Genomic DNA, 72089 nt, shown 5'->3' on the forward strand with positions numbered 1-72089 from the left:
AAGAAAGCGGGGTACTTCAAGCAATTCTTGCTTTGGGAAAAAATTACATGAAAGAAAGTTTGCCTTTATTTATTCCAGTTTTCATTCCAAATCTTACTTCTGGTTTTGGGGGCAATGGTTAATGGAGGTGGAAAATAAATCTCCATTTCCCTGAGTTAGGTATTGAGTACCTTCACTTTTCTGTTCCACCAACTGGGCTCCTATCAGAACTCCCAATTCATCAGTGTACTGACTTTAATAATTAGCTTAAAAGATTGACCTCCTTTTCAGTGTACAAGTACAGGTGTAACCTCAAATTGATGTCTAAATGGAGAAATGTGTTAATTAGGATGCAAGGGCTTCATGGTAAAGTGAGCAAAGGAGATATTGTTTTTTTTTTTTCTTGCTATTACTTGTGTATATAAAAATTAGGGTCAGTGTAAACACTCTCCTCAGAAGGGTGGCGGGACTTTGTCCTAAGAAAATTGTGACTTGATTATTATTGCTATTTATTTTTTACCCTAATTATAACATTGGTTTACATATTGAACTTTAAAATGAATTCAAGCTTCCAGAAAAAAAAAAAAAGAAAGTGAAGACATAGGAAAAAGCCTTGAACCCTCTCCTAGAAACTTACCAAAATAGCAAAAAAAGCAAAAAAAAAGGAATAGCATCAGCTCTTTCGTCAGTGATTTTTAGCTGCTGAGGAGATGGAAGAGGTAGTCTGCAGCCTCTTTCCTGGTTTTCTTGGGCCTGTGTTCTTATTTTTTTTTTTGGATAAAATTGACATTTATTTAATATTTTGCCTCCAAGAGTACATACACATTTTTTTTTCAAGCATACACAGAGCATTCACTGAGATATTCCATATTCCTGCCCATAAAACACATGTAAAACAATAGAAATCATGCATGGTATGTTCTCTAACTGCAATAAATTTATTAAAATTAATAATAGAAAGGTATCTAGAATAACTCCAAATAACTTGAAATTAAATAATACTATTCCAAATAATCCATAGATCAAAGAGTAAGTCCCAAAGGAAACTAGGAACTATTTTTAATTAAATGAAAATGCATCATATTAGGGGATAGCAAGAGCTACTTTTATTTTTTTATACTCTCTCTACTTGAAGTCCTGATTCAAATTCTCCAAATGTTGCTTTACACTGATATCTGAACTACATTGGCTTCTCTTGTTTTTGTTATCAAACTTTTGATACCTAAATTGGGTTGTGATGTGTATGCATTCTATCCTTCAAAATAAGGCTGGGGCAACCTTTACTTATTTTGGAATGTTTTACATTCTTGAATTTCATAAATACCTTGAACTTTGTACCATAAGCTGGACCTGTGTTCTTAAAGTTTCTTCAGGCAGGTTTTGATATACAGGGCATGTGCTTTAACATGGCACTCCTCAGGGAGGAGTGTGCTCACTCAGGGACTGACTGATATTCTTACACCATTCTAGCAGCTGGTCCTGTGACAGTAGGGCAGTCATGACAGAACACGTGAGCTTGTTTGCTAGGATGTTGCTAAACAACAAAATGTCCTGAGGAGTTACTAAACAACGTGAAATGTTCAGGCCTCGGCCTTTGGGCCTTTATATAGTTGGCCTTCTGTATCCATGGGTTATGCATCTGGGCATCCAACCAGCTGCGGTTTGAAAATATTTTTAAAAGTTCCAGAAAGTTCCAAAAAAGCAAAACTTGAATTTCCCAGGCACTGGCAGCAATTTATACAGTATTTACAGTGTACAATTATTTATGTGTGATTTACACTGTACTAGGTATTATAAAGGAAGGTATTATGAAGTAATGTAGAGATGATTTGGGCTTCTCTGGTGGCTCAGTGGTAAAGAATCTGCCTGCAATGCAGGAGACACAGGAGATGTGGGTTTGATCCCTGGGTTTTGAAGATTCCTGGAGGAGGGAATGGCAACCACTCCAGTATTCCTGCCTGGAGAATGCCATGGACAGATGATCCTGGTGGGCTACAGTCCAATGGGCCACAAAGAACTGGACATGACTGAAGTGACTGAGCACACATTCACAGAGATGATTTACACTATCTGGGAGGATATGCATAGGTTACGTGCAAATACTATACCATTTATAGAAAGGACTTGAATATCATAGGTTTTAGTACCTGTGAGGGACCTGGAACCAATCTCCCATGGATATTGAGGGATGACCATACAGTTAATAAACTGGGAGGCACTGCATGGATTGTGGTATATTCACACAATGGAATACTACACAGCAAGGAGAAAGGACAACGTGCTGCTACATTCAGAGCATGGATGAATCTGGGTGATTCATCCCAGGTGAGTCAGACACAATGGAGCACACACTATATGACTTCAGCTCTTCAAAGTACAACATGGGAAAAAGTGACATGTTTGGTGGACATAGCTGTTAACCTTGGGAAGAGGTAATGGCTGGGTGATGGCAGGAGGGAAGCTTTAGGGGAGCTGTTGATGCTTCAGCATCACTTGTACAATTTGTATAATGTTCATAAAGATTTCTCACTTAGTCAATATTAGTTGGCACCCATACTTGCAGTTTACATTCTTTATTATATATTATACTCCTTGGACAGCAAGGAGATCCAGCCAGTCCATCCTAAAGGAAATCAGTCCTGAATATTTACTGGAAGGACTGATGCTGAAGCTGAAACTCCAATACTTTGGCCACCTGATGCGAAGAACTGACTCATTTGAAAAGACCCTGATTTTGGGAAAGATTGAAGGAGTGGGGAGAAGGGGATGACAGAGGATGAGAAGGTGGGATGGCATCACCGACTCAACGGACATCAGTTTGAGTAAACTCTGGGAGTTGGTGATGGACAGGGAGACCTGGCGTGCTTCAGTCCATGGGGTCGCAGAGTCAGATGTGACTGAGCGACTGAACTGAACTGAACTGATACTTCTGAAACATTGCAAACCCCATTTTGTGGCAAGGAAAAGTACTTTACTCAAGGTACTTCATGGAGAAGTAAATTGCAAACCACTCCAATATTCTTGTCTGGACAATCCCATAGACAGAGGAGCCTGGTGGACTGCAGTCTGTGGGGGTCATAAAGAGTGGATGTGACTGAGCACAAGGTATTTCAAGAACAACTGGGGCTGTCAGACAGCTTTGTAAGGACTTGTGCTCCAGTCCCTAAAAGTGGTGAAGAAGGAAGCCACTCTCAGGCCACGCTTCTCTCTAGCACATCATTCTTCTCCTTCTCTTGATACCTGTACCCTCTTCTCTTTTTTGTTCCTATCTCTACTCCTTTCCTACTCCATTTCTCTTCTTTCTCCTAATTGCAACTTGTCCATGCTTTGGGTTTCCACAGCTCTGGATCAACACTAGAGCATCCTTTAAACTTCAAAAACCCCTTCTTAACACTCCAGTCTCCCGCATCTCTGAAAAGCTCCCAAGAGGAATCTCTGGATCGCCAGCACAGTTCGGTGATGTCTGCGCAGCAGGGTGCCCATTTGGTGTGGAGCAGGGATACCCAAGCTCCAGAAAGTGAGACTTAGTAGGGAGGGCATGACTTTTGAATGGGGGTGGGCATGGCCAGTGACAATACTCACCCAAGTGTATCCCAGTTTTTGTCTTCTCTCCATTAATCCAGTTTCAAAGATGACTTCTCTTGACTTAGCATCCCATAACCGAGATGCTGCTGTGGCTTTCTCTGCAATCATCAAGGCTCAGATTATTTTCACTCACTTCTTCAATCCTTCCTTATGGCCCAAGTCATTACAATTAGCTTCTAATCATTTTATAATCTGAAAAAGGCAACTTTATTAAAAATAGAATAAAGTAGATTTCAAACTTTTCGAGAGTGAATCTGGCTTTTTATAAGATATTGAAAAGTAAGAGTAAATGAAATTTTGAGCAGAGGGAATATTTGGTACTACTGATATGCTTTAGCTGGAGAACAGCTCTTTGAATCAGATCTCGTATTTCAAGAAACTCTTCTGTGGTTCATTGTAAGCAAGTAGTGTGTATGGACACTCACCTGAAGAAAGGTAAGGGCAAAATGAATGGAGAAAAATCAGAAGCAGAAATAACAAATGTGTCCTAGAGTCTTAGATGATGTTTTGCTTGTGCTTTTAATTTATCTTTGGAAAGAAAGAGAGTCCTTTCTCCAACCTCTGAAACACCTGAGAATTTGATACTAAATTGAATTCTTCTGTGACTCAAGTTTAAGGAATTGTACACAAGTATATGAGATCCATAATGAATGGTGCAGAACTATGGAGCTCCTATACCTCAACCTAGGGATAGCTTACTGCATAAATTGTAATGGCCAACCACTGTAGTTGATGAGAAGCAGATACACCAGACAAGGAGAGCATGTTCTGAGGGGCCAATGTGACTAGCAATGCATAAATAGTGATGACTTCCTTAGAGTGTGGTGGTCTGTATGCACACAGCCTTGCCTCTCCTGACCACGCATGTTTGGAGTCTGGTCATAGGGCCTCTGCTGTGCTGGGGGTCTTTAAGCCACATTGCCTGTCCTGGCTTTATCTGATCATTAAGTAATCTGTGTTGAGTGAAGCTTGCTGTGTCTCATGACACTTTATTATTAATCAAAATCATCAGTGCTAACTGAGCAGTGAGTGTTTCAATGTATGCTAGAGAACTTTCTCCCTAAGAGTCCTCCAGCTTTTAATGCTCAAATTTATTGGGAAATAAGTCTTTGAAATAATATCCAAGTGATGGCCAATGTGTAAACTGTTCAATAACTTTTGGTAGAAAAAGTGGCTTCTTTAATCCCTTTTGCAAAGCAATCTGATGGTTTAATTATTATGACACAACATATAATGCTTCATAATAAAACTTCTGTATTATAATGATCAGTTCTGTCTTCCAGAGTAAAATATTAAAATGTTATCAAAATGGGTGCAGACATCTTCAAACATTAGTTTTTACCATGACCAAAGCTTGCAAAATAGAGGACTTTTTAAAAAATAAATAAAGGGAAATTATTTTCAGTTTTATTTACCCACTCAAAAGGAATCATGAAATGTGTTTTAAAAATCATTTTCTGTTTGACTTTGTACTTGTCTTTTCACCTATTTTTTACAGATAAAGTGATAAAATAAGACACTTCAATTGCAGCTTTGCTGATGTGTTTTGAGAAATCCAGGGTTTTATAAAAAATGATAAAGCAGTGGCAATTAACATATTAAAATGTTAGATCAGTTCTAGGAGCTCAGAACACCTTGCACATGCAATATTATCTGTCTTCACAAATATTCAGATGCTAGAAAGAAAAAGCAATGCCTTTGCAGTGTACATCACAGGGGTTTGAGACACATAATGGTAGAAAATATTTTCTTCATGATCTGAGTTTTCAAGGTCTGTGTATTTTTTTGTACAAAAGTAATGTTTCTGTACTTTTATAAACTGTTTATATTTTAGAATTATAGTATTGGGGGAGTTATTAGTATAAATAAGATTTCTAAAGACTTCCACAAATTTCGATTAGAATAAATAATTTATTTTGTAAGGGATACTTCCAAATGATTAATAATATACACACAATTGCCTCCTTGTTGAAATTTAATTGAAATATTTTAAATATGAATTGGTTTTCCGAATGAGTTGGTTCCAATTTGGGTGGGTGGTTAAGATATTTTCAGTTGCCCACTTTATAAATATTGCTTTGTACCATAGACCCATGGTCGACAAAACATCACATACCAATCAAGTGCAATGGATGAGCTTTTGTTGTACTTAAAAATAAGTAGTAGGTTTTGTCATACAAATTCAGTTCTTACCATATTAATTTAGATATTGCTGTACATGTAGATTCATTCTGAATATTAACCCCCTTTCCTCACTGTGCATTCTTTTTTATTTTTATTTATATTTTTATTAAACTATAGTTGATTTACAATGTTGTGTTAATTTCTTCTGTATAGCAAAGTGATTCAGTTACACATATTTATGTTCATTCTTTTTCATATTCTTTGACATCATGGTTTATCACATGATGTTGAATATAGTTTACTGGGCTATATAGTAGGACCTTGCTGTTTACCCATTCTATAGATAATAGAATATTTGCATCTCCTAACCCCAAACTCCCAATCTTCTCTCCCCACCCACTCTTGGCAACCACAAATTGGTTCTCTACTCATCCAGAAGTTCTTGAGTATGTATAGTCCTTTAGTCTTGACATTTACCTAATCAACACTTACTGCCGTTCTGGCTTAGGAGAGGAAGCTGTAAGGAAGATCAGTTATGTACCTATGATGATCTTAGGTGGTGATAGGGGAAATTCATCTTCTACTGTCTTTGCTGGCAATTTGGTGGATCAGTCACTGTGTCATTGCCTGAGCTGAGGCCAGTTTGATGCCTAAAGTCAGCAGCTTTCAAGGTAGTAGAAACAGTTCAAGAGAGGTCAAATTATAGGTCAGATGTTCTGAAACATATTTCAGTACAGAATATTATTTCAGAAATGAAAGACTGAAAGGTCCTACTTTAATACATATAAGAAAGCAATCAGAGCATACTAATTGCTATGGTTTTGTCATTTATGAAAGTGAAAATGCTAGTCACTCAGCTGTATCCCACTTTTTGCTACAACGTGGACTGTAGCCCACCAGAGTCTTCTGTTCATGGAATTCTCCAGGAAAGATTAATGAGTGGATAGCCATTCCCTTCTCCAGGGGATCTTCCTGACCCAGGGATCAAACCTGGGTCTCTTGCATTGCAGGCAGTTTCTTTACCATCTAAGCCACCAGGGAAGACTTGTCATTTATAATAAGGTGCAAATATACAAGTACCTGTTAATTTTATTGTTTGGCAAACATTTTAGTTTTCAATACAGCTCCTACTCTACGTACAATTGGGTTATATCCCAATGAAGCCATCAGAAGTGAAAAATATCATTAAGCTGCAAATGCATTTATTACACCTAATGTCATACACCTAATCTACCTTCAAAATGTGCTCAGACCACATGCTTTAGCCTACAGTTGGGCAAAATTATCTAACACAAAGCCAAGTTTACAATAAAGTGCTAAAAATGTCATGTAACTTACTAAATTACTGAAAGTGAAGAACGCATTGTTGTATGGATGCTGAATGGCTGAAATGTACTGATTGTTCCCTTTCACAATCTCATGACTGACTAGGAGTTGTGACTTGTTGCCATCATCCACCATCACAAGAGGGAAACTACTGCTGAGGAAAAGTTCAAAGTTCAAAATTCAAAGCACAGTTTGTACCAAATGGGTATTATACTTGCATCATTGTAAAGTCAAAATACTTTTAAGTATTTTGTAAGTCATTGTAAGTCAAACCATTTTGAGACAAGGACTGCCTGTATCCAATTTTTATAGCAGCAAATTAAAAAAATGGAAGAGTATGTTTAGTTAAATATTAAGGCTGAATTTCTGAAATTCAAAACAGTTATGTTCATTGACTATGCTAAAGCTTTTGACTGTGTGAATCACAACAAATTGGAAAATTCTTAGAGATGGAAATACCAGACCACTTAACTGCCTCCTGAGAACCTGTATGCAGGTCAAGAAGCAACAGTTAGAACTGGACATAGAAAAATGCACTGGTTCCAAACTGGGAAAGAAGTATGTCAAGGCTATATATTGTCACCCAACTTATTTAACTTATATGCAGAGTACATCGTGAGGAATGCTGGGCTGGAGGAAGCACAAGCTGAAATCAAGATTGCCGGGAGAAATATCAATAACCTCAGATATGCAGATGACACCATCCTTATGGCAGAAAGTGAAGAGGAACTAAAGAGCCTCTTGATGAAGGTGAAAAAGGAGAGTGAAAAAACTGGCTTAAAACTCAACTTTCAAAAAACTAAGATCATGGCGTCCAGGTCCCATCACTTTATGGCAAATGGATGGGGAAACAGTGGAAACAGTGACAGACTATTTTCTTGAGCTCCAAAATCACTGCTGATGGTGACTGCAGCTATGGAATTAAGACACTTGCTCTTGAAAGAAAAGCTATGACGAACCTAGAGAGTGTATTAAAAAATCAAAGACATCACTTTGCCAACAAAGATCAATATAGTCAAAGGTTTTTCCAGTTGTCATGTATGGATATGAGGGTTGGACCATAAAGAAGGCTGAACACTGAACAATTGATGCTTTTGAACTGTGGTGTTGGAGAAGACTCTCAAGAGTCCCTTGGACAGCAAGGAGATCAAACCAGTCAATCCTAAAGGAAATCAACCCTAAATATTCATTGGAAGGACTGATGCTGAAGTTCCAATATTTTGGCCACCTGATGTGAAGAGCCGACTCATTGGAAAAGTCCTGGATGCTGGAAAGATTGAAAGCAGGAGGAGAAGTGGGCAACAGAGGAGATGGATGGTTGGCATCATTGACTCGATGGATGTGAGTTTGAGCAAACTCCAGGAGATAGTGAAAGACAGCGAAGTCTGGTGTGCTACAATCCATGGGGTCACAAAGAGTCAGACACAACTGAGAGACTAAACAATAGCAGCAACAACCAGAAGACACAGATACACCAAAATTAAAAAAAAAAAGAAATCAAATCAAATATTAGAATTCATTTTAAAAAGACTGTGCAAAAAAGCAATCATTTAACACATGCAGTTGCAGAAGATGTATTTACACATTAATTTGTGAAACATGACCTTTCATTTTGATCGGATGACAGTTGTCCTATTTGATTTGCCTTTTCTGACTCCAGTTTTTTTATGAATATGTGTATTGGTTGCTGTTTTTGGTTTCATTAGTAGAGGAATAGCTTCACAAATGCCTAAAATATGTTGGTTTTTATAGCAGTGTCATTAGAAGTCATTAGAAATGGAAATATGAATCAAATTAAAATATCAGTAAATTTTAATAATGGTTCCTAATTTTCTTCTGAAACATGGAGTCAAATATATCTGGAAGTCCATCCTGTTGAAGATAAAACATTTTGGCAATGTTGTGATTGCTATTGCAATTTTGGTGAAAATTTTAATTATTGAAGGTAATGTACTTGTTTTCATGGTGATGATAGGAATACACGTATTGGTAGGCTACAGCATAATGATAAAAGTAATGTTTTTGCTAAATTAAGAAATTCATGGACCAAAAAATGAACTTGGAATTGGCTTGAAATGTGAACATATAATTCATAATTACATATCCAAATAAACTCCAGTCATTGACTCATGATTTGCCATCAGCTATAGATGGCAAAACTTTAGAAGTTTGTTTATATACAAACAAGGCCACTGAACCATAAAAATACTGGAGCATAGCAAGACGTGCTCTAACTCTTTGCTGTCCATGTAATGCTAGACTTTAAAAATATTTGAGACTTTACATAATACTTTGTTAACCAATCTTTGTCACATAACGGTATCAAATATTTACATAAATGTATCCTGTATTTATTGCATTTTGCTTAAAATCTGTTGAGAATATTTCATCAACATATTCAAGTAGAGTATTAAAAACTCCAACTTTTGAATACTTTTAGAAAACTATGATTATTGAACACTAAGGTTACAAATAGGAAGATATCCAAAATCTCTACCTGCAAAATCAAGGGGAAAGCTCAACAAATAATGAGAGCATAGCCTGTGTAAAAGATTTAATTTTGAAAATCTAAAATTGCAGTTTGGAATCTTTTTTGTGGGATGACTCTTGATAGAGCATCTATTTTTAACTAAAAAATGTAGATTCTCTGCCTTATTGAAATGATTTCAACAAATCTTATAGTTTAGTAGCATCTAAATTATGTGATAGTTTGAAAATCATTATAGTGATATTATGCTAGAAGTTTTGTGTGACAAAAACACTTATTAAAGATAGATATTTTCAATAGAGGGAAGACCACCTATAAAAATAATTGTGTTGAAATACTTATTTTAAAACAAATTTAAAATTGAAGTTATTCTTTATTTAGTAAAAATTTTCACTAATTTTTACAGTATTTGTACAGAGAATTTTATCTTGATTTAAAATACTATGGCAAAGACAAAATAGTGAAGGATATCAACATCAAACTTATTAATTATATAATCCAATCTGGTCAAGGCTGTAGTCAAATGTATTAGAAAGTTAAAACAATCAGATCGTATTTTCAAACACATTCTTTAAAAAATAACTGTGACATATTAGTTATGCATGAGGCCAGGAAATTGATTGTAGTACATGACTGTGTACAAAGAATTATCACCCTGCTTATAATTGTTTGTAGGCAATATAAAGACTATATTGTTTTAAATACTCATGGAAACTCATAGATGGATGACATTTAATTTTATATAAAATGTTTATTATAAAAATTTGTTTTTGAAATGAATCATTGTTGAAAATATAAACTGTTTTCTACATTAACTATTTATTTATCCATTTACTTTTTTTACTAAGATCTATGATTTTTATCTTGATGTTAAAATTTGTTACGGTAGGCTGGTATTTTTCATAGTGATTAACTATAGAATTTTAAAGAAAAGCACTTTCTTCCTGCAAATTAATATAGTCTATAAGCAAAATTTAAAAAAACTAATATCATGGCATACAGCCTTATTTATTCATGACAAATAGATGGGGAAACAAGGGAAACAGTGACAGATTTTATTTTCTTGGGCTCCAAAATCACTGAAGATGGTGACTGCAGCCATGAAATTAGAAGACACTTGCTTCTTGGAAGAAAGTCTATGATGAACCTAGACACCGTATTAGAAAGGAGAGACGTTACTTTGCTGATAAATGTCCACCTAGTCAAAGCTATGGTTTTTCCAAGTTTTTCCAAAGCTATGGTTTTTCACAAGTACAAATGTGAACGTTGGGCCATAAAGAAGGCTGAGCACCAAAGAATTGATGCTTTCAAACTGTCGTGCTGGAGAAGACAGACAACTCTCTCTCAAGAGAGTCCCTTGGACTGCAAGGAGATCCAACCAGTCAGTTCTAAAGGAAATCAGTCCCGAACATTCATTGGAAGGACTGATGTTGAAGCTGAAGCTCCAATATTTGGGCCACCTGATGCGAAGAACTGACTCGTTTGAAAAGGCCCTGATGCTGGGAAAGATTGAAGGCAGGAGGAGAAGGGGATGACGGAAGATGGGATGATTGGATAGCATCACCGACTTGATGGACATGAGTTTGAATAAGCTCTCGGAGTTGGTGATGGACAGGGAAGCCTGGGGTACTGGAGTCCATGGAGTTGCAAAGAGTCAAACACGACTGAGTGACTGAACTGGACTGAGCATTTGATAAGATCTCCAATCCTTTCCATCACAAAATCCAAAGTTTTTTTAATATAGTCTCACTACTGCATACATACATTTCATTTGGTGATGAGTTTTAATTTCTGACCAGTAAATAACAAAATTCATTTTTTACTCTTTACCTGTGGATTTATTTTCACTTGTATTGATAAATAGGGTGAGCTATTGTCAGTATAGCTCTGAAGGGTTAAATACAGTAAAACATCACCAATTCTGTTATTCTGCCATCTGTTTAGTAAAGTCAGCCCTAAGTATTTTAGACTCAAGTCTCTTGACCAACATAGGTGGGTGGCAGATGCTCCATTTTTCTCAGATTTCTCTACTTAATTTTTCACTCTTGTCTTGAATTTTGGTTTACTGTAGACTTCCTTAATTTCTGATCTTTGTGTTGATATTTGGTCATCATGGTTTGACACTTGGATTTCTCCTATAACTTAGTTTAACTCCAACTCTGTGATTACATTTCTTACATATGTTAAAGTAATTTTCAGTGACAGTCCTTGGCCCACTGATTATACTGTCTTGTCTCTTCTATAAGTACCTCCCTGAGGTCTTGTATCCCACCACTAATGTGATTAAAATAGTGTTATGTGGCATGCATACTATGAAGTTCAAATGGCTTTTCTTTTAAAATAGTTATATAACTTAAAATACTCATTTCAGTTAAATTAATGAGAGTTATAGAATGTATTAATAAATGATCTGTTAGAGATGCAAATAGTCATTTTTAGTGATGTGCATTGTTAAATCTTTATAATTGAATATTATACTCTTCTAGTATATATCTGACTTGGTTTAGCAAAAACATTAAATTTGGCAGGGTATGATTATTCCTAGTTAATTCCAAAGAAACTATGACATCAGGCCAAAGGATGTTGAACAGGTCTGGACTTGAACTTTTAAGAAATAACCAGGTGAAACACATAAGATGCCTAATAATTTAGGGACATGTAAGCGAGTTTCAGTTTCGAGTAATCTATCTTTCCTAACAGGCTCTCTATTAATGTTGTGTGAAATGCCATGTAATGATTACTACCAGTGCAGTTAAATGCTTTTATAATTAAATCTATATTGAATGGATTTCTTTGTCTTTCCTAAGTAGTTTCTTGCTGGGTGTTTAAAATTCTTGCAGTTTAGAGTATTGTGCTGGAAATTGTAAAATGTTTAAGCATGAAGTGAAATTGTGTTCTGTGGCACGAAAAAATATTTATTTTTGCCAAATAAAGAGGTATTGAGTCATATTCATTAATCTAATAACATATCTTGTAATGCTTGCTACAGCTTAGGAAAGATACTATCTTTTGTGAAATCTATGGGAAATAATACATCTTGGCAAAGAATATAAAAATGTTTATAATTATTTCTTTCACTGTATAATCTTTGTTAGTACTCCATAGGAAGCATGATTCATGGTTGTTGAAAGCACTATGAGTTTAAGTTCTGATTATTCCATTTAGTAGCAATGTGAACATGGGTTACTTATTTATCATTTGTAAGTCTGTCATTTGGAACAAATAATAATACCTGTGGCACAGAGATGTTTTGAAAAATGAATGTGAAGATGTATATGTAACATGCCTAGTGCAGTGTCTACTACTTGATAAATATTAGCTATTATAATCAAGTTTCCTTACTAAACAAACCTCTTTACCTGAAATTATATTGAAATTTATTTAAGAAAACTATATGATGTACATTTCATAATTATCTTACAAATTAGGGAACAGATATTCATAGAAAATATTTATTCTCTTAAGAAAATTCTTTATTTTCTATCCCACAATGATCTGTAAAAAATGAGTTATATACAAATGTATTAATTTAACTGAATATGGTAAAGTCCAAAAATGGGTATTTTAGTGTCAGTGACAGTGAAAGTGAAGTCACTCAGTCATGTCTGACTCTTTGTGACCCCATGGGCTATAACTTGGTAGGCTCTTCCGTCCTTGGGATTTTCCAGGCAAAAATGCTGGAGTGGGTTGCCATTTCCTTCTCTAGGGGATATTCCCAACCCAGGGATCGAACCCAGGTCTCCTGCTTTTTTGTAGGCAGATGCCTTACCATCTGAGTCACCAGGGAAGTCAGTTTAGTGTCAGTGCTTCTGCTTAAATCTCATCTCCAGATTCTCTTTCAAAACTGGAAAATTTTTAACTTTAGTAGATTAATATGAATATTTGAAGTTGTGTGAATCTAAGAAATTTTTTTTTGCAAAAAATAAAGATGGAAAAAGTTAACTTTAGTACATGTGTATACATTTGTCACAAAAAGTTAGCAATTGCTGCCTATTGATGTAAATTAAAGTCTGTGTAGATCATGCAATGTGAGTACTGATCGTCAATCCTGTGTCACTACAGTTCGCATATTGTACAGGTCTCTTGTTGTCTGGAAAGATCTGAGTGTTTTATTACATGCATTGAGTTCTGTTGTGTCTTGAAGCATTTTGAAAAGAGATTCAGCTTTGATATTAGACAACTGAAACCTCAGCTCTGTCACTTACTGGTAATAAAGCATCACTGATTCCTTCCTATGAGCTTTAGTTTCTTTTGTTCATCACATAGAGCTGTGGGTGAGTTAGTATGAGAATGCAGTTATGATAACCACTTGAATGATTCCTATGCCACAGTGGTCATTTCTCTGTTTTAGGCTCTTGTCCATTCAACTATTTTTTTACATTTGAAGCAACAGCTGGCAAGGCTCATTAAGATGCTTTTTCTTAGTCTCTTTCCATGTCAAACTGGCCTTGCCAGTTTGGAGCTGCTATTCTGGAATATCTGCTTGTCTTAGCATAGAACTCATATGCTTGAGAAAACATATGATAGAAAGAAAGAACTGGGCATCAGGGCTGAAGATCTATTTGCTTTGTGTGCCTATAACCTAAGAGATGTGTGACTTCTCCAGGCCTCAGATTCCTCATTTGTAGAATGATGATACCAACAATGTATTTGTCTTGTTGTCTGATGTTGTGAGAATCAAGTCATAGGTGGTTTAAAAAAGCTTCTTAAGGAAGCAACATAAATATCTGTCAAAAGAGATATGGATATGGAAAAAGAATATATGGATAAAGAAGATCCTTTTGGTAGAACTTCTGATGCTGTAATTGAGAGAGCTGATGTTGCTGTTGAGAGTCTGATACCAGGACTGGAGCCCCTGGTGCCTCAATGCCTCCCTTCTCAGATGAAATCTGTGACCTCGAACTGCACAGATTCTCTTGCCAGGGTAGATTTCCTGATTGATTGCTCTCTGCTGTCTAACCCCTCTACTGACCTTCTGGAAGAGTTTGGCCCCAAAGCCATCTCTCAACCATGTCTCAATCAACCACCTATGACTTGATTCTCACAACATCAGACAAGACAAATATATTGTTGTTATCATCATTCTACAAATGAGGAATCTGAGGCCTAGAGAAGTCACAAACTTCTTAGGTTATAGGCACTCAAGGGTTATAGGCGCACATTTCTCAAGCATATGCTCCAGCCCATAAAGCTGCAGAAGATAGTAATCTCATCTCAGGTTTCAGTGTCTCTGAGGGCTTGGACAAGGTGGCAAAAGACGAGTTTGACCCTATTCCTGCATGGATAACCAAAGCCCCGCAAGTTGGGCACTCTAGAAACAGCAGTGGGAGCTCCGAGTCCAGTCTTCCCATCCTAGCCAGGTCTTTACTGCTGATCTGTCAGCTCATGGAGCTGTAGCCATGCCCCAGTTGCAGAGGCAGTTCTGTAACCTCCATACCATAATACACATTTTCATTATGGAGTTATAAGAAAATGATTTTTTTTTAATCTGCAAATAAGGGGCCCTCTAGCCCTGATCTCCTATCCCTTGCCTTCTCCCGCAGAAATGATAAGGAAGGAAAATCCCTTTGGCCCTCCAGATATTCTCTGGCCAGCTCCTTTCTCTCAGTTTGCTGGGTTCTCTCATCTCCCTTCTTCAGTAGCATTATCTTACATCAAGCACTAGATGCCACGAGCCTCACCTCTGCTGGAATGGACTCTGCCACAAGTCTAACTGTAACTGAAACTAGTGAGTTGATACCTTTGTCTCATTCTTGTTAGGAGTGGCCTCTCAAATGGATCCTCCCAACCCCATCTCCTCTGTCCAGATGCTGATGAATGTGTTTCTCTGCTTTTGGTTTTCTATCCTGCTGCTTATCCTGAGGACATGGCTTCTTCAGCTGGTCTTCACTCCAGGCAGTAACCTAGAGATGGGTGTGTGGTGTAAGAGAAGATAAAACTGACTGATGTTATATGTCTGGAAAGAGGAATTGAGCCCAACACTAGCCAACCAACCCTGACCTTGTTTGATCATAGACTTAGCCAAGGGATTTTACACCCCATGCAACCTGCCCAGCATCCGTCCAGCATTCTGGCTTCCACTGAACCATGATTTCTCAAATCTGGAGACGTGACTGCAAGAACTTGAGATCCTCAGATAAAATGTGTACATTATATAAATTCCAAGTATTGCCATTCCTTGTTGTGTTTAACTATCCCAAGCTGGGATTTCAGAATTAGTCTAAAACGAGACAATATGGTAATATGATACCTTTTATTAGAAGACTTTTCACTGAGGGGTAGATGGGGGAAGGGAAGGAACTGTAGCAGAAACAGATGCATTTTTCTTGTGATGTTTATTTTGAATCAAATGTTATAAATTGTGTATAAATGAAGATGCCAAACAGTTCTGTTTCCACTTGGCATTTCAAGTTCAATGTCAGGCGTCTGTGCAGGGTTTTTATCTCTTTCCCTTGTATAACTAACTATGCAGCAATCCTACAGTGTAGCATATGGAATCATTTTACATAGACTTGTGTGTTGCTATAAGCTTTCAGCAGGTTCTCTGTCTTTGTAGAATAAGCATGTTGTTTATTTTCAGATAATCAGAAATAAATATGCTGACACATTAGGCACAGTTTGACTCTGGCTACTTAATTTTCTTTCTCTCTGATGTTTGAACTGAAGAATACAGCCAGTGAAATATGTTCAGTTGGTTTTCCTTGTCTACTTAGATTAAAAAAAAAAAACAAAGCATAGTTTTCTCAATAACCTTAGAATATTGTTCATAAAATAAATAAGGACCCCTGCACTGATGTGAAAAAAAATAGATGATGTGGTACATATATACAATGGAATATTAATCAGCTACAAAGATGAATGAAATTGTCCCATTTGCACAGACATTGTTGGACCGAGAGACTGTCACATAGAGTGAAGTAAGTCAGAAAGAGAAAAATAAACATATATTTACGCATATATGTGGAATCCAGAAAAATGGTATAGATGGTCTTATTTGTAAAGCAGAAATAGAGATAGACATAGAGAACAAATGTATGGATACCAAGGCAAGAAGGGGACTGGAATGAATAGGGAGATTGGGATTGACTGCCTTTCCCAGTGGTTTAGCGGTAAAGGATCAGCCTGAAATGCAGGAGTTGCAGGAGACTCAGGTTCGATCCCTGGGTCAGAGAAATTCCCCTGGAGGAGAGCATGGGAACTCATTCCAGTATTCTTTCCTGGAGAATCCCATGGACAGAGTAGCCTGGCGGCCTCCAGTCCATAGGGTCACAAAGAGTGGGACACAACTGAGGCGACTTAGCAAGCATGCATGCATTGACATACATATGCTATCAATACTAGGTATAAAACAGGTAACTAATGAGAACCTATAACATAACACAGGGAACTCCACTCAGTGCTCTGTGGTGACGTAAATGGGTGGTGGTTTAACTGCTAAGTCGTGTCCGACCCTTGGGACCCCATAGACTGTAGCCCAACAGGTTCCTCTGTCTATGAGATTTCCCAGGCAAGAATGCTGGAATGGGTAGCCATTTCCTTCTCCGGTGGATTTTCCCAACCCAGGGATTGAAGCCGGGTCTCCTGCATTGCAGGTGGATTCTTTATCAACTCAGCCACCAGGGAACCTAAATGTGAAGGAAACAGAAAAAAACAGGGGACATATGTAAACAGATAGCTGATTCACTTTGTATAAGCAGAAACCAACCCAACATTGTAGAGCAACTGGACTTCAATTAAAAATATTTTTAAAAGTACTTCTTAAACTGAAAAAAGTTATCTGCAAATGCATTGTGTTCTTGATTCCACTGGTTTTCAGGTAACAGTTTCATATATGTAGAAGGATTGAATATTGGTTATATTTTTTAATGTTCTTGATGTATTTTCTCACGGAGTTACAGTGGTTCTTTCCAAATGGCTGGCTGCTGTTAGGAGGTGTCTGTTCCCTAGCAACAGCATTTCCTGCAGGCCCTCTGTAGCAACACAGCTTCTGGACATTAGTACGCACTACATGTCATAGTTCAGTGGTTTATTCACCTTCACCAAACACATCTGTGGACTTTCTACAGCTCATCAAATGAATGGAAACTCATTGACCATGACTTGGCAACCTGCCTGGGTTAACACTTATACATTTCATTAGATATTTGATTTTATCTATTTGTTAAGTGTAATAATTTATTTTTTGAACTGAAGTCTTTTTTATTTATGATAACTATGATTGCTTATCAAATAAACCTAATATTTTTGAATTTCATAAGCATCTGCAAAATTGTGCTTTCCATATTTCTGGTTGATATCCAACCTTATTAAATATATTAGTGCAAAAATAATAGTTGCCAAAGCCCAGAGTTTTACTTAAGCTAGCAAATAATTAGTACATCACTATAAATAAGCCCTTTATTAATAAATTTGTTAATGGTTATTCTGGCTATGGAAATAAGTTCAAATTGGCTTTTAACCTAACAGAGGGCTTTAGTTTTATTATATCAAAGTGAATAGCTCTGCTTATATGTAATTTCAATTGTTAGGCAAAGAGAGCCCTTGCATAATATATTTTGTGTTTTTAATAGTTGTTGTTCTTAGGTTCTGTTGAAGCACATTTCCATCAAAATGACCACATAAATCTTGAAAAGGTGCAAGTTTTTGGAGTAATCAGATATTTCTCAGCAATCAGCCTGAAAATAGTCCTGACAATTCACAGTACAGCTAATTAGTCTGTAGCTATATTAATTGATGTAAGACTTGCTGGTTGTTACTTTGGGATTATAATTTTGGTTTTTTCCAAAATCTTTGATGCAATCATGATATCCACTTGTAAAACTGGTATAATGCTGGAGACTAGTGAAACATTGAGTTTTGCATCTGCACTTTAAAATCTTCTATTATGGCATTAGCATTATAGATGGTTCCTTAATGCCTACAACTCAGGATATTGCTTTAGTTTCTAAAAAGAGAAAATAGCTAAAGACTAAACTTATTTAAATTCTATTTCCCTTTACTCAAATCATTATATAACTTTTTAAAAATAAAGTCTTATTTATATGTAGAGTCTTGTTTTTCACACAGCACTCAAGAAGCATGTGTGAGCAAATTATTTTTCCTGCCACCTACTGTGATATAATTCCCAGGTGCTACTTCAGAAACAGAGTGGTTATAAGGAGTAGAGATCTGGGGAGAGGGAAGGTTGAGAGGTTTCTTTGCAAGCAAAGTCTTAACACAGGTGAAAGTGAAGTTCACTCAGTTGTGTTCGACTCTTTGTGACCCCATGGACTATACAGTTGATGGAATTCTCCAGGCCAGAATTCTGGAGTGGAGAGCCTTTCCCTTCTCCAGGGGATCTTCCCAACCCAGGAATTGGGCTGGGGTCTCCTGCATTGCAGGCAGATTCTTTACCAACTGAGTTATGAAGGAAGCCGTATGTGTGCACAAAAGCATTGCAACATTGCTTTGTCCATGTCTGGAACATAGAAATATAAATCTCTTTCAAAAGAGCAGTAGTAAATATGAGTTTTCACTAGAAAATTTAGTACAAAACAACATGCTATTCAACTAGTAACAAACAGTTGTTTTTTAGAGAAATGGACAATGGTTACAACAAAATAATTTATGGCCATAACCGTTTGAAAAGATGGATATTAATGACACTGTGATTTAAAGAAATATAAGCTTTGAGATAGCTATATAACTCATAGGATCAATACAAATGTAAAACTCTGACAATATCAAGTACTGATGAGATTTTCTGTAAAATAACTGATCTCACATACTGTTAGTAGGGATGAATTGACTGCAGCAGTTTTAGAAGCTGTAAACTAACAAGGTAAACCCTGTGACCATCAATTTCCATTCTGAGTATCTTAAAAAAAATTAGTGCATTTGACTAAGGAGATATCAACAGGGATGGATTGCAAACAAATTAAAATCTTAATTAAAAGGGAAAGATAAATGCAGTATATTTAAAAATTTATTTTTATTTTATATTGGAGCATAGTTGGTTAAAAATGTTGTGTTAGTTTCAGGTGTTTAGCAAAGTGATTTGGTTACGCATATACTTGTATCTATTCTGTTTCCTATTTAGGTTATTACAGAATATTGAGCATGTTCCCTGAGCTATAAGTATTAATAGGTTCATTTTGTTTATCTCTTTTATAGGCAGCAATATGTATGTGCCATTCCCAAACTCCCAATCTATGTCTCCCCCTCCATCCCTCTGAGTAGCCATAAATTCTTTCTCTGAGTCTGTGAGTCTATTTCTATTTTGTAAATAAGTTTATTTGTATCATTTTTTAAAAGATTCTGCATATAAGTGATATCATATGATGTTTGTCTTTCTCTGATTTGCTTCATTCAGTATGATAATCTTCAGGTCCATTCATGTTATTACAATGAACTTATTTCATTATTTTTACTGGCTGAGTAATATTCCATTGTATATGGGTACCTCATCTTCTTTATCCATTTATCTGTTGATGGAAATTTAAATTGCTTTCAGGTCTTGGCTACTGCAAACAGTGCTGCAGTGAACACTGGAGTGCTTGTATTCTTTTGAGCCATGTTTTTCTCCAGATATATATCCAATAGTGGGATTGCTGGATTTTATGATAGCTCTGTTTTAGTTTCTTAAGTAACCTCAATACTGCTCTCCATAATGGCTGCACCAATTTACACTTCCATCAACTGTGTAGAAGGATTCCCTTTTCTCCACACTGCCTCTGGCATTTATTGTCTGCAAACTTTTTAATGATGGCCATTCTGACCGATGTGAGTTGATAGCTCATTGTTTTTTCCCCTGGGGCCCTGGCTTACACTAGACCTTGTATGCACCTTTCAAGAATGATTTCTGTTTCCTTCAGTCCTATGGAATTCCTGTGATCAAATCCTGCTGGCCTTCAAATCAGATTATCTAGGGCTTCTTCCTCCAATTACTAGATCCTTAGAGACTGACACGGGGCTTAGGACTTTCACTCCTGTGGGAGAGCCTCTGTAATATATTTATTTTCCAGTTTGTGGGTTGCCTACTCCATCAGGTATGGGCTTTCATTTGATGTTTTTTTTTTTTTTTTTTTTGGCCAGGACATGTGGCATGTGGGATCTTTAGTTCCTTGAGCAGGGACCAAACCCATGTCTCCTGCAGTGGAAGCTTGGAGTCTTAAACTCTGGACTGCCAGGGAAGTCCCAGGGATTTGATTTTATTGCAGTTGTGCCCTTCCTACTGTCTCATTATGGCTCCTTCTTTGTCTTTGGATGTTGGGTATATTTTTTTTTTTTTGTAGGTTCCAGTGTTGGTTTTTGTTTGTTCATTTTTTTTTTTTCTTTTTGGTCGATGGAGCAGTTAGTCATGATTTTGATGTTTTTATAAGAAGAGGTAAGTTCATGCCCTTCTATTTGTCCATCTTGCCAGCAAGTACTCAAAATGTGGTATATATATATTTTTTTCATTTATTTTTATTAGTTGGAGGCTAATTACTTTACAATATTGTAGTGGTTTTTGTCATACATTGACATGAATCAGCCATGGAGTTACATGTATTCCCCATCCTGATCCCCCCTCCCACTTCCCTCTCCACCCAATTCCTCTGTGTCTTCCCAGTGCACCAGGCCCGAGCACTTGTCTCATGCATCCAGCCTGGGCTGGTGATCTGTTTCACCCTAGATAATATAGATGTTTCGATGCTGTTCTCTCGAAACATCCCACCCTTGCTTTCTCCCATATTTTTATACAAAGAAATAATCCACATGAGCAAGGTTCAGCAGAAATAACCAATCACACTTTTACAGAGATGAAAGGTATTCTTTCAATCAGACTGCTACAGAAATGAGAGATATTGACAGTACAGTATCAAAGGGATCCAGGAGATAATAAGAGGGAAAAACTGATGTGATGTGAAGCAGCAGTTGAAGTTTTCTCCAAGAATTTATTAAAGATACAGATGCTCAGAATCTTAAAAGCACACATATTGCAAGCAGGATAGTGGAGAAAAGAAAAAAAAACTAAACAAATAACGCTTAGAAAAATTGTGCTACAATGAAAGAAATCAACCCTGAAGGACTGATGCTGAAACTGAAGCTCCAATACTGTGGCCATCTGATGCAAAGAACTGACTCATTGGAAAAGACCCTGATGCTGGGAAAGACTGAAGGTGGGAGAAGGAGATGAGAGGACAAGATGGTTGGATGGCATCCCCAGCTCAATGGACATGAGATTGAGAAAGCTCTGGGAGATGGTGAAAGACGGAAGCCTGGTGTGTTGCAGTCCATGGGGTCACAAAGAGTCAGACACAACTGAGCGACTGAACAGCAACAGGATGGAGACAAAAGAGATCTGAAAACTAGCCAGAGAAAAAAGACTGATTACTTAAAAATTGATTGCTAATGTCTCAAAAACAATGGTAATAATATTTTTCTGTACTGAGAGATGGGAATGAGTCATAAATGTAAACTGAAAAAACCCTCTTTCAATAAAGACCCTGGAACAGAGACACAGCTAGACAGCACATATGGAAAGCTGTCATTACCAGCTATTCCTCTCACAAAGTTCCTCTCACTACAGAAAATTTTAAGCTTTCAGGTTGTACTTCAGGGAAAAGGAAAATAATTGCAGGAGATAGGTTAGGATACAAAAAAGGAAGAGTCAACAAGTAAAATGTAAATTGTTGAATAAATTGAAGAAACATTTCTTGGATAAAAATAATAAATATCAGATTTGTAGGGTTAAATCAAGCTAGAGTTTAAATCCTAGAAGATATCATATTAGTTGAGAGTGCAGTGATATTAGTTTAAACATTCTAAGCTGCTTATATTTTTTCAGGAAGAGGTCAAAGATACTGATCATCATTGAACTTTATTGAGAGTTAAATCACTAATGAAAAGTCAATAACAGAAAATATATCACTGACAGAAAAGAGAATCAGTTCAAGTAGGGCAAGATGATTGTTAAAGAATAAAGAAAATAAAAGAACAAAATCAGTTGATAGAAATGAATAGAAACATATAAATAATCATAATCATTGTAAATGGTTTCAACTCTTCTATAAAAGATAACTGATTATCAAAAATCAATTAAACTACTTTCTGTAAGAGACATAGCTAGAATACAGGGCAGTGAAAGGCAAGCTGGACATAATGAAAAAACCCACATCAAGGATAAATCAACAAAATAAAGCTCTTGTAATCATACTAATACTTTACAAAATAAATTTTAAGGGTAAAAATCTTTAAAGAGGAGAAGAGGAGCACTATCCTTTTTAAAAAAAGATTCAAAACATCCTGCAGATAATTTCAATTTACATGTGTCCCATGAAACTTTAAAATACATAAAGCAAAAATTTACATAACTTCAAGGAGAAATAGAAAACTCTACCATGATAGTGGGAAATTGTAATGCATGTCTCTTAGAATTAGATCACATTATAAAATAAAGCAGGAAGGATTTAAGAAGATTTAAACAGTTGCATAAATAGATTGATTTAATAGGCATATATATATATATATAAAACCCATGTACTCCAAAACTAAAGAATAAATATACTTTGAAAATTTTCTAAAAACTTCAGAAAAATTGACCATATCCTAGAATATAAAGCAATCTAAAAGTTTATAGCCTTTCGCCAGTATATCACCATTTTTAAGCCATAGAACTGAAGTTTTTATATGTATTAAAATCTATTACAAAAATGGTCTTATAAAATATATTGCTTATAAATTGTGCCTTTAAAAATACTTGAAAGTCATAATTCACATAACTATGGGTCAAAGAAAAATAAGGGAAATTAGAAAATACTTCATATTGAAAAATGATGAAAAATTTACTTATCAAAGCATATATATATAGGATGGATAAGCAACAAGGTCTAGTATAACACAGAGAACTATATTCAATATCCTGTGATACAACATGCTGGTGTTTAGTCTCCAAGTCATGTCCTACTGTTTTGCCACTCCATGGACTGTAGACCCCCAGGTTCCTCTGTCCATGGGATCTCCAGGCAAGAACACTGGAGTGGGTTGCCATTTCCTCCTCCAGGGGATCTTTCCACCCAGGGATCTAACTCTCATCTCTTGTCTCTTGCACAGGTGGGTTCTTTACCACTAGCGCCACCTGAGAATCCCCAAGGCGGATTCTTTACCACTGAGCTATCAGGGAAATGGCATAATGGGAAAGAAAATAAAAAAGAATGTCTAGATGTAGATATCTGAGTCCCTTAGTACACAGCAGAGATTGGCACAACATTGCAAATAAACTGTATTTCAGTTCAGTTCAGTCACTCAGTGTTGTCCGACTCTTTGCGACCCCGTGGACTGCAGCGTGACAGGCTTCCCTGTCCATCACCAACTCCTGTAACTTGCTCAGACTCATGTCCATTGAGGAGTCAGTGATGACTCCAACTACCTCATTCTCTGTCATCCCCTTCTCCTCCTGCCTTCAATCTTTCCCAGCATCAGGGTCTTTGCCAATGAGTCAGTTGTTTGCATCAGGTGGCCACAGTATTGGAGCTTCAGCTTCAGCATGAGTTCTTCCAATGACTATTCAGGACTGATTTCCTGGTTTGCTCTTCTTGTAGCCCAGAGGACTCTCAAGAGTCTTCTCCAACACCATAGTTAAAAAGCATCAATTCTTTGGGGCTAACCTTTCTTTATAGTTCAACCCTCATGTTCATACATGACTACTGGTTCAATAAAATAATTAAATAAAAAAGCATATATAGAGAAATAATTGATAGAATTAGTCTTTTATGAATAATATTGTATTACTTTCCTATTGAATAGCAATTGAAACTGAAAAATAAGGGCTAAGAAACCAGTTTAAGAACTTAGAAAAGGAAGAATAGAATAAACCAAAACAAAATAATGAGCAGGCAATTTTAAATGTAAAAAATTAAATAATAAAAAAAAAAAAAGAATAAAAAAAAAAAAAAAGAAAAAAAAATTAAAGAATAGAAAATAAGGAAATAGTAAGGAAGACAATCAAAGGTAAGGCTAGTTCTTAAAAAAAATCTAATAAAATAACTTTTGGTAAGAATGATCAAAACACAAAAATAAACAGTATTGTCAATGAAAAGACATACTTTTAGAAGCAGCAGATATTAAAAACATGACAAATATAATAAGCTTGCTAGGAGCACATAAAGTACCACATTGGCTAATCGAGCAGTACTATGAAAGGTTTCGTCTTTTTAATCTGCTGTGATCAAGTTTTCACAGGGTAAGTAGGAAGAAAGTGTATTCAGTTAGGTGAAATAGTTGGATATTTTTCCTATTTCTTTTCTTTTCTCTTTTTTTATATATCTGTTTATTGAGGCTACTAGGCAAATGACTCTTCCTGTGAACCTATAACTTGGGTTATTATATACATGATAAGATTATTGTTTTTCATTTTAGAAAAGAAGAGATGCTTATTTTTCTATCATTTGCACAAAAAACTCCTAACATTCTAGGCTATTTTTTTTTTTTTTTTTTTTGTCATTTGGGGTTGTCCAATTCAATCTCTATTCTAAATTCTATAATATTAGTTGGAAAAACTGGAAAGGCAAAAACTATCTTTTCTACCCTTTTTTTCCTCCTGCAAATAGCTTTTTTTGTGTGTGCACATGAGTTTTGGCCATTTAGATTCATTTGTATGGTGTTTGGAAGGTAGATGTGAGGTGGAGGCCACATGCTTGATGTCTTTGATTTATCGCTACCTGGAAGTCCCTGGAAACATGTGACTTGCTTGCAAAACAACAGTGTCTATCTCCAGATTTCAGTGTATGAGGAAGCAAACATAACATTGGTGAGTTTTTGCTCTTAATTTCTAAACTCAAGAGCCTAGTCTCATGTTTCATTTTTTTTCTCCTTCTGAGTCTAAGAAGGGCTCATGGTTGATGTTGTGGGTTCTTGATTTAAATTTCTATGTGGTGATAAATTTAGGGCATCAGTTGCATGTTGTTTTCACAGATCTCCCCTAGAATCTGCTCCTCAGGAGCTTCCAGTGTTTAGGTATCTAATTGTCTGATTAATCTCTTGCATTAAAATGCAAGGGATTGTTTCTTGTCCTAAACCTTGACTGTGACAGACTCAGACTCTTTGGATATTTCCTTCTTTATACAATAGAGCATTGTACTTCCTTGCCATAGATTTGACAGTAGAATCAGTGACAACTGAAGTACTGCTGATTTGTTTTCTTCTCTTGAATCCCTGAGTATCAGGGCAGAGAAAGCTAATCATTCAAAATCTACAAAAACATCGACTTCAGCTTGACATATCTCTCTGTCAGGATGAGTACTGCTACACTTGTAACACAATTTTCCTCTAGCTTTCTCCAGTCAGGTATGTGTAGTGTGGGTAACAGACAGTGCCTGAGAAAAACAGGTCAGTGTCCATATGTATCCTTATAATTAGCCAAATATAATACTAGGAATATATTTTGTGAATATTGCTCAGTGAAAACCTAAGTGATTATTTTAAAAAAATCAACGGATCTGATTAAGCTATAGTTCTTCATGTTTGTACATGATGTGATTGTGAAATCAGAAAGTGTACTCATTACTCCAGAGAGCTATCCATTCATTAATATTAATAACAAGTAGATTTTACCCTGAGAGATATTTGAACATATCAACAGACTCTTGACCTAACCCATGTATTGCTCCTGGGAAGAATCAATAGGTGATAGGTGACCATTTATCTAAATCTATATACCTGCCATTTGATTTGCCTCAGTAATCTTGGGGTCTTTATTTTAAGTCAGGCTTGGTATAAAATAATCCCAAAGGAATTTAGCACTCAAGTTCTAGGGCATAACACTCGCTGTCAGCTATTCTTCCTGCCCAAAAGATATGTTGTACTTTTCCTATTTTTTTTTTCCATTAGTTTCAAGTGAAGTAGGATGAGAATTGAGTTTTACTAGTTTATCCCTCTTCCAGTTTAATGTTACAAATTTAATTCTGTTTCAGTTAGAAAATAGTCATAAATAGCATTCCACTCTGAAAACAAATTTGTTTGTGTAGCTCTATAAGATGGTTTTGGGAGATCTTTGAATTAGTGATCAATCTATGGAGCTCTTTTTCCAATGGCCATAATATACGGGATCAAGAATCAGGGATGTGAACAAACACAAAGGACTGAGTTATCAAACTAGACCCACACGAGTCATAGATCTTACTCAGTGACATGCTTTACTTATAATCCCAAGGTTACAAACAGTTTAAAGGCACAGATGAAGTAGAAGAGGTCCCATCTGGCTCCCCAGGTCATTCCTTCCAGCATCAGTCATACTCTCTCTGGCCTAGAGAAAGAGATGGTGTTTCTAGTGATGTTGGCAGGGCAGCTAACACAGGGGATGTATTGTACTATCTCCATTTCCCACCCTGTGTGAGCGCAGTTGCTTCTGTCACGTCCAACTCTTTCCACCCTGTGAGCTATAGCCTGCCAGGCTCCTCTGTCCATGGGATTTTCCAGGCATGAATACTGGAATGGGTTTTGCCATGCCATCCTCCAGGGGACCTTCCCAACCCAGGGATCGAGCACACGTCTCCTGCATTGCAGGTGGATTCTTTACCCATTGAGCCACCTAGGAAGCCCCCATTCTCCACCTCACCTACTACTAAAGCTTATGTGTTATTTTCAGATAGCCATGACTCACAGATTCATAGCTTGTTGTACACATGCAACTCTAAACCAGAGTCAAGGATATCTTGTTAAAAGTATTCCACAGACGACGATTCTCTCCCTAGTCAATATTATTAGTTTATATTCTAAACCAAAAAATAACTAGATTTGTTTCTTTGTGAGTTAATTAGAGCAAATTGTTTGTCTTCTTCTTTCCCTGAGGTATTCTCCATTGATTCCTGCAATCAACAGAGACATTGATCATAAGCCAACTGCTTTACTCCTTCCCCAGAGTAGAAATATGTGTGACTTCTTTCACTATTATCCTTAATAAACTACATGTAGAACTCTTGTTTCCCATCCCTGCAACTTCAAACTTTGCTGATCTAGAGGGCTTAGTACTTAAGATAAAAAATGCTTCCACCAGGGGACATATAATACCCCATTTAAATTGAAAGTTGAGATTCCTGCTTACTTTTCAGTTCAGTTCAGTGGCTCAGTCGTGTCCAACTCTTTGCGACCCTATGGACTGCAGCATGCCAGGCCTCCCTGTCCATCACCAACTCCTGGAGCTTACTCAAACTCATGTCCATTGAGTCGGTGATGCCATCCAACCATCCCATCCTCTGCCATCCCCTTTTCCTCTCGCCTTCAATCTTTCCCAGCATCAGGGTCTTTATAGGGTCTTTACTTTAGAGAGTTACAATATTGATTGTGGTGTTTGTTTTAATATACCAATTGGAATCCTTTTTCATTCACATAATTAGAGAGGTAGGATTATGTCTGAAATCCAGAAGATCCTCTGGGGTGCTTTATCCATTAAGAAAAATGAATGATAAACAATAGTAATCCAAAATGGGCAGAACCACTGAGGTCTCAGGCCCTTTAGGAGTGACAAGGTAAAGAATTTCACCCCTCTTAAGTGCTGACTTACTGTGAAGGAAACGTGGAATGGGTTGTTGAAGGAGGAAATTATGACAACTATAGCTTCTGGCCAGTTATAGAAATGAGGTTGCTACAGCTATACCTGTTGCCTTTTTGGTTATTATGTGGATGTACATACATACTTACTGTTTTCTCTCTGCTTTCATCTCATGATTTTATTAAAAATTTGTTGGTGGTGATTAACTTTACAATTTTTTTTAAAGTTTCTGATTATGCAATTTCTGCCAAATTCCAATATTCAAGATTACAAAACATTTTATTTGGAATCAGAGGACTCTAATAGCCTTAGCAAGAAGAATAAAGTTGGAAAGATCACAGTCTTCATTTCAAATTGTATGACAGAGCTATAATAATCAAAAGAATTTGGTACTGGCATAAAAACAGACACACAGACCAATGTAAAACCATACTACATCAAACAAAAAACTTCTGCAAAAGAAAGGAAATAGCAAAATGTAAAGGTGGTACATGCCATGGTAGAGAATATTTGCAAACTGTCCTAACAGGTTAATATCTTATATAGAGAGAACTGCTACACCTCAGTAGGAAAAAGACATGTAACTTTATTAAAAAATGAAAAAAAAATTTTACAGACATTTTTGCAAAGAAGACATCCATATGACCAGAAGTATATGGCAGGTATATGAAAAGTACTCAGCAACACTAATTGTTATGGGAATGCAAAGCAAAACCATAATGAGATATCAACTCACACAGGTAAGAATGGTTGTTGTCAAAAAGTGTTGATGACTATGTGGAGAAAAAGAAAAACTTGTATACTGTGATGGGACTGTAAATTGGTACAACTATTATGAAAAATAGTATGGAAATTCCTCAAAAAATTAAAAATAGAGTTACCACATGATCCAGCAATCCCACTTCTGGATATATATCCAATCTTGATCTCTTGTTTTTTTTTTTTTTTTTTCCCAATTTACAAGTCAAACAGGTGGCATTTCTACTCTAAAGACTCATGCGTGTGTGCAAGTCACTTCAGTCTGAAGAAGGCTCCTGAAAGTCCCTTGGACAAGGAGATCAAACCAGTCAATCTTAAGGGAAATCAACTCTGAATACTCGTTGGACAGACTGAGGCTGAAGCTGAAGCTCCAGTATTTTGGTCATCTGATGCAAACAGCTGAATCATTGGAAAAGTCCCTGATTCTGGTAAAGATTGAGGGCAGAAAGAGAAGAGGTAGTCAGAGAACGAGATGGGTGGATGGCATCACTGAAGCAATGGACATGAACTTGGGCAAACTTGAGGAAATGGTGAGGGACTGGGAGGCCCGGTGTGCAGCAGTCCATTTGGTCACAAGGAGCCACACAGGGCTGGGCGACTGAACAACAACAGCATTCTTTACACTGAAATGGGAAGTCCCCTTGCTCCATATTCATTGTTCAAGTGTTTTAATTCTCATACCTGTTTTTTTTTTTTCATGTTGGTACCTCAAGTTGTTAAGTTTTTCTAGGGTTTATCCTCGCAAAGACTGTGTGGATCACAATAAACTGTGGAAAATTCCAAAAGAGATAGGAATACCAGACCACCTGATCTGCCTCTTGAGAAGCCTGTATGCAGGTCAGGAAGCAACAGTTAGAACTGGACATGGAACAGCAGACGGGTTCCAAATAGGAAAAGGAGTACATCAAGGCTGTATGTTATTACCCTGCTTATTTAACTTATATGCAGAATACATCATGAGAAACGCTGGGCTGGAGGAAACACAAGCTGGAATCAAGATTGCTGGGAGAAATATCAATGATCTCAGATATGCAGATGACACCACCCTTATGGCAGAAAGCGAAGAAGAACTAAAGAGCCTCTTGACAAAAGTGAAAGAGGAGAGTGAAAAAGCTGGCTTAAAACTCAACATTCAAAACAGATCACCATCCCAGGTGGGATGCATGAGACAGGTCCTCGGGCCTGGTGCACTGGGAAGACCCAGAGGAATCAGGTGGAGAGGGAGGTGGGAGGGGGGATCGGGATGGGGAATACGTGTAAATCTATGGCTGATTCATATCAATGTATGACAAAACCCACTGAAAAAATAAATAAATAAATAAAGGAAAAAAAAAAAACAACTCAACATTCAGAAAACTAAGATCATGTCATTTGTTCCCATCACTTCATGGCAAATAGACGGGGAAACAGTGGCTGGCTTTATTTTTCTGGGCTCCAAAATCACTGCAGATGGTGATTGCAGCCATGAAATTAAAAGACACTTACTCCTTGGAAGGAAAGTTATGACCAACCTAGACAGCATTTTAAAAAGCAGAGACATTACTTTGTCAACAAAGGTCCATCTAGTCAAGGCTATGGTTTTTCCAGTGGTCATGTACGGATGTGAGAGTTGGACTATAAAGAAAGCTGAGTGCCAAAGAATTGATGCTTTTGAACTGTGGTGTTGGAGAAGACTCTTGAGAGTCCCTTGGACTTCAAGGAGATCCAACCAGTTCATCCTATAGGAGATCAGTCCTGGGTGTTCATTGGAAGGACTGATGCTGAAGCTGAAACTCCAATACTTTGGCCACCTGATGCGAAGAGCTGACTCATTTGAGAAGACCCTGATGCTGGGAAAGATTGAGGGCAGGAGGAGAAGAGGACGACAGAGGATGAGATGGTTGGATGGCATCACTGACTCAATGGACATGGGTTTGGGTGAACTCTGGGAGTTGGTGATGGACAGGGAGGCCTGGCGTGCTGCAGTTCATGGGGTCTCAAAGAGTTGGACATGACTGAGTGACTGAACTGAACTGAACTGGTCCTCCCAAAGAAATTTGAAGTTTCTCAAGTCTATCAATACCCCCACCCCTGCCAAATATTGCTATGTAAGCTATAATGGCTTCCCTTGACTAGCATAACTCACTGTCTCACAAACTTCAGCCTCTTCCCAATTCAGTTGTAATTTCTCCTTGCTATCAGGGTGTTCCACTTAAATAACAAATATAATTGTTTAACTATAATCCTTAAAATCCTCTTTCATTTCTCTACCAATTATAGAATTAAATCTAAACTCTAGTTTACGAGTTTCTTAAAAATCCACACCCAAACATAATACTTGAGTATGATTTTAATAGTCAAATTATATGGCTATATTTGGGTCTGTCTTTGCTAGAAAATGTGACTGTGAGTGAGGGGCCAGGTTTTATTTATCTGTGTATCTAAATAAAAACATTAGTCTTACCAAAAACTATTATTTTATTAATTCATTCAAATCACTTTTTGAAACTTACTTATGTATCAAGTGTTCTTCTGGGTGCTGGGTATACAATCTGAAGAAGAGAGACAGAATTACTATTTTCATAAAGATATGTCAGAGACACGAAGTATATGTACAAAGATTTCCACCTTTGTCACCTTCTACCTATCCATGCCCCAACACACGAAACTTTTCACCATTTTTATAAAACTTCCATTCTTATGGTACGAGCCTTAAAGACTCAAAATTGTGTGCTTCCTTGAGATCATAAAATCAGGAGCATCTATAATGGCTTAAGTATAAATTTCCCTCCTTACTCTGTTTCCACTGATAAGGTTTCTTAGAGAAACAACCCCATTTCTCAAGGAACCAGACACAGTTTTGCTTATCCCTGAGTAGTGGGCTTTACTTCCCTGATAGCCATAGTATTATTCCAACAGTTCAATGATATATCATCTTAAAGGAGTCAGGGGGTATCTTGCCTCCTTGATACTATAAAGCCTGCCTCCCCCAGCCCCCATTTGCTCATTCTCTTCTTGAGTGCACACCCGTGTGGCCCTGTGTGATGCAATGTCCACCTCCTGGCTGTGAGTATAGGTGACTAACTGCAGTTATTTCAGTTGTCCAGTGTTGGGTGACGTTATGTTCAGCCATTCCTATAGTTATAAGGCAAGAATCCTTTCTTCACCAGTGGAGTGAATGAAAGGTAATTAAAACAGTTCCTCTGCCTGTACATCTGTGCTGTTTCTTCATAGTTGACAAATAAAAGGATGTATCTAAAGTTTCTTCTATTATGAAGATTTCCTAACTTTTCAGGAAGGGTTATTCCATTCTCTTTCTTCTTGCTCATTATTCAATCCTCTATACCATGCCATAAATTATTTGTTTCTGTTATTGTCTTCTTCCTCATGGTGAGCACCCGAATGAAGAAAAAAGTCTTTGTATTCCCACTATCTAGTAAAGTGAATGCATTAATTTATCTCACAAATGTTTCTTAGCAAATAAATGTATTCAAATACAAATTCTTCTTTTAAAAAAACTCACAGCCATTTAGAAAAATTGCACTGTACCAGCCTCCATGATTTAAAGTCCTATGGTTGAGAAAAACTTAGTAACACAAAGTTATAAATCATGGCTGGGAAAAGTCAGTTTGGTCTCTCAAATAACAGATACATATAAAGAAAATAAATATGTTATAATATGATTAAATTAGAATGCCTTTAGTTATATTGTATACTATTTTGGAGATCTCATTTTTTGTGATAGCATATTTATATAACTAAAATTTTAAAGACTCAGTAGAAAAACGAATTGAAAGGGAAAGTATGTGTTTTAAAATATGTTTCAAATAGTTTCTGAGAAGTCTAGCACATTCAGGGAATACAATTATGTAGAAATTGCTAAAAAGCTATTTGAAGTAAAAGCATGACAATCTCTATTCCATTCAGATAGCTTCATTAAGTGGAAATAATAAAAAAGCCATTGGAACTTTCCATCATCATTTCTGAACATTTTATTAAATCCCTAATGAACAATGGAAGGCAGAATAGACAAAGTTGCACATTGTTAAACTCTTGTGCCGAATGTTTTGAGAAAAAGTCTAGGAATTAGGTTCTGATAGATTTCTGTGTTAGTCAGTAAGTAACTTAATTTGCCAATAGAAAGAATAAGCTATCTCTATCGCTTGTGCTATGATTTGGTCATATTCTTTTGTAAGAGAAAGAGAGAGAGAAAGTAAATACAATAGACAAAGGAAAAGGAGAGGAAAAGACAATGAGTGAGACATAGAAGGAGAATGTCCCTTAGTTTTCAGTAAAACAATTACAACATACTGTAGAATACATGATTCTAAATAACGACAAAGGAGGCAACATATCCCATTGACATTTCTTTCTTTTTTTTTTTTTGGCTTCTCATTACTTTTATTTATTTATTTTTCCATTTATTTTTATTAGTTGGAGGCTAATTACTTTACAATATTGTAGTGGTTTTTGTCATACATTGACATGAATCAGCCATGGATTTACATGTATTCCCCATCCCGATCCCCCCTCCCACCTCCCTCTCCACCCGATTCCTCTGGGCCTTCCCAGTGCACCAGGCCCGAGCACTTGTCTCATGCATCCAGCCTGGGCTGGCGATCTGTTTCACCCTAGATAATATAGATGTTTCGATGCTGTTCTCTCAAAACATCCCGCCCTCGCCTTCTCCCATAGAGTCCAAAAGTCTGTTCTGTACATCTGTGTCTCTTTTTCTGTTTTGCATATAGGGTTATCATTACCATCTTTCTAAATTCCATATATATGCTTTAGTATACTGTATTGGTCTTTATCTTTCTTGCTTGCTTCACTCTGTATAATGGGCTCCAGTTTCATCCATCTCATTAGAACTGATTCAAATGAATTCTTTTTAAAGGCTGAGTAATATTCCATGGTGTATATGTACCACAGCTTCCTTATGCATTCGTCTGCTGATGGGCATCTAGGTTGCTTCCATGTCCTGACTATTATAAACAGTGCTGCAATGAACATTGGGGTGCACATGTCTCTTTCAGATCTGGTTTCCTCAGTGTGTATGCCCAGAAGTGGGATTGCTGGGTCACATGGCAGTTCTATTTCCAGTTTTTTAAGGAATCTCCACACTTCTCCATAGTGGCTGTACTAGTTTGCATTCCCACCAACAGTGTAAGAGGGTTCCCTTTTCTCCACACCCTCTCCAGCATTTATTGCTTGTAGACTTTTGGATAGCAGCCATCCTGACTGGCGTGTAATGGTACTTCATTGTGGTTTTGATCTGCATTTCTCTAATAATGAGTGATGTTGAGCATCTTTTCATGTGTTTGTTAGCCATCTGTATGTCTTCTTTGGAGAAATGTCTGTTTAGATCTTTGGCCCATTTTTTGATTGGGTCATTGATTTTTCTGGAATTGAGCTTCAGGAGTTGCTTGTATATTTTTGAGATTAATCCTTTGTCTGTTGCTTTGTTTGCTATTATTTTCTCCCAATCTGAGGGCTGTCTTTTCACCTTGCTTATAGTGTCCTTTGTTGTGCAAAAGCTTTTAAGTTTCATTAGATCCCATTTGTTTATTTTTGCTTTTATTCCCAATATTCTGGGAGGTGGGTCATAGAGGATCTTGCTGTGATTTATGTCGGAGAGTGTTTTGCCTATGTTCTCCTCTAGGAGTTTTATAGTTTCTGGTCTTACATTTAGATCTTTAATCCATTTTGAGTTTATTTTTGTGTATGGTGTTAGAAAGTGTTCTAGTTTCATTCTTTTACAAGTGGTTGACCAGTTTTCCCAGCACCACTTGTTAAAGAGGTTGTCTTTTTTCCATTGTGTATTCTTGCCTCCTTTGTCGAAGATGAGGTGTCCATAGGTTCATGGATTTATCTCCGGGTTTTCTATTCTGTTCCATTGATCTATATCTCTGTCTTTGTGCCAGTACCATACTGTCTTGATGACTGTGGCTTTGTAGTAGAGTCTGAAGTCAGGCAGGTTGATTCCTCCAGTTCCATCTTCTTCCTCAAGATTACTTTGGCTATTCAAAGTTTTTTGTTTTTCCATACAAATTATGAAATTATTTGTTCTAGATCTGTGAAAAATACCATTGGTAGCTTGATATGGATTGCATTGAATCTATAGATTGCTTTGGGTAGTATAGCCATTTTGACAATATTGATTCTTCCAATCCATGAACACGGTATATTTCTCCATCTGTTTGTGTCCTCTTTGATTTCTTTCATCAGTGTTTTATAGTTTTCTATGTATAGATCTTTGTTTCTTTAGGTAGATATACTCCTAAATATTTTATTCTTTTTGTTGCAATGGTGAATGGTATTGTTTCCTTAATTTCTCTTTCTGTTTTCTCATTGTTAGTGTATAGGAATGCAAGAGATTTCTGTGTGTTAATTTTATATCCTGCAACTTTACAATATTCGTTGATTAGCTCTAGCAATTTTCTGATAGAGTCTTTAGGGTTTTCTATGTAGAGGATCATGAAAAATATGGAACTCTTCACTAATTTGTGTGTCATCCTTGAGCAGGGGCCATGCTAATCTTCTCTGTATCATTCCAATTTTAGTACATGTGCTGCCGAAGCGAGCACCCCATTGACATTTCTTATAGCAATCCTTGTTAAATGAAAGATGTATTAAAGAATGACATCCCATAGTGATGTATCAACTTGCAGCCCAAATCTAGTAAACTTTTCCATGTCTGTGTTTTTCCTGTTTAGCCTCTCAGTTGTGTCTGACTCTTTGTGACCCCATGGACTGTATAGCCCTCTGTCCATGGGATTTCCCAGGCAAGAATACTGAATAGGGTAGCCATTTCCTTCTCCAGGGGATCTTCTCAACTCAGGGACTGAACCTGCTTCTCCTTCATTGCAGATGGATTCTTTACTGCTGAGCCACCAGGGAAGACCTTTTCAATGTCTAATTGAATTAACTATTGCAATGTAATAAACCACCTCAAAACTTAGTGGCTTAAAACAGCTGCCATTGATTTAGTTCATGACTTTCCTGGATAGCAATTGAAGTTGGACTCAGCTGAGGAGTTTTTCTTCTTATCTGGGCTCCTGAACAGCTTTGCTGATCTTGGCTGGACTTTGTCATCTGTCTAGGACCTTGGGTAGGACAATGGGTCAACTCAGCTCTGGTTCACACAGTGTCAATATCCATCAGATTAGCCCAGGCTTCCTCATATGGTGGTGAGGAATAGTTTCAGCAGAGAAGGAAGCACGCCCTTCTCTGTTGGTCTAGTCTTAGAACTGCTATGTGATTACATTTGCTTCATTTTATTCGCCAAAGCAAGCCACAAAGTCAGCTCAGTTTTGGGGAGTAGAGATTCAAGGACTTAAAAGGTTGCAAACACAGGAAGGAGTAAAAAGTATGGTCATTTTTGTAATCAACCACATAAATATACAGAAAATGGAGATCACTGACAGCAAAGTTCTGGAAACAATGATGAGAGATAAAATAGTTTAACATCAGAAATCCTTTCAGAATTAGTTTTAAAGTTTGTAAATATTTAAGTTTTTATTTCTATTGACTTCTCAAAATTGTTGATGAATTGAAAAAAGCAGTATATAAAAGCAGTAGATCTTATGCAGTAGATCTTATTAAAAACATAAATATAAGCTCATGTACAAAGAAATATAAATTTAGTTGCCAGTTCTTAGGACACAGTCAAATAACCTTGAATTGATGATATTCTAACCATAAATTAATTTTCCAGCTATTATTCCATATCCTATTTACTTTAGGTTAATGGATCTAAATGTAAAGCATGTTCCAATAAATCTGACATTTTATTCACATTATTTTTAGGATGTAATATTTCAAAAGGTCTAGTAAACAGCAATTTTAAAAAGCCATGACTGCAACTTTCAGTTTTGTTTGTTCTTAGAGAATAATATTACTAGAATCAGTCCTAATAATTGACAGGAGAGTAATTTTTTTTAAGCATTGTTTTCTCTTTCTACAAATACTTGCTTCTTTTAAAAAATATTTATTTATTTATTTATTTGACTATGCCAGGTCTTTGTTGCAGAACTTGGGAGCTTTAGTTGTTGACATGTGAACTCTTAGTCACCACATGTGGGATCTAATATCCTGACCAGGATTGCACCCCACGCCCTTGTATTGGGAGTATTAGCCACTAGACCACCAGGGAATTTCCAACAAGGGATTTTTTAAAGTTTTCTCTGTTGTAGCTAAAAAAGTAGTAATTTTACTTAAGTGACTATATTAACAATAAAATTTCACAGTGAGTGATCAGAAACATATGATCAGAAACTTGATCATAAAGTGAAAACAAAGTAAATTTTCTGCAGTATTTCCTAGAATATCTTTCTCAGCTTCTGTCAGATAAAGACTGACTATAGGATAGAAAACTGAAATGTGTGTGCATTATATTTACTAATGTTTCTCATTGGCTGCCTCAGAAAGCTGAGAATTATAATGCCAATCCAAACTTAAGATCCAATTCAGATAATGCATGTTCATAGATAATTACCATGGATATTTATTTTATTGATAATCCATTTTCATTATTAGAAGCCAACCAAATCACTGCTAAAATGCATTGACATGAGAATTCTGAAGTTTAAAAAAGAAAGTTACTTATATATGAACTGCTGACAGAAGAGAGTATCAGTAGACGTACTAGTGTTATTTTCTTATGTAGAACAGTGACTAAACTCTTCTCTGAAGTAGAGGAGGTGGTACAATGAAATTGCCTTTCTGTAATCCAAATTATAAAGCATGCCATTGTTGAAAATTATGTTTGACTTTGTCTGTTACTTGGGGGCCAAGTAGCAGTTAAACTTTTATGATGAAAAGAGGAAGAGAATTTTGCTTAACTTTTAGCTGAATTCAGTGAAATTTCTGAAGCATAATAAGAATTTTTTTCCTTTATCTCAGTACACAGCCTAATGGCAAAAACAAAAACAAAAACTTGGAGAATAACTGAGTTGAAATACAGTATTCAACAAACGGCATTTCAATGATCTGCAATTTGGTCATTATTGGTGTGATCAACCACAACCACCATGAGATGCTGCCTTTGGAGAGTGAGCTAGAATGCTGCTGCTAAGTCGCTTCAGTCATGTCCAACTTTGTGCAACCCCATAGACGGCAGGCTCCCATGTCTCTGGGATTCTCCAGGCAAGAACACTGGAGTGGGTTGCCATTTCCTTCTCCAGTGCATGAAAGTGAAAAGTGAAAGTGAAGTTGCTCAGTCTAGTCTGACTCTTTGCGACCCCATGGACTGCAGCCCACCAGGTTCCCCCGTCCAAGGGATTTTCCAGGCAAGAGTACTGGAGTGGGGTGCCGTTACCTTCTCCAGCTAAAATGGGATATGGAAATTTCCATTTTACTGCTGGTTAAATCACACCTATTCAAATCTAGCTAATTTTTTTTCCTCATGGATTTCATAGAAAAAATAAACAAACTAACCCCGAAACCTGCCAGTTTAGTGCCTCAATCTGAATGAGCATGCTTAACTAAGAAAACTTCTTTCCCAAGACCACACATTTATATATTTTGATTATGATTTAAAATTTTGTTGTCCAGTGAAGCAAAGCAGAATAAAGGATTTTCCTTAAAAATCAATTAAAAGCCTCTTTACAGGACATTAAACCATTAAATTATTTTCAAAACTTGTTCCAAGGTTAAATTCTTTATTATGAAAATAGGACCAGAACATTTTGAGATTGTTTTCTACTAACAGAATACCAGGTGGCTATCAAGATTATTCTTCAAAACCGTTAGTTCAAGGTATCTGTGGTATGCATGACATGTAAACAGCTTTGTTAAACTGTTCAGACTATGAAAAATACAGTGTTTTTCCAAGTCAAATTTGCAACTGGGGTTGAAAGGCTAAATGTTTTTCTCTTTATATTTTCTTAAGTTTGTAAAATGTCAACACTATGTGAATTGAACATGAAAATGATAAATAGTAAACTTAATGAGAGGCAAGTGGAATTTTCTTTTTTTTTTTTTTTTAAGAAATTGCAATATTCACATATCTTATATAATATTTTTAATGACTAAATTTCAATAGTTTGTTATATCAATTTAGTTAACTTCTTAGAGAATTTTGCCCACACACAATAGCTATGCAAGTTAGTATAATACTGCTTTGAGAACTGACCACTAGCATTTATCACATGGAGTAAGTCATGTAAAGGTTACTGAATGATTTAACTTTTCAAGGGTTTCAGCTGACTGGCCAAGGCCTCTGATGTAATTTCATTCTTATGAGCTATAATTGTAACTGGAGTTGCTTGAAAGCAAGAAAAAGTGCCACAGTTTTAATGTCCATCTTATTCCCTAAGCAGATGTTCTTTCTGTAACTCCAATTGGAATTCAGCATTTTTCCATTTCAAGACAAGGTTTATTAAGGAAAAATGAATTAGTAAAAATGAAGTGCATTGCTCATGTGGCCTTTAACGTTTTCCTCAGAGGACAAGTAGTGGTTGTCTTAATTCCCTCCTTGACTTGGAGAACTTGGCTTTTATTTGACCAGGCTGATGGGTTAGAGGCACAAGTCCTCATCTAAGACCATGAAAAAGTGATGGATAAATCAGATATGGTTCATGGGCTCCAAGAAACAAAACCAATACAGGATAAATTTAGCCAAATCAAATTTATTGTGAGGCTGGAGAAATGAAGCTTAATGGACAACATTTATTGGGTGCTTGATAAATGCCAAGAGCTGTTCTCAGCATTTTACATGGATTATCTCATTTAATCCTGTCAACAACCTTATTAAATATGATATTACTGTTCTTTTTTCACAGCTGAAGAAATATAAGCACAGAGAATTAAACAAATTGCCCAAGATTATAGAGCTAGTATGGTAACAGGCCCAGGATAGGAATCAGTGCTGCCCTGGGAGACTGCATAAGAAATTACCTACTCACCTGTCTTTCCTAAGAGGAGCAGCTGGGCTAAGTGTACACTAGACATTTTCAAGTCTTTGAAGCTCTCTCTCCAAGATTCGAAGGCCCTTGAAAGACATTCTATTGACCTAATATGGGTCTTAACTGAGTGCAAAATACTTTGAAAGGATTCTTACCATAATACACCCAATGAGGGGTAGCTAATTTCCTGAAAGGAATTAGAAATGCTCTTAGGGAGAGGAATGGATGCTGGGTCATCCCCTAAAAGTTAAATCCCTTCTACATTGGAAAAATAATGAGACTAAACATCAAATCTCATCTTTTGCAAAACAACCAAGAAGGTTGTTAGCTCCAGGGGAACCAAGACAGGGAATAAAGCTAAAATTTTTAGAATTAAAACCATGAGAACAAGCATAAGCAAAGGAGATCAAGGGTTTCTTAAAACATCAGCTGTCACTGCAACCTGATTTTATAATACATACATGAATTACACAGCCACCAAAGCATACATTGAAGCATACATTGAAAATTCATTCTTCAAATGAGAACTGTATAGAGTTTATTCTCCAATTAATTTTATCATATAACTAGCTATAAACCTTATACAAAAGTATTCATATAGTGACTCTCTTAACTAGGAAACTGTCTTAGCAGGACATATTTTTTTTCTTTCCCAGTTAGGGTTCTGTGTTGTCCACACAGACATACTTATGTCATGCACTGTCTCTTTCTTTTATAAAGATTGACATAAAAATAGCTCAGCACTGAGAATTTCAAAGAGACATCCCTTCTTACCTTATAAATGCTTCAACATGGTTGGATTATGATACACAGTTCCTTGACAGGAACTTGGATTAACAGGGTGGTGTGAGATCTAGCTGCTCTCCCTGTTAATTCTTTTAATTCAATATCTTAAAGGAGAATTTCTGATGAAAAGATGATAGTGAGAAGTATTAATTCTTTAACCCAGTTGAAAACCAATCAATTAAAGTGGAAAAAAAACCCATAAAAATAGTGATGAAGATGGACAACAGAGCTGGAATTGTGTGTAGAAGGGAAAACATGAAAGGAGAGAAAGGCCATGGGCTGATAAGGAGTTGGGATTTATTCTTAATGTCTTATCTCAGAATGATTTTTGAAAGTAAAATATGAGAAATTATGATCCTATCTTAGAATTTTTAGAACAAGAAATTCTCATTCAGCAATGAGCAAATGAATGAGCTTCTGTTTTATTTTCCCCTTCTCATTCAAACATTTTGAAGAAAGCATATAGCTACTATCTGTGTCATTGAAACTGCTCCCCTCAAGGGATCATGAACATCCTTCATGTTGACAAATCCAAATGGGCATTTTTAGTCTTTATCATGTTACCTTCTTCAGTAAATTTAGTTCTATTGGCTTCTGTATCTTCTTTTTCAAATCTTTTCTCACTTAAAATATAAAAAATATTTTAGCACTATATTTCATTCAAAAATCTTGAAAAATTATTTTGTACTAAAGGAATTATAGTAAAAAAAATTGTCCTGGTCACCAACTGGTATTACCTTCCCCCATAACTCCAGATGAAAACATCTATTCCTTTGATGTTTCCTTGGTATTTACCATCATATTTGTAAGTGGTATTCTTACACTATCACCTCATTTTCAATTCTCTCAATAGACCTATCAATTTTAGTAACTATTTTTTTCCATTTTATGTTCCATATTCTTCATCTAATTGTATCATTCCAACATAAGTCTACATTGGGACTTCTCTGATGGTCCACTGGTTAAGGCTCTGTGCTTCCAACAGAGAGGGTGTGAGTTCAACCTCTGGTCAGGGAAGAAACATCCCACATGTCGTGCAGTGCAAACCAAAAAAATACCAGACAAGTGTATTTTTTAAAAATCCAATATAATGATACATAAATTTTGGGAGAAAACCATATTTATCACTTCACTACTATAGCAATTTAAATATAATTTATTTTTGTTCCAAATAGTATCTATGATTTTATTTTCTTTCTTATATGATTTTAATAATTGTCTTATTATTTTTTTTGGAATAACCCTTTGTACATCACTTCTGTAAACTATTTCTCAATACAATTTTCCATTTGGACAAGACATAATATTTCAATTACTCTTTTTCCTTGGTATATTTTTCTGAAACACTCATTTATCTTGAGAATTTTTGCCATTTTGCTTCTGTGTTAGTATTTCTCATTCTTGGTTTGCTCTTTTCTTGATGACATATGTTTTACTAGTAAGTTTTTTGAAAATAGGCCAATGGTAGGTAAATGTGAGAATTGCATAATTAAAAGATGCCTTTATCGTATTTACTCATTTTGTTGATAATTTAAATACGGGAAGAGATCTATACTGAATCTCATTTTCACTCATAATTTTGAAAGAATGACTTCAATGTCTTATGGTTTATAGTCTTGCCTTTGTGATAGTTTAAATAGGGGAAGAGATCTACATTGAACATCATTTTCACTTGTAATTTTGAAAGCATGGCCTCATCGTCTTATGGTTTTCTGTTTTGTCTTTGAAAAGTCTGATGAGATTGGCATCTTTTATCTCTTCAGTGTGACTTTACTTCTCTCTTGGGGAGGTTTTATGGAATTTATTTTTATTCTTTTATTTTGAAATTTTATAATAATGTGTCAAAACATGAATTTAATGTTTTTCAACTATTTGGGTGTTTGTGTAGGCCTTTCTTAGAGCTTAGAGGGTTGTCAGTTTGAGAACATATTATTTTCTTATTCTTTCAGAGATTCTCTTTCTTTATATTTTTGTTCTGAAATTCCAATTGGTTTAATGTTTTATATTCTAAAAATGTTCTCTTTCTTTCCAATTTAAAAAAACCTTGACCACTCCCCTGACTTTTTGAGGGTTTCTGCTATTATATATTCCAAATCCTGAATTTTTAACATACTTTTTAGCTATTATACTTTTTGATAGTTTGCTATCAAATGGCTTCAAATGTTTATTTTTAGTGCCAAACTATTAAGTGACTTAGCACAGACATATTTCTATTAGATCATAACATATTTTCTTTTTCTCTATTGTCTCTTTTTCTTGTGAGCTTCTTCTCTCTGCATCTATCTCTCTTTCTCCCTCTCTCCTTTCACATGCCTCCTCCCTCTCTGCCTTTCTCTGTATGCCTTTCTCAAACATCTTGGCCACTATTATATTTTCAGACTAAGATGCTACCAATCTGATGGCAGCCTCTGTATGTACTGGCAAGGCATGGAGAAAAGGAAGAACTTGATTTGGGTGAAGGATTTCTAATTTTCTGTTGGTAAGCCCTGGATGTCTATATCTGTAGGCATTTCTTTGGATAGCTTAATTTCTCCTGATATTAGAATGCTTTCATCTCCTGCCTGATGTGGAGTTACTGTGTCAGTGAGAATGTGAACGTAGTATAAGCATGGTTGTTGGCATTCTGGTACTGGGAGAGGGACAGTGATGGGTCAGGCATTTTGTTTTCCACAAGAGCTTTCACTTAATCCCTATCTCTATGGCAAGTTATGTAATTACTCTCCTTTTTGATTCCCAGTTCATCCAGAGATTAAATCTCAGTCTGCCAAGGAGGTCAGTGAGGTGGTGGGTTAAGTGGGGAAGGAGGGCCCAGGATTTCCTCCTCTGCCATCTTGCTGGCATCCCTCTTCTCTCTTTCCTCTTAAGAAAGTCCTCAAAGGTCGTACAGACCTCAGTCTCTGTAGTCACAATAACTGTATCTGCGATTTAGGGTAAGTTACTTAAACTCTGTGAAACTTACCCTTAAAATGGAACTGATAATAGTAGTACTCTATTAGGTTGTGAGGATTAAACATATTAATGTATTTAAGAATGATGATTCTTATGTAAGAAGTGCTAATGATATTATCAGCTAAGATCTATAACAGGTAGTGCTAAGGTAAAGAACCCATTTGCCAGTGTAGGAGACATAACAGATGTGGGTTTGATCCCTGGGTGGGGAAGATCCCCTGGAGAGGGAAATGGCAACACACTCCAGTATTCTTGCCTGGGAAATCCCGTGGATAGAGGAGCCTGGCAGACTACAGTCCATAGAGCTGTAAAGAGTCGGACACGACTAAAGCGACTTAACACCACACACACACACACACATGAGATTCATTACTTATTTGCTGTACTTGTCCTTAATAATATTTTACATTAATTTTTAAGAATTGATTACTGAAGAAAGGCATTCTGATAGACTTAGATCCAAATGACTTCCTTAGTAGTTGAAATTATGCCATGTACTTTTATATATGAATGTGAGATTTAACAATAAAAGTTAGTTGCAGCAGGCTGAGAGTCTGAGAACTACATCTTCATCCTGTTTTAGATGGAAAATATTTTATTTCATTTTATATCATATAGAAGTAATGTGACTCAATTTGGCAAGTGATGGTAACATAACAACGTGATCTGACACATTCTTAATAAAATTAAATAACCTATGGCTTGTGAACTGACTTAGTAATATTGGTTTGGTACTAAAAATACTGGTTTTTACAATGCCTACCTCAGTTGAATTTTATATCCTAGAGAATATTCATTTATTTTCAAGTAAAACTACCAGCTTATATAATATAGTATTATTATATATAGTGTATATGATATGAATAATTTATATTGCATTATAGTATTATATATATAATATTTATATTGTATATGTACCATATCAGTTCAGTTCAGTCACTCAGTTGTGTCCAACTCTTTGCAACCCCATGAATCACAGCACACCAGGCCTCCCTGTCCATCACCAACTCCTGGAGTTTACTCAAACTCATGTCCATCGAGTCGGTGATGCCATCCAGCCATCTCATCCTCTGTTGTCCTCTTCTCCTCCTGCCCCCAATCCCTTCCAGCATCAGGGTCTTTTCCAATGAGTCAGCTTTTCGCATGAGGTGGCCAAAGTATTGGAGTTTCAGCTTCAACATCAGTCCTTCCAATGAATACCCAGGACTGATCTCCTTTAGGATGGACTGGTTGGATCTCCTTGCAGTCCAAGAGACTCTCAAGAGTCTTCTCCAACACCACAGTTCAAAAGCATCAATTTTTCGGTGCTCAGCTTTCTTCACAGTTCAACTCTCACATCCGTACATGACCACTGGAAAAACGATAGCCTTGACTAGACGGACCTTTGTTGTCAAAGTAATGTCTCTGCTTTTTAATATTCTATCTAGTTTGGTCCAAGGAGTAAGCGTCTTTTAATTTCATGGCTTCAACCACCATCTACAGTGATTTTGAAGCCTCCAAAAATAAAGTCTGACACTGTTTCCACTGTTTCCCTGTCTATTTCCCATGAAGTGACAGGACCAGATGCTATGATCTTAGTTTTCTGAATGTTGAGCTTTAAACCAACTTTTTCACTCTCCTCTTTGACTTTCATCAAGAGGCTTTTTAGTTCCTCTTCATTTTCTGCCATAAGGGTGGTGTCATCTGCATAGCTGAGGTTATTGATATTTCTCCTGGCAATCTTGATTTCAGATTGTGCTTCTTCCAGTCCAGCATTTCTCATGATGTACTCTGCAGATAAGTTAAATAAGCAGGGTGACAATATGCAGCCTTGAAGTACTCCTTTTCCTATTTGGAACCAGTCTGTTGTTCCATGTCCAGTTCTAACTGTTGCTTCCTGACCTGTGTATAGGTTTCTCAAGAGGCAGGTCAGATTGTCTGGTATTCCCATCTCTTTCAGAATTTTCCACAGTTTATTGTGATCCACACAGTCAAAGGCTTTGGCATAGTCAATAAAGCAGAAATAGATGTTTTTTTCTGGAACTCTCTTGGTTTTTCAATGATCCAGCGCATGTTGGTTCCTCTGCCTTTTCTAAAACCAGCTTGAACATTTGGAAGTTCACAGTTCACGTGTTGCTGAAGCCTGGCTTGGAGAATTTTGAGCATCACTTTACTAGCATGTGAGATGAGTGCAATTGTGTGGTAGTTTGAGTATTCTTTGGGATTGCCTTTCTTTGGGATTGGAATGAAAACTGACCTTTTCCAGTCCTGTGGCCACTGCTGTTTCCCAAATTTGCTGGCATATTGCATGCAGCACTTTCACAGCATCATCTACTAGGATTTGAAATAGCTCAACTAGAATTCCATCACTTCCCCTAGCTTTGTTCATAGTGATGCTTTGTAAGGCCCACTTGATTTCACATTCCAGGATGTCTGGCTCTAAATGAGTGATCACACCATCATGATTATTTGGGTCGTGAAGATCTTTTTTGTACCATATATATTGTATATGTATTATATACATATAATGTATTTCTGGACCATCCGTATTAATTTTCATTTAAGAGTCTCACAAGGATTTAACTCTTACTTACATATAATTGTGTTTTAAAATTCATCTTTCTTAATCTATCAGATTAGTGATATACAGAGAACTCTGATATACTGGTACCTCCAGAGGGTCCTCCATTCAAGGCCGGAATTTTATGAAACAAATTAGATAAAGCAACACACACTACCTCCACTCCTTGCCAACGTTCTCTTTTTAACCCCTTCCTTTCTAATCCTAGTTTCCTCATTCCACTGAAATAACATCCATTAGGACCACCTCTGACCCCCATTTTCCCTGTTAGACATCATTTCTCATCTTATTTGGCTTCTCAGCAGCTTTATCACTTGACCTTGTTCTTCTTGAAACACAGTCATCTTGACTTTGGAATACCATGCTTTCTCAGCTGTCAGTCATCTTTCTGGTTTCCTTTTCTGTGTCCTCCTGTTTCATTCTTTAAATTTTGATTTTCCCAGTTCCTTTTTTTGCTTAAGTGCTTTTTTTTTTCTTAAATCCACTTTTTCATCTAAATGATCTTGTTATCTCATCGCATGTAATTCTGCAGTTTGAAGTATAATTTATGTGTTGTGTGCACGTGTGTTCTCAGTCACTTTAGTCGTGTCCGACTTTTTGCGACCCCATGGACTGTAGCCTTCCAGGTTCCTCTGCCCATAGAATTCTCCAGGCAAGAATACTGGAGTGGGTCACCATGCCCTTCTCCAGGGGATCTTCCGATGGATTTGTTACCACTAGCGCCACATGGGAAGTCCAATTTATTTGTTGGTGTTTCTCAAAAGTGTACTTTCAAGCTTAATATCTTCTGTCTCTTTTCTTTAGAATTATTGTTTTTTTAATTTTATTTTCTTGGCTGTGCCATGAGGCATGCAGGAACTTCCCCAATCAGGGGTAAGCAATGTGAGCATGGAGTCTTAACTAAACCACCAGGGAAATCCTTATGTCTTCTCTTGAACTTAAGCTTTATTTTAAATATTTACCAGCTATATTATAAGGATCCATAGCAAAAACAGGGCTTTTGATTTCTTACCTACACCTCCAAACTTCAACCTCCACTACCTCAATAGTGGCAACAACTGTCACAAACTAACTTAAGTCATTTTCTTCGGAGGCATTATTGGATCTTATTTTCCTCATATCCCACATCTCATTTGTCAGCACCATCTTCAGAAACATCTCAAATCTGACCCATTATCCATTCTCTTCACTGTTCTACAATCCTTCAAGCTCCCTTGTGTTTTTCCTTGGGGAATTCTCCAAATTACCTCCATAATGGTCCTATAATAAATCATAACATATCAATGACTAGGTCATATCACTCTTTTGATTAACCCTGTATTATATATAACATGGGGCTTCCCTGGTGTCTCAGATGGTAAAGAATCTGCCCACAATGTGGGAGACCTGTGTTCAATCCCTGGGTTGGGAAGATCGCCTGGAGAAGGGCATGGCAATCCACTCACTGGAGTATTCTTGCTTGGAGAATTGCCATGGACAGAGGTGTCTGGTGGGCTACAGTCCATGGGGTCATAAAGCACTGGACATGACTGAGTGACTAAGTACAGCACATATATATGATTAGAATTAAGTATCACACTTAGTTTGGTCTAAAGGGCTTTGCCTGGTCGGGGCTTTACCTCTTAGTTCATGTCCAGTGTGCTCCAGATGAATCATTTCGCTCTCCTTCTTTCAGATATGCCAAACTTCCAAGTCTTTTTATTTGCACTTCCCTTTGCCTGGACACTTCTTCCCCCAAATCTCTCCATTGCTGACTCTCTCTCTTCATTCAGTTCTCAGCTCTAAGGCCGTCTCTGCAGGGTCATTATCTAAGCTCGATAAAGAACCTCACTCTCCTCCCTGTTGTCTAACCCTTTACTCTCTTATTTTTTCATGGCCTTTATCATTATCTGATGAGCAAAGAAGGCAAACTCTCACTAAGATATAGGCTTGGTGAGGAGGAGAGTTTGATTTTTTTTTTTTTAAATCATGATATTTATAGCCTAAAACAATGCCTAGCAAGAGTGTTTGTTGAATATCAGATGAAAGAATGAATGATTCAATTAACTGTTGAAAAGTCAGTTATTGAAGAATGCACTTTGATGAATTACAAATAGAAATTAATGATAAAGGACCTGAATCAAAAATTAAGATATCAATGCTCAGGTGGCACTGGGAAAGAAGTTGCTGAGATTAGAGAATTTAAAAAACTTAGGGTAGAACAGGCTATTATTTTACTCTGTATTGTTAAAGGTTGTCAGTAATACCACTATGAAGAGTTGCTGAAGCTTGGTGTCAAAAGTCCTGTTTTCTTTTTTCTGTATAAGATTGATAAATGATATGTAATTCTTACTATTGATGGCAGAATCAATCATTCCAAACAACATACTTTGCCATTTTTAAGGAATCCACAGTTAGAGAATCTTTTCAAGGATTATTTAATATGGATATTGTACTTGGTGGATTCTACCTATGTATATAAGAGCAGGTGTGTGTGTGTGTGTGTGTGTGTGTGTGTGTGTGTGTGTGTGCGCGCGCACTCAGTTGTGTCTGACTCTGCAACCCCATGGACTGTAACCTGCCAGGCTCCTCTGTCCATGGGATTTTCCAGGCAAGAATACTGAAGTAGAATGCCATTTCCTATTCCAGAATACTAGGTAAGCCATGTCATTTACAAAATTCTGTCTTCCTAAGTTTTATTTATACCATAGTCTGCTTTGAAACACATGAGTATTAAAAGGTATTTGACCAATTGAATAAGACTGTAACATTCCTAATACCAGTTTTAGTAGGCACCCCTCACCTTGCCAACTCTTGAGAGAGAAATATAAAAGAAAAAAATATATATGTTGGTCTACTTACTTCTAAGTGGTAAAATATCTTTTCAGTGTAAATAAGCCTTTGAATTTTCAAAATGGGTATAAATGGAGACCTGGAGATGCTGTCAAAAAACAGAGGACTATTTAATCAAACAGGCTTGAGATGTTACCATTTTGAAGATAAATTTTAAAAATTGACATTGAGTATTAGAAAAAAATTAACTCCCTGACTTTTGGCATGGTTTTACCAACAACAAACACACTGATGGAATGAATTTCTTTTTGCGAAACAGTTACTAAAGTGATAGAAAAAGTAATATGACAAATTTGGATGTGAGTAGCAGTTTGACAACTTAAAAAATTATTCATGTAGAGAAGACATGTGTAGAATCTAATGATAAATTAGGTGAACTTTTAGTCAGTGAAATGGCTGTACCTAAAGGGTCCTACTGATGATATCACTGTTAGAATGCAGGAAAAGGCCTCTGATAGTATCTCAGTACACTGTTAAATTTAATGTTTTCATTGCTTCTTTAAAAGTTGACATAGAAATAATTCTTGCTAAATTTTGAGACAACATGAAACTTGGAATATAACAAATATACTGAATGACAAAATCAGCATCTGTAATGATCTCTATATGTTGCAAAGTTGTTCTGTATCCAACAAGGTGAAATGGACTTGAAATAAACCAAAGTACGACATTTAGCTTTTTTGTATACCATCGCTAATATTTAGGACAGGAGAAATATAACTTCATTTGATATGTGAAAATCTTGTCTACAAAATGAAAGCAAATTAACACTTTGGTTTACTTATTAAATAATTGTTAAGCACCATTTATGTCCTTACCTTTTATTTATGTATTAATTTGTGGATTTACATTTAGGTTAACTTTTCTTTTCGTTTCTCTGACTAGACTGTTGCTGATATATGGTGCTCAGTTTTGGAAACTCACTCTAAACAACTTGGAGTTCATAGAAGTGAAAGGTACTGACAATTCTAATTTATGAAATATAATGGAAAATTGGAGAAGGTTGGCCAGGAAAGAAGGTAACTTAGGAGCAGTTAATAGTTCTAAAACGGGCTAGAGATAAGTAAATTTATTTGTGGCTCCAGAGGAAAGGATCACATCAATGGATAAGAGATGTGGAAATGGCTTTTGGTTCAATGTTAGAGTAAACTTTTAACTGTAAGATCTTCCTGGAAAACAGAATGTGCTGCTATACTGAATCTTAAGATATAAGGAAATGTTCAAATAGAGATAAGATGACTAGTTACTATGCATGTTGAGGACAGGATTCATGCACAGGTTTAATTTGCTTTCCAACAACTCATATTCACAATTTCTTAAATTTGTTGTTCAGTTGCTCAGTCGTGGCCAACTCTTTGTGACCTCATGGACTGCAGCATGCCAACCTTCCCTATATTTCACTGTCTCCTGGAGTTTTATCAAACTTGTGTCCATTGAGTTGGCCATGCCATCCAACTATCTCATCCTCTGTTACCCCCTTCTCCTCATGCCCTCAGTCTTTCCCAGCATCAGGCTGTATATTTTGGCAAATATTCTATAATTCTCTTGAACTGAAGATGAGAATGACCTGTAAGTTTCCCTCATAGCTCCCCAAATATTCTGGCTACTTTCCCGGTTTCCATTAGATCGTAAAAGTATAAATGCTAAGATAACGGACTTGCAGTTTTTTTTTTTTTTAAGAGTATGTTTAATTTTATTTATTTACTTCATTTATTTTTATTAGTTGGAGGCTAATTACTTTGCAATATTGTAGTGGTTTTTGTCATACATTGACTTGAATTAGCCATGGATTTACATGTATTCCCTATCCCAATCCCCCCCTCCCACCTCCCTTTCTACCCGATCCCTCTGGGTCTTCCCAGTGCACCAGGCCCGAGCACTTGTCTCATGCATCCAACCTGGGCTGGTGATCTGTTTCACCCTAGAAAACATACATGTTTTGATGCTGTTCTCTTGAAACATCCCACCCTCGCCTTCTCCCACAGAGTCCAAAAGTCTGCTCTGTACATCTGTGTTTCTTTTTCTGTTTTGCATATAGGGTTATCATTACCATCTTTCTAAATTCCATATGTATGTGTTAGTATACTGTAATGGTCTTTATCTTTCTGGCTTACTTCACTCTGTATAATGGGCTCCAGTTTCATCCATCTCATTAGAACTGATTCAAATGAATTCTTTTTAACGGCTGAGTAATATTCCATGGTGTATATGTACCACAGCTTCCTTATCCATTCATCTGCTGATGGGCATCTAGGTTGCTTCCATGTCCTGGCTATTATAAACAGTGCTGGACTTGCAGTTTCTTAAATGACTATTTTTGAATGTTGTTCTAATTTTTCTTTTCTATTTATGTAATTTGAACTTTGAAAATTACCAATAATGAATTATAGTGACCTGAAAATTTTCTCTCTTTCTACCTATTTTATATCTTAGATACTAATATTTTTTGTACTCTTCTATGTCAACAAATGTCCATCTAGTCAAGGCTATGGTTTTTCCAGTAGTCATGTATGGATGTGAGAGTTGGACTATAAAGAAAGCTGAGCGCCAAAGAATTGATGCTTTGAACTATGGTGTTGGAGAAGACTCATGAGAGTCCCTTGGACTGCAAGGAGATCCAACCAGTCCTGAAGGAGATAAGTCCTGGGTGTTCACTGGAAGGACTGATGTTGAAGCTGAAACTCCAATACTTGGATGACCTGATGCAAAGAGCTGACTCATTTGAGAAGACTCTGATGCTGGGCAAGATTGAGGGCAGGAGGAGAAGGGGATGACAGAGGATGAGATGGTTGGATGGCATCACCGACTCAATGCACATGGGTTTGGGTAGACTCTGGGAGTTGATGATGGACAGGAAGGCCTGGCGTGCTGTGGTTCATGGGGTCGCAAAGAGTCAGACATGACTGAGCAACGGAACTGAACTGATGCACAAAGCAAAATTTTAAAAGAAGTGTTTCACTAGTATTCTTATGGAAAAATCTACACTGATATTCAAACTCCTTTTCTTGCCTAAACTTATTTCTTCTGTGTGAACAATGCTATGGATTATTGATATAGTGTTGGCCTTATTACATCTCTTATGGTGATGTTAAGCCTCCTAGAACTATAGTTCTTTATTGGGTGGGATGAAGAAATGCAGTTTCTTTAGAGTGATCAGACACATGAACAAGTATTTACCTAGTCTCCCTTGTCAGGTCTCTTTCTATGTCTCTACCCCTGAAATTATATGCAAATATACGTGTGTGCAATCATGTAGTTTTCCAGTGCTCTTTAAGAATGGGACCTCTATTTTCCCCAGGTTTCTAGGCCTCACAAAACTAAGCCCCATTGCCCTCCCAAGCCAAATGCTCTGAGGGCTTATCTTTCTGGTGCAGGAGCCCAGGGCTGGGGAGCCCAACATGAGGCTCAGACCTCTCACTCTTTTGGGAGAACTTCTTCAATTGTATTTATCCTCCTGTTTGTGGGTCACCCACCTAGTAGTATGGGACTTGACTATCTTGTGAATCCACCCCCTCTTATCCATTTCACTGTTGTTTTTTCTTTATATCTTTAGTTGTAGAATAACTTTTCTGATAGGCTGACTTTTTTCACTGATGACTGTTCTGCCACTAGTTGTGATTTTGGTGTGCTTAGGTGAGCAGATGAACTCAGGATCTTTCTACTCTGCCATCTTGGCAGATCTTCCCAGGTAGGGTTAGAATAAACAATTTTATTAAGTGTCTCATGCAAAGTAGGTTTTAAACCAATGCTAAATATTATAAATTATTACAAATTTATTAAAAGCAATGCTTTTTCTCACAAGCATTAGTTATTTACTGTAGAGTCACTGCACTTGAACTCTATCAAGTGGGATCAATATATTCATTTTCTCTGTTGTTCTTTAGAACGAATTTTTATATGAGGTTGTTTTTATCTAATATTACTTTCATTTTTGATCTTTTTTTTTTTTTTGTCAAGTGCTTTGGATCGAATTGCATCAGATGTGTGCTAGCGCATGCAACTTTTGAAAAGGAAAAAGAGAAAACTGTGGATGTTTTCTCACCAGGCAATTTTTTTCCACATCATTTCCAATCAAAGAATAGAATCAGGGTCTTATGTGCTATTGTATTCATAAGAGGAAATAATACCACTATTTTGGCAGACTGAGAGTGGATGATTTGGCTGGAAAATAACAACAAAATATAAGAAAAATATGATTATCAAATGGTAGAAAAATGCTATTGTTGAAAAAGTAGATCAAAAGTGGTTTTTAATGAAAGATGGTCTTTTAGAATGCAGTGACAATAATTGAATTGTGATGATATTCACGATGCTTATGAACAAGCCTTAAAATAAAATAACTGAAGAAGCAGATGAAAATGGTAAATACATATTAAGTGGACAGATTAGGAAATATAATTGTTCCTATAAAGTGTCAGAAGAAATTGTAAAATGATGTGGAAGCTTTTTGGTTGTTTTAGATATTTTACTTTTATTGATGAAAGGAAAAACAGTATTAGATTTTATAGTTTAATAAAGACAGACTTGGGTAAAGACAATTATAAAAGTATATATTATTGGGCTATTAAAAATAGGAACATTTCTAAAGAGTCAGGTACACACAAGGCTTTCTGACTCTCAGTGAAAGTTTATATTGTTAGCATTAGGAAATGAATATGTAAGTACTTAAGCTTGCTTATCTACATACAAGATACATTAGAATCATCAAAAAAGATAAATCAGAGTCTTCCCAGGTGGTCTAGTGGTTAAGAATCCACCTGCCAATGCAAGGGACATGATCCCTGCTCCTGGAAGATTCCAAATGCCTCGGGCAGCAGCACAACTACTGCTGCTGCTGCTAAGTCACTTCAGTCGTGCCCCAACTCTGTGCGACCGCATAGACGGCAGCCCACCAGACTCCGCCTCCCTGGGATTCTCCAGGCAAGAACACTGGAGTGGGTTGCCTTTTCCTTCTCCAATGCATGAAAGTGAAAAGTGAAAGGGAAGTCGCTCAGTCGTGTCCGACTCTTCACGACCCCATGGACTGCAGCCTACCAGGCTGCTCCATCCATGGGATTTTCCAGGCAAGAGCACTGGAGTGGGTTCCCATTGCCTTCTCCCACACAACTACTGAGCAAACCCAAAATTCTGTTACAAGAGAAGCCACTACAAGGATAAGCCCGCTCACCGCAACAAAAAGTAGCCTCCACTCACAGCATCTAGAGAAAGCCGGCATGTAGCCAAAAAAAAAAAAAAGGGGGGGGGGGGGAATAAAATAAGTAAAGAAATAAACAAATAAAACAAAAAAGAGGTAAATCAGCTGATATCCTCCAGGGGTTGGATTTATTAGACTGATAGAAGGCCTGGAAAGGCCGGGAAAGGCTACCTACTCCAGTATTCTGGCCTGGAGAATTCCATGGACTGTATAGACTGGTCCATGGTGTCACAAAGAGTCCGGCACGACTGAACAACTTTCACTTCAGAAGGTCTGGAATGGGGTTCCCTGATAGCTCAGTTGGTAAAGAATCCGCCTGCAGTGCAGGAGACCCCGGTTCGATTCCTGGGTCAAAAAAATTCCCTGGAGGAGGGATAGGCTACCCACTCCAGTATTCTTGGGCTTCCCTTGTGGCTTATGTGGTAAAGAAACCGCCTGCAATGCTGGAGACCTGGGTGCGATCCCTGGTTTGGGAAGATCCCCCGGAGAAGGGAGAGGCTACTCACTCCAGTATTCTGACCTGGAGAATTACGTTGACTGTATAGTCCATGGGGTTGAGAAGAGTTGGACAGGACTGAACGACTTTCACTTTCAAGGCCTGGAAGTCTGCATCTCAAACAAATTTCTCCAGATAATTTTGAAATTATCCCAGGTTTAGGAGATATTGCAAAATGTTAAAAATATCAACAGTATTAAGACAAGTAAGTATTAAGCTTCAATTATATAGAAGGAATTGTTCCAGGCTCTTGAAGCATATAATGATGATCATTTTACAGATTCTTTTTTTCAAAGAACTTAATCTATCAGAAGAGATTTGCCATAAAATTTCCATGAGAAAGGTACAGACATCATACTTCATTAGCTAAATTAAAGAGGAGATTTTTTTTTCTTCTGAAGGGGAAAGAGGAAAATAAAAAGAAAGGGGAAAGGGGAAATAAAAAGAGGCTTTCTGAACAGGACCTTGATAAACTGCTGTGTCTTCATAGAATTGATGGGGAGAAGGCCATTTCAGACAGGAGCAGTAATGTGGGCACCATAAACAAAATCTCATTGAAGATAGATTTAGGGTAGATGTGGGGAAAGAGGAATAATCTAATTTAGATAAACTGAACTAAACATTGTTCAGCTGTGTCCAACTCTTTGTGACCCCATGGATTATAGCTCACCAAGCTCCTCTGTCCATGGAATTCTCCAGGCAAGAATACTGGAGTGGGGTGCCATTCCCTTCTTCAGGGGTCTTCCCAACCCCGGGATCAAATCTGGGTCTCCTGCATTGCGGGCAGATTCTTTGCTATCTGAGCCACCAAGGAAGCCCAGTTTAAATAAAATTGATGGCCAAATATTCATTCATTCAATAAGTATTGACAGAGACTAAATCTGGTGAAAAATGAGTCTTAGAATAGAGCAGTTGCAGTGTGGGTGGACAACTTTGAATAGATTCAAATGAGACTCAATGAACTTAAAAATTACTTACTTGCAGGTAAAAACTCCATGATTCATGGGCTATGGGCAAGATGTGAGTGAGGGAGAGGAGTAAAAGGTCAGTTCAACTTTCTAGTGTGAGCTACTGCCTGTGTTATAATACATCACTGGGCTTTGGATGTTTCCTATTTACAGGTACTGAACTTGCCTCTTTGGTATTTGGTTTCACTTAAATTTTGTGAGACCACAACAACGTGGGTACCATAGTCCCTTTGTTGATACCAGGACTATAGACCTTTGGGTTTACAGTCACACAACAATGGATGAATAAGGTGCCTTTTCCATCCTCCTTTACCTTGATAGGATCATATTCATTTGATTTTCCTCCTGTTAGAGAAATCAAGTACTATACATACTCTGATTAATATTCTACAGCTGACAGTGTAAAATTACAATTCCAATTCATATTCAAAATAAGAGTATTTTTTAAATTATTGTAGCTTTAGGTAAGATACGGAATTTAGTCAACAGTTTTCTCATTTGATATCTACTTGATTTTGTTTAACATTGAGCTTGAAAGCGAAAGTCGCTCAGTCTTGTCCTACTCTTTGCAACCCCATGGACTATATACATTCTATGGAATTCTCCAGGCCAGAATACTAGAGTAGGTAGCCTTTCCCTGCTCCACAGGCTCTTTCCAACTCAGAGATCGAATCCAGGTCCCCCAGTTGCTGGCGGATTGTTTACCAGCTGAGCCACCAGGGGAGCTCAAGAGCCCATTAATATTTTTTATTCTTAATTTAGTTACATTCTTAAGGACAAAGTTATTTACTTTGAAATAATATCCCCCTAAGCCATTTGTTATCAAGAGTTATTAACATAGAGCTTTCTTATAAGGTGCAAATCAAATGTTTTCTTCTCTTAGTTTTCACTTAGGGTAAGCGTGCATTTTTAATGTAATCTCAAGAAGAGCTCATGTTCCATGTTAAATTTTTGACTGTCCAAAGTATCTTTTTCATAGAAAAATAACAAAAATTGGGTAACAGAGTAAAATCAACAAGTTAAAGATTATTATGAGTAAAGTGATGTTCTGTGATAGGTTCTGTTATTTTGTTCTTTAATACAGCTTAAGGCCTTATGCATTTTGTAAAAGGATTTGATTAGAATTCCAAAAGAAAAAGGAAACTTAGAGGAATAGCCATTTCAAACTTTGATCATAAATACATTGGAACTTCAGCAGTACAGCCACAGGATGAGTGTATTTGTAATTACAGCAATGCTAACCAGAATATCATGCCAAGCTGTGGTTTTATAGCACAGAGTTCAGTGCTGCTCATATTTGCCCCCAAATTTAATTAGCATACACTTTTAGTTGAAGAAGTAAAGTCTTATTAGAGTCTAGTCCAAGCCTGTAGTTATCAATTATAAAATGGAAAGCATTTAAATTCCGTTGTCTAATGGCCCTGGGACCTGGAGAGTTTTGTAAGTAAGGCCACATTCTATCTTTCCCCACACCTTCCATTAGCCCTGAGTTCAACTAAATTCAATAGTGATTAGAGACGTGGTTGAGAACCTTAGGATGGTTTGAAGTAATAAAGAGAAGAATTAGAACAATTTAGAGACACTATGAATATGGAGTTCAGATATGTAAACAGCCTTGCAGTTTACATATGGTTGCAGTTTTTTTTTTTTAATCAAAATCATAGAGAACAAACTGTTACCATTTATTTTAGTATTTCTGTTCAATTCCACTATAATAGATTAGGTCAGGATCTTATCTGTGATAAAGCAAATCTATATCTATTCAGACTTCTGAGAAAATAGAAACATAATTTTATGTAGATACATAGATACATATATGGGTAAGTACTAGATAGACACCAATATATTCCCATTAGTTTTCAGAGGCTGGACTGAGAACATCTTCAGAACTTTGCTCCTGTTTCTTGGTACCCAGAACTGAGAGGAGAGTAAAATCATTGGTAAACATGCTAGATGAGGTCTCAGACCTGTAAATAAGACTCTAGCTAATTACTATACGAATAAACGGCATATTACCAATAACAAAACAGAGTGATTTTTCATTATTGAACAAAGGAATAGAAAATGAAATCTAAAGTACAACCAACAAATAGTTACCAATGTAGATAACACTGATTCATACACACAGGTCATTTGTACCTTGGTGTTGAGCCCTCATGAACAATTAATACTTCTAAGTTAATACTCTTCAAAACTTTTTCACTGGAATGTTGAGCACCAAAAAATCAATACTTTTGAATTGTGGTGCTGGAGATAACTCTTGGGAGGAGAAGGGGGTGACAGAGGACAACAGGGTTGGATGGCATCATTGACTCAATGGATATAAGTGTGAGCAAACTCTGGGAGATAGTGAAGGATGGGGAAGCCTGGGGTGCTGTGGTCCGTGGAATTTCAGAGTCGGACATGACTGAGAGACTGAACAACATCAATAGTTGATTTTGAATTACGCATGGTCATCCAATTTGTCTTGGCAATGAAATGTTGAGTTGAAAGGTCATGAGTCACTTCCATGTGGAAGTTTTAAAAGCTTGTGCATTATTTGTTTCAGCAACTTCTTTCTGCTTGAAAAGTCATGGAAACACCTGTTGATACTGAAGCCTACATCAGCCTAAATCTTTGAATAAATACATTAAAATAAATAAAAAATAAATAAATAAAAACTCCTCTTGGGGTTTTTCTAGTGGCTCAGTGGTAAAAAATCGGCCTGCCAATGCAGAAGATCAGGGTTCAGTCCTTGGGTCGGGAAGATCTACTGGAGAAGGAAATGTCTACCCACTCCAGTATTCTTCACTGGAAAATTCCATGGACAGAGGAGGCTGGCAGGCTACAGTCCATGGGTCACAAAAGAGTCAGACACAACTTAGCAACTTAACAACAACAAAGAGCCCTCTTCAGATCTTAGTTAAACATGAAGCACTGAACCACTGAAAATTTAGGATTTTTACTGAATCATAACTTAGCCTATCCTGACTGACTTTATGCTTAGAACTTAACAGTTTTATTCTCAATTTGACTATTTCACTAGCAAAAGTGGGTGAATGACCCTGCAAGATGATTTTCAAAACTTAGAGTCTTTTATACAGGGTGAAGTCCAAAAGAGAAAAAAGAAATATTGAATATCAACACATATATATGGAATCTAGAAAAATAGTACTGATGAAGCTATTTGCAAGGAAAGCATAGAGATGCAGACGTAGAGAATGGGCTTGTGGACACATTGGAGGATAAGGAGGATAGGACAAAATGAAAAAGCATCCACACATATATACCATCACATCTAAAATAGATAGCTAGTGGGAAGCTGCTACATAACACAGGGAGCCCAGCCTGCCACTCTGTGATGATTTAGAGGTGTGGGATGGGATGGGGAGGGAGGCTTAAGAAGGAAGGGATATATGTATAATTATTATGATTATTGATGATTCATGTTGTTGTAAGGCAGAAACCAACACAACCTTGTAAAGCAAGATCATTTTAATTTTTGATCTAGAACATTGATAGTAAATAATCACATGATGGAAACTCTCTTCTGACTTTTTAAAAACATTTACCATACATATTGGAGAAGGCAATGGCACCCTACTCCAGTACTCTTGTCTGGAAAATTCCATGGATGGAGGAGCCTGGTAGGCTGCAGTCCATCCAGTCGCTACGAGTTGGACACGACTGAGCAACTTCACTTTCACTTTTCACTTTCACACATTGGAGAAGGAAATGGCAACCCACTCCAGTGATCTTGCCTGGAGAATCCCAGGGACAGGGGAGCCTGGTGGGCTGCCGTCTATGGGGTTGCACAGGGTCGGACACGGCTGAAGTGACTTAGCAGCACCATGAATGTTGCAAAGTCTAGTTGTCTAAGTAATACAAATGATATGTTCATACAATTATATTTTTATAGCTCTGGTGAAAATAGTGATTAAAACTAAGTTACTTAAAACAGTGAGTTCAGAGTTTTTAAAAAGTATAAAAACAGTTCCTGATTCATCCTGCTTTTGTCTTAAAACTACTGTATTAGTTTAAACTGCATATCATATTACCTAAAATTAACACAGGGAAAACTGTAAAAATCTAAAGTATGGCTTCTTAGAGGTTTATTTTTTTTCTGTAAGTTGATGCTTGAGCGAGGTTATAAAGCAGGACAATATATAGGTGGAACTGCTGCCTTGAGAAATATCAAATCAGTAGATGTGGTTGATTTTAATCATTTTAATATTTTATCTTTTCATTTCATCTGTTTTATTTCAAAATTTGTTTTTATTTTTGTACTACCTCATCCAAGATTTAACAAAGAACTTGTCTTACATAGAGTGGAAAATTAGAGAAAGCTTGGGTTTTGTTATCCTTGATTTGTTTCTTTGTCTTTTTTGTCTTCAGTTCAGTTGTTCAGTCATGTCCAATTCTTTGCAACCCCATGGACTGCAGCATGCCATGCTTCCCTGTCCATCACCAACTCCCAGAGCTTGCTCAAACTCATGTCCATGGAATCGGTGATGCCATCCAACCATCTCATTCTCTGTCGTCCCCTTCTCCTCCTGCCTTCAATCCTTCCCAGCATCAGGGTCTTTTCAAATGAGTCAGTTCTTCACATCAGGTGGCCAGATTACTGGAGTTTCAGCTGCAGCCTTATTTCTATCAGTACTTCTTTCTGCCATGATTTTCACATACCATGTGAAGACAAGCAGAAATTCAGTACCTAGGACTAATGACAGCAGTCTATACCTTCTTTCAAACTGAAGTCAGTAGTTTCATTTTTCTCCAGAGTTTGTGCATTTCAAATGTATATGTGATGGTAGGAAGATCATTTGTGTCCTCTGAAGAAAAATTCAGATATTAGATGGGAGCAGGATTTTAAAGAAAAGAGGATGATTTCTAACACCTCTTAAATAATACTCAGTGGGGGCTACATTTCAGCCAGCTGATGAAAGCAGCTTGGCTTTGAGGTTTAGACAATGCAAAAGAAGGAATCATCTACCCCCACCTGTATAAATATTTTTATTTGTATTCAATAGTGGGTTTTTTTGATCTGAAGCAAATAGACTGCCAGATATTTCTCCAGAAAAGATGGATTTATTTGGAACTAAGAGAATTGAGATTTGGGTTCTGCAATTATGACAAGATGTTCACAAGTCCCCATTTGACAAGGGAAGGAGAGGGCTTTTATAGAGAGGTAAAGAAAGATGGGAAAGCGGTAGTAAACAGTCTATGACTTTTCATTGACTTTCATTCTAAGTCATTGCCAGGAAGAAGAGGAGTCTGTCTTCTTCCAGTTGGTCTCTGCTAAGCTTTTAGGCATGAAAGCTTTCCTTTATGGTCTCCCAATTCAATTTAATTTAGATTTCTGTGATTAATTTTTACATTTCCCCTTTCTGATCAAGATTGTTCTCTAAAAGCATTTTATAGTAGTGGGGTTGAGTATTGAGAGTGCAGCTCCAATATCAGAACTAGAACAGATTCATTGTCAATCTGCAGAAATGTTCTTCAAGTTGACTAAGAGGGAGGCTTGGGAAGAACCTCTGTAGTTCCTCGGAGCCCATCACTGAGAACTGGGAGGATGTCAGAAAACCCAGGTAGAGGGCTGAAGGTGCCTAAACTGCTTAGGTTTATAACAATCTCTTTCCCAATGTCCTGGCTGTCTGCAATAATAGCAAAAGCTAGAAGGGCTTTGGTTCTGTGTAGGATCCTTCACTTGCTGGAGTTAAAGACTAAGAATTTTGCCAGTCTTCCTTTGTGGTGAGAGAGAGAGAGAGAGATGGTTTTCCAGGTTAAATCTGGGGTGAACATAGTTTCTCATTTCATCCTATTCCTTTTAACTAGAAAAGAAAGATCTCGTTTCAGCCAATTAATCAACACAGAGTTAAAAACTACAGATGGGTCAACATCTGAGTAAGATCATAGTTTCCTTAAAAATAATTTGAAGTTGATTATGATAATCATGGGGCTTCCCAGGTGATGCTTATGTTAAAGGAACTGCTTGCCAGTGCAGCAGACACAAGAGACATGAGTTTGACCCCTGGGTCAGGAAGATCCCCTGGAGGAGGGCATGGCAGCTCACTCCAGTATTCTTGGCTGGAGAATCCCATGGAGAGAGGAGTCTGGCTGGCTATGGTCCAAAGTGTCACAAAGAGTGGACACGACTGAAGCGACCTTAGCACACACATTTTAATCATAAATGAGTTCATCAGATTTTTGTGTGTAAGCCTAAATGTTATTCTAATGAACAGATTTTGTAAAATCCCTAAGAACTATTCAGTGAAGTCACCCAGTGCTTATTTGAGGTAGATCACATAGTATATGTTAGCAGGCTGATCTCCTGGTTGTAATTCTAGATACTTTTTAGGAGTTTTGCAATTAGTGACTTTCATCCACTAATGAGTCCAGTCTTCATCAACAAGCATATGAATTAGCTGATATGTCAGATAACCCAGTTTGATAAACTTTAATGACCATATCAAATTCTTCAGCAAATCTTGGTTCTTCAGTTACCTTGGGAAAATATGTGATTATGACTAGCAGATCATATTTAGTCCAAAAAAAAGAAAAAAAAAAAAAAAAAGAAATCAAGAGGTTAGCTTCTGAATCTTTAGAAGGCTTAATTTTAAAGGGACAGGTTTAGAGAAGTTCAGAGGAAACAGTAGTGGAGGGTTCTTTTCAGAGAAAAGTTGGCAGGAGAATGAGTATGAGGGTATTGAGGATATAGGGGGCTTCCCTGGTGGCTTAGCTATTAAAGAATCCACCTGCAATGCAGGAGACCCAGGTTCAATCCCTGGGTTAAGAAGATCCCCTGGAGGAGGGCATGGTAACCCACTCCAGTATGCTTGTCTGAAGAATCCCCATAGACAGAGGAACCTGGTGGGCTAGAGTCCATAGGGTCACAGAGAGTCAGACATGACTGAATGACTAAGCAGGGCACATTGGGGATATAAAGAAGGGGTAGGCAGGGTAAGGGAGAAAGAGGAAGATAGTACTAGAGGTGAAGCCTAAAGCAAAGAAGCCACAGAAGAAGAACCTGAGGCTGCAGGAGCCACTTTATCTTTTTTAAAATGCTTGCTTTGCCTGAGGTAATTTCAAAATCTTGTTTTGCGGAGAGGCATTTTTAGACTCTTGATAATGCTGGGAAGCATAAAAATACCAATCAAAGTAAAAATTCCAGTAAAGTCTGGAAAATTTTGAGTTATTGTAATCCAATTTGGTTTTAATAAAATTAACTTTGATTTCAAAAAAATTCCCCATAATGGCCATTAATTGTCTAAATTAATTTCAGTCAAGTCAGTCCCTTTAATTAGAAATGCACATGAAGAAGGACCATGGTTTTCAAATGTAAAATCAGCTGAAGTCCCTGTAGGTAGGACATTCATAATATTTAGATGACTTGGGCCTTGTTTCTCAGAGTTTTTTTGTATACAGTATGAAAATAATTTTCTGACAGCTTAAAAAGCTTACAGTATAAAAAGTTCAATATTTAAGTAGTATGCAAGCCTGAATACCAACTAATTCTAAGAAAACAGCTTGATCCCAGAGGAACCAGGCAGAGGGCTTTCTCAGCCAGGTTTAAGAGAATATCCAGTCCTGAAGGAATAGGCTGAAGTCTGAAAAAGTATGTCATTTCAGAGAAGCAGTTCCTACTCCTGAAGAAATGAGCCAAAGGCATTTTCAGATAGCTTTGGTTGAAATAGTCTGATCAAAAAATTAGACTGAAGTGCCAAACAAATACTTGCACACAGAACAAGATCTTAACCAGAAAGACAAAACCTCAAAACAGATTTCAAATAAAATGTGGAGAGCTTCAAATGCAAAGATAGCATAAACTTAGATCCAGGAGAAAGATGCACCCCCAACCCCCAGGATCTGCGAGAAAGCAGTGTATGTCATTGGGCACATATTTGCCCAATGTACACATTTGTACCTATTTGCTCATCAACCCTGATACATTAAGGTCTTTGGTTCCCATACAGGCCTCTAAAATGTTGGCCTGAAATAAATAGGCTGCCAGATATTTTTCCAGCAAAGATGGATTACTCAGGATCAGCAGAGAATTTCAGTTTGAGGTCTGGTCAGTCACCTTCAAGTCCCTGCACAGCAGGGGAAGGAGAATGCTTTTATAGAGGGAAAAAGGAAGGTGGGAGGGCTATGGGAAACAAAGATTCCACAGTTTTTCATTGGCTGAGTCCTTGACAGGAAGGAAGAGGAGTCTTTCTTCTTCCTGTTGGGCTCTGCTATCAGGGCATGAGAAATCCCCTTCTAATCTCCCAGTTTTATTTCATTGTGGTTTATGTTTATTAATTTTTTACTGTTTCAACAGACTTTTTAACATTTTAGAAAATCAAATTTTAGATGTTTTGCACAGTATGGGATCTCTGTGTGAAATTTATTGTAAATCAACAGAACTGCCTTCTGGCTTCACGTGACTGAGCATTTGATTAAAATTACAGAAACCAAACTACCAGGAAACTTCCTTTAGCTCCATATGGACCATCTGCTGAAGTAAGCCTTTAGAAGTCAGACAGAAATAAAATGTCATGCTCCAGGGAAAATATACACAAGAGAGAATTAAGCGATGAACATAAAGGAGAGTGCTCACAAGGTGTGTGTGCGTGCTGAGTCGCTTCAGTCATGTTTGACTCTTTGCAGCCCTATGGACTGTAGCCCACCAGGCTCCTCTGTCCATGGGATTCTAAAGCCAAGAATACAGGAGTGGGTTGCCATGCCCTCCTCAAAAGGGGAACTTCCTGACCCAGGGATTGAACTCGCATCTCTTATGTCCTGCATTGGTAGACAGGTTCTTGGCACCACCTGTGAAGCTTGCTCATAAGGTGGAGGCTCATGTAAACCTGTTTGTTCCTGGCTCAAATGTTGAGATTTCAGGAAATAATAAAGGAGCAGGGAGTTGTGGATTTGTTTTCTTGTTTGGATTAGCTTAATGTTGTGTAGAAATATCTAAGTCTAGCTATAGTAAAGTTGCAGGTAATATAAGTTTTTAAAATAACTACTAAAATATACTGCACAATTCATTTTAAAATTTGTCCAAATGTTAAAATAGTAAATACATTTAAGAAATTCATATGAGTAAAAAGTTATTTTACTAAGAAAAACTTTGGTATATAAATTTTCAGAATTCATGAAAAAGCCATTATTTGACTTGTTAACAAATTTTAAAGAGATATTAATGAATAGAGATACATAAAGTATTTATTCTAAATTTTCAGAAAATCTGTAAGCATATGACTGATAGTGACAATTGAGGTATAAATAAATTAAATAAATATTTTCAAAGAGATGAGTTACTATGTTACTTAACCAGTTAAACTAGAATTTTTTTTCAAAATTAAATAGGTGATATATTAAACCTATAGAAGTCATAAATTGTTGGTACCTTCCTATTTGTAGAAAAACTTACTAATATAGTTTTGGACCAATACCAATTTTGTATTTACTACTAACATTGGCTATAGTTGAATACACAATAGCTAATGTACGTGTGTGTGTGTGCGCTAAGTTGCTTCAGTCACGTCTGACTCTGTGCGACCGTAAGGACTGTAGCTTGCCAGGCTCCTCTGTCCACAGGATTCTCCCGGCAAGAATACTGGAGTGGGTTGCATGCCCTCCTCCAGGAGTCAAGTCAATAATTATTGATCATGTCTTTCTCAAAGTTAATAATTCCTGTTAATATAATCAAGTTTGATGTTAGAAGTGATGCTATTGGTCATTTCTCAAAATAACCACGAATATTACATTTTAAATATTCAAAATTATTTAAATAATAGATTTTGCAATTGTTTGATTTCTATTTTACTAGTAAAATATTCCTATTTTTTGCTTTGTGTATTCAACATAACATACTGTATAGAATCAAAATTCCAGTGCTTGATACTTGACAGAGGAATAAAAAAGCTGAATGTGTAATTCCTGGGTGTTATATAGCAAAGAGTTATGAAAAGAAAAAATCTGAAAAATTATGCTTTATGTCATGCTATCATTGTATCATTTGATGAAATTCACATGGTTCATTAATTTCAGCAAGAGTTACAACATGAACAAAGATTTAAGAGATAAAAGAGACTCACTGGTCAATAGAAATATGTTTTTATAAAAGGCAACATCAGAAAGACTTTACTTCATATATATGCTTTAATAAAAAACATTCACACATATTCACACAAAAATTCATGTTTGGCTTACAGGAGTTCTCAGTGATTCGTTCAAAGATTAGAACCAACTAGTGGGAGAGGACAGGTGCCTCTGCTGCTGCTGCTAGGAAACCATGGTATTTGAGTGACTAAATGAAACTTAGTTACCCCTTTTAATCCTCAAGGATTAAGCTTTAGGGTGTGGATGCCATTTGCTAAGGATGAACTCTCAGGTAATATTTTGCCTGGAAAATCCCATGGACAGAGGAGTCTGGCAGCTACAGCCCATGAGGTCACAAAGAGTCGGACATGATTGAGCAACTAATGCTCTGTAGGGAGGTTAGGTACAAAAATTTTTTTAGGCATTCTTCTTTCTTCAACTCCCATAAATACTTGCATTTTGTTATCACCTATAAAGAACTAAAGAGCTCAGAAAAACAATAAATTCAAGGTCCAGGAAAGTAATAGGGACATTAAAACTTCTGCCTATGCACTACTGAAGTAGAGGCCAAAATGCTGAATCACAGTGAAGGAAATGGCCACCCACTCCAGTATTAATGCCTGGAAAAACCCCATGATCAGAGGAGCCTGGGGGACTACAGTCCAGAGAGGTCACGAAGAGTCAGACGTGACTTAGTAACTGAGCACAAATACACAGTAAGAACTATAGGAAGTTAAGCCTGTCCATATGAGATAATTTAAGACAAAACCCAGAGTCAGTGACAGACAGACGTTGAGTCACTGTTGCAGCCCATGTAGCAATGGGCTCTCCAGATATGTGGAATTCAGAATCAAAGCTAAATAGAAGCTCACTTCACCAGCTTTCCAGAAGCTTGTAGGATAAAGATAAGAAAAAACATAATAAGATCACAAGATACAGTATATCAGTTTCTGTTTTGACTTCTCAGTAATGTTGAAAGATGCAACTTTATTTGCATAGAATATATCATCTATAAAGTAATTTGTATGGTTATTAGGAATTAGATATAATTAGCAATTATCATCAAAATGTATCCCAAATTAGATCCATCAGTTTGAGCTAAATTGTATTTCACTAAAAATTTATAACTGTATGTTATAAAGTGTTAATCCATTTCCATAAAATGGAAAGCAGATAAAATCTGGAAGATTTGAAGCACTTATTAACTTTTGACTTGATTGATTATAGAAGTTAATGAACCTAGAAATTTATATGATGTTGGAGAAGGTTCTAAAATGAATTTTTGTAGACTTATTCCAAGTCAGTAATCACATTTTAACAAGCAATTAATTCATAGATATAACCCAAACAAAATAAAACATCAAAGTTGACAACTTTATCATTTACCTAAGCTATTTATCAGCACTAGACTTATATATATGTGTGTGTGTGTGTGTGTGTATTCTTTTTTTTTTTTTGGTTGACTCATGTGGCATGCAGGGGTCAAATCTGTGTGCCCCTGCAGTGGAAGCATGGAGTCCTAACCACTGGACTACTGACTAATTCCCTAGACTTATGTTTTTAATTTGACAATTGTGTTAATTACTTTAGTGCAAAAATAACTGACTGCCATCAGTTTTATAAGAAAGAAAATCAATTATAAAAATGCATTCCTGTGCATGAGACAAGTGCTCGGACCTGGTACACTGGGAAGACCCAGAGGGATTGGGTAGAGAGGGAGGTGGGAGTGGGGATCGGGATGGGGAATACATGTAAATCCATGGTTGATTCATGTCAATGTATGACAAAAACCACTACAATATTGTAAAGTAATTAGCCTCCAACTAATAAAAATAAATGAAAAAAAAAAAAGAAAAAAAATGCATTCCTGTATGAAATTTATATGGTTGCAATCATGTCTTCTTTCCCCAACTCACAATTTTGGGAGAACATACAACTCAATCTAAATCACTGGATTAGGACTGTATTTTAAAAATTGTGCAAGTTTTCCTTATCACTTATAAAATTACTACATGAATATACACCTGCTGCTGCTAAGTCGCTTCAGTCATGTCTGACTCTTTGCGACCCCATGGACTGTAGCCCACCAGGCTCCTCTGCCCCTGGGATTCTCCAGGCAAGAATACCGGAGTGGGTTGCCATTTCCTTCTCCAATGCACACATGCATGCTAAGTTGCTTCAGTTGTGTCCAACTCTGTGCGACCCCATGGACAGCAGCCCACCAGACTCCTCTGTCCACAGGATTCTCCAGGCAAGAATAGTGGAGTGGGTTGCCATTTCCTCCTCCAAGAATATACACCTAGCTAAATTTTATTTGGGGTTGAAAAAAGACATAAAAATATTTAAGCTGGGGGATCCCTATAGCTTTAGATACTGCCTGATCATGTAGTACCCATGAGTCTGCATATAAGACATGTTAGTGTAGGCAACTGAAAACCAAGTTTGCACCTTTCTCCCATATAGCAACTTTGATTGGCTAGCAGAGAATTTGACTACATGATTTATTACATGTATTTATATGACCAGTGCCAGTAGAAAGATTACCGTATTGGTGGTGCAGATACTCAAGTATTTGGTTTGTGTGTGTGTGCTCAGTTGCTCAATTATGTCCAACTCTTTGCAACTACACGCACTGTAGCCTGCCAGTCTCCACTGTCCATGGGGATTCTCCAGGCAAGAATACTGGGGACGGTTGCCATGCCCTCCTCCTGGAGTTCTTTCCGACCCAGGGACCGAGCCCAGATCTCCTGCATTGCAGGCGGATTCTTTACTATTTGAGCCATCAGGGAAGCCCATTTAGTTTCAATGTGTGTGTTTAAATAATTCTACAAAGCAACAGCAAACTCTTTATCTGTTTTCTCACTTTACCCTAGTTCTCTTCGGGCTGCCTCGTCTAAACCCATCTGAAGTTTGTGTTTCTGTACATTATAATATACTTATTAATATAATATGGGGAACTAGATATTTTATTTCTTCTATAACACCTTGCTTATTTTGATTTTGTCAATTTGTTTTCATTTCAGTTGCTCAGTCGTGTCTGACACTTTGCGACCCCATAGACTGCAGCATGCCAGGCTTTTCCCTGTCCATCACCAACTCTCAGAGCTTGCTCAGACTCATGTCCATTGAGTCAGTGATGCCATCCAACCGTCTCATCCTCTGTCGTCCCCTTCTCCTCCTGACTTCAATTTTTCCCAGCATCAGGGTCTTTTCCAATGAGTCAGTTCTTCTCATCAGGTGGCCAAAATATTGGAGCTTCAACTTCAGCATCAGTCCTTCCAGTGAATAGTTAGGACTGGTTTCCTTTTGGATTGACTGGTTGGATCTCATTGCTGTCTAAGGGACTCTCAAGAGTCTTCTCCAGCACCACAGTTCAAAAGCATCAATTCTTTGGTGCTCAACTTTCTTTATGGTCCAACTCCCACATCCATATATGACTACTGGAAAAGCCATAGCTTAACTATACAGCTCTTTGTCAACAAAACAATGTCTCTGCTTTTTAATATGCTGTCTAGGTTGGTCATACCTTTTCTTCCAAGGAGCAAGCATCTTTTAATTTTATGGCTGCAGTCACCATCTGCAGTGATTTCTTGGAGCCCAAGAAAATAAAGTCTGTCACTGTTTCCATTGTTTCCCATCTATTTACCATGAAGTGATGGGACCACATGCCATGATCTTAGTTTTCTGAATGTTGAGTTTTAAGCCAACTTTTTTACTCTCCTCTTTCACTTTCATCAAGAGGCTCTTTAGTTCTTCACTTTGCCATAGGGTGGTGTCATCTGCATATCTGCTGTTATTGATATTTCTCCCAGTAATCTTGATTCCAGGCTGTGCTTCATTCAGTCCAGTGTTTCTCATGATGAACTCTGCATATAAGTTAAATAAGCAGGGTGACAACATACAGCCTTGATGTACTCCTTTCCCAATTTGGAACCAGTCTGTTGTTCCATGTCCAGTTTTAACTGTTGCTTCCTGACCTGCATACAGATTTCTCAGGAGGCAGGTAAGGTGGACTGGTATTCCCATCTCTTGAAGAGTTTTCCACAGTTTCTTGAGATCCACACAGTAAAAGTCTACGGGATGTAGAAGTAGATGTTTTTCTGGAACTCTCTTGCTTTTGCTATGATCCAACAAATGTTAGCAATTTGATCTCTGGTTAGTCTGCCTTTTCTAAATCCAGCTTGAACATCTGGAAATTCACGGTTCATGTACTATTGAAGCTTCACTTGGAGAGTTTTGAGCATTACTTTGCCAGGGTGTGAGATGAGTGTAATTGTGTGATAGTTTAAACATTCTTTGGCATTTGCCTTTCTTTGTGATCGGAATGAAAACTGACCTTTTCCAGTCCTGTGGCCACTGATGAGTTTTCCAAATTCGCTGGCATGTTGAGGGCAGGACTTTAACAGCATCATCTTTTAGGACTTGAAATAGCTCAGCTGGAATTTCATCAACTCCACAATCTGTTTCAAATCTCTTTTAAAAATAAAAGACCATTCTGGGTTTCTTAATTTATTTCCATCAAAAAGGACTTTTCTCTTGTTTTTTTAATCTTTCTTTTTGCTTTGATCTAATTCCTTCCTCCCCCCTTTTTCTCACATTTACTATGGTTTGATTCCTCTTTTTCATTTGCTTAGAGGGTAAAAAGCTCAGGGGGATTTGTTTCTTTTCTAAACATTATGTAGTTTTCTCTTTTCTTTACCTAATTATACATTTCTGTGGATATATCAAGCTTATATTTTGTTACAGACTATTCTGTATAATTTGTCTCCTCTAATATCATACTAGTTATTTATTGATGTATAACAAATTTCCCCTAAAATTATCAGCTAAAACAATGATGACTATGTATTGAAAGTGAAAGTGATAGTCTCTCAGTCTTGTCCAGTTCTTTGTGATTCATGGATTTTAGCCTTTCAGGATCTTCTGTCCATGGAATTCTCCAGGCAAGAATACTGGAGTGGGTAGCCATTCCCTTTTCCAGGGAATCTTCCTGACCCGGGGATTGAACCAGGTCTCCTGCATTGCAGGCAGGTTCTTTACCATCTGAGCCACGAGGGAATCTCACATCATTTCTGTAGATTAAGAATTTGGGAACAGTTTAGCTGGGTGCTTCTGACTGGGAATCTCCTGAATTCCAGTCAAGATGTGAGGGGAGGGTTGACTGAATTTGAAGGATTAACCTCTTTATAGTCTGGGTTCTCTAAAAAATAGAATCAAAAGAGTGTAAAGGACTTATTATGAAGAATTGGTTCACATGATTATGGAGGCAGAGACACCCCATGATCTGCTATCTGCAATCTGGCCACCCAGTAAAGTCAAGGGTATAATTCAGACCCAGTCCCTAAATGCTTGGGAATCAGTAGGAGTCAAGAGTGTAAATCCCATCTTCCCTTAGGCAGGGAAGATGCAATGCCCCAGCCTAAGTATTGAGGCAGATGAAAGGGACAAATTCCTCTTTTGTCTGCCTTTTTGTTCTAATAGAATCTCAACAGATTAAATGATGCCCACCCAGATTAGGGATGGGAATCTAATTTATTGAGGTCACCAATTTAAATGCTACTCTCATTCATAAGCACCCACATAGACATATCAGAAAGAATGTTTTACCCACTCATATTTCTGGCAGGTTAGTTGTTGGTGGGAGGCCTCAGTTCCTTGTGATGTGTTTTTCTCTAGAGGGTGGAGTTCCTTATGATATGGCCACTCATTTCATTCAGGTAAGTGATCCAAGAGGGAGCAATACAGAACTTGCAATGTCTTTTTGTAACTTAGCCTCAGACATCACACTATTGGTTACCAGGTCATTTCATGTCGGTGTAGTACGGACCACACCAGGTTTGAACACAAAGAAGTGAAATCTTGAATAGCTATCTTAAGGACTAGTTCCCATAAATACCCCACAGTATATGATTTTTTTTTCATTTCTTTCTGATCCTTTGAAATTTCTTAGGAATAATTTTTATTCAACACTCACCTTCTTTTACTTTCTAAATTTCATCTCCCTATAAAAACAAACCCATGATTGCATTTTAAGATTTTGCAGTTGACTGAACATTCAGTGTTATCCTATAATTTGGGCTATTCAGTGTACAACATTTTTACAGAAAATGTGCTAAAGTCATGTTTGCATAAAATCACCTTTTAACACAATTTTTGTAAATTTTTCCTGCCAGCATCGTGATGGACTGTTCTAACAATACCAACGTGTTCTAATTGTTTCCTCCTGTAGCTGCTCAGCTTGTTTCTTTCTACCGGGCCACTAGGCTGTAATTATTATTACCATTGTCTACTCTGGAAGCATTCTTTAACAAAAAGTATCTCAGATTCAGCTTGCTTTTTTGGGGCCAAAAATATTGAATCAGTCTTATTCAAGGAGTTCTGTTTCCTTTTAGAAGAGAACAGCATGAAAGGCCAACATACAGAAGCCAGGAGAGCACATTTGTTGCTTCAAAGAGTCTTGGAGGTAGGCACTTTGTTGTTTGATGGTTATAGTTTCAGTTTTTTCAATTTTAGACTCTGATTATGTTAAATATGGATATAATCATCCTTCCACTTTAAAAATATAGTTTCTTACTTTATATAAACTC

At 37.0% G+C, this 72089-nt stretch overlaps 1 non-coding gene across 1 annotated transcript; it reads right to left on the reverse strand.

Annotated features, from left to right (window-relative positions):
* Positions 1–35225: 35225 nt before the first annotated feature.
* On the reverse strand, positions 35226–35332 carry LOC133048347 (U6 spliceosomal RNA). The gene has a single exon (XR_009691009.1). It is a non-coding gene; the product is annotated as a U6 spliceosomal RNA (small nuclear RNA).
* Between the last annotated feature and the right edge of the window lie 36757 nt (positions 35333–72089).

The sequence above is a fragment of the Dama dama genome, chromosome 28 (assembly GCF_033118175.1).
Source record: "Dama dama isolate Ldn47 chromosome 28, ASM3311817v1, whole genome shotgun sequence".
Classification (NCBI taxonomy): domain Eukaryota; kingdom Metazoa; phylum Chordata; class Mammalia; order Artiodactyla; family Cervidae; genus Dama; species Dama dama.